General features: G+C 45.5%; 1 protein-coding gene across 1 annotated transcript; it reads left to right on the forward strand.

The window, feature by feature from the left end:
• The first annotated feature begins 338 nt into the window (after positions 1 to 338).
• Positions 339 to 35313, forward strand: LOC132365114 (uncharacterized). Its single transcript, XM_059921811.1, is given in 12 exon segments — positions 339 to 551; positions 554 to 751; positions 3129 to 3213; positions 9178 to 9795; positions 14329 to 14801; positions 15161 to 15263; positions 16752 to 16874; positions 20790 to 21028; positions 29358 to 29426; positions 32247 to 32392; positions 33289 to 33411; positions 35142 to 35313. Coding segments are annotated over 12 exon segments (2562 nt in total).
• Positions 35314 to 72089: the final 36776 nt, after the last annotated feature.

A 72089-nucleotide genomic window follows, 5' to 3' on the forward strand; every position in this document is an offset into this window, starting at 1 on the left:
ATGGAGCTTCTCCACCGCAACCTGACGGGGGATGCCGGCTGGGTCAGCTGCGGGGCCCGCATCCTCGCCTTCGTGCAGTCTGGTCCTGCCTCAGGACACTGACCGCCGGGATCCGCTCTCTGCGCGCGGCGGGCTGTGGGTTTGGGACTTGACTTTCTTTCTCCGGGATGCGAACGAGGGCTATGACTAGCTCTCAAAGGAGAAGGCCGTAGCTACCTGGGATTCTGGCCACTACCCTAGACACATAGAGGCCCTGGAAATTAGGGACAAGTGGGGCGGGAACAGAGTCAGGCTGTGAAAGAAAGCTAGAACTGCCCCAAAGGGAAAGTTTGGGGTTGATGAATGGTCCATGGGGACATCTGGGAGCCAGCGAGGTCTTCGGAATGGAGAAGGGGCGTTGGAGGGGCTGCAACTTGGCCTGCACCGTCTGCAGGAAACTCCCTTTGGATCGCAAGGTCATATTTCTACCCCTTTTCCGACAGCATTGGCCTCAGAGCGGCCTGCGAAGAGGCACCATGTTCCCTTCCTCTGTCTGGCCGCCGGCAGTTTTGTGGGGGGGGGGGGGTTCAAAGGGACGGTTAAATGTCCAGGCTGGTACTTCAAGCGACCCACTAACGCAGATTCTATTCTGGGCACACGGAGGTCGCCCAGTCTTCAGCCCCCAGCTGGAGGAACCTCAGCTTTTCCCTCTAGGGAACAGAAGAATGAGAAAAGGCCGTTGCACAACCCAGCCTCAAAGCCCAAATTCCTGGTGTTTGAGGGCCCGATGAAGGGGAGTCAGGGAGGTTCCGGGTGCAGCTGGCGACAGCAGGCCACGGGCAGAGGCCGGAGCCGTTTTGCCTTTAGCCAGGGAGCTCCCAGACAGCCTGCCGGGCCCCTGCTCTGCACCCGCCCCGCCGGCTGAGCTGTGGCCGAGAGGCGGGCATGCCTTTGCCGGCGCTCCTGCGGGTTAATCAGTGTGGAGCAGCGGGGAAGTCTCGGGGACTGAAGTCGCTGGCTTGGGAAGCAGGCTGAAGATGACCTCTGACCTTGGGCAGGCCTGCGCCTGTTAGGGCGACCCCACAATGTGCAAGCTTGGTGTTCCCCCAAAAGAAAAATGATGCCTTTTGCCTGTACCCACTGGCCCACTTTCACAGCTCTCCCCCAGCACGATCAATTACTGAAGCTCATTGGCACACTTTTCTTGTCTCAAGGGAAAGAAGGCAGATTCCAATAAGTCTCCAGGTTGTGCTCCTGACTGGTGATTCAGTGCCCAGAGCTGGTGTGAGGAGACAAGTCAGGAGCAATCATTCGGGGAAAACCAAGCTGAGCATTTTCAGGGCTTTTATATCCCTGGGTTGGCAAGGATCTCAGGTCCAGGGGCCCAGGGACTGCTCCTAGATTCTCTCACCCCTCCTTCAGCGAGATGACTGGCTTGCTAAGTGGGGTCAGAGTTTGAACCAAAGGAGAAGATATTTACCCGGGTTCCATGCACAGGCCCGGTGATGGAGCTGCTACAGGAGCAGTTTAAGGTTGGTCCCAGTTGCCTGCCTGAAATCCAGCCTCTGAGACATTTGTTTGCATGCCTGTGGGTTTATAATGCACAAAAGATTGTCAGGACCTGGGGATAGAAGTGACCCAGGCCTCTTAAAGGGAGGGCTCGAGCAGCATTGTAGGTGTGGACAGAGTTCTTTAGGGAAACTCACACCCATTTCCCTCTGAAGCAAAAAAGTAAATTCTATTAGTTCCAACCAACCAGGACTTTTCCTGTGCCAGACATCCTGCCATGAGGAAATTTTAGAGCAAGGACACCCAGCACGCTGCCCTTCTGTAGGAATGCAAAGTTGGGCTTTCTTTCTTTCCTGATTTGTGCGGGAAGGAGCTTATTACCTTTGGGGACAGATGCTTTTTGGTTAGAAAGAATCGAAAATAAATAAAACCCTCTGGGAAAAGGTGAGTCTAAACCCCTACTTCCACCCCTCAGGCTTGGACCCAGAAAAGAAGGGAGAGTGAAAGGTGAAAATACCTAAGCTAGTTCAAGCCCGGGTTGGGGGTTGAGGGAGAGAGAAAGAGATCTTTGAGCATAGAGAACTGGAAAGTCTTTGAGATAGCAGAGGCCCACTTGGATTTGGCCTGTGGTTCAACAAGTTAAACAACTGCTTGTTCTGTGGGCTGGAGTGTCAAGACAGGCAGACGTCCTCATTGACAGAGAGCTTGCTGTGTTTGTCCAGCCTGAGACCTTTTCAATGACTGTTTGTCTTTCTAGGCCAAATTGAGGTTTGGGGCTGGGTGAATCGCCTCTGTTTGGCTGTTCCACTGCTTTCAGCTTTGCCTGACAGATGCAGAAGTCCCCAAGATGAGTTTAAGGTTTTAAGATGACCAAAGGCTGGGTAGCTCTATCCAAAAAGTGAATTTGATAAGGAATGCAAATATTTTGGGGGTGGGGGTGGGTTATTTCTAAGCTGCTTAACTAAAATATGTGGACAACCAGGACCAATTGATAGAAATAATCTCCCCCCCAACCCCAATCTGATGAATTTTATATTATTCACTTTCAAAAACCAACTGCGATGGCTTCCAGATGGGTGAGGGGGCGGAAGCCATGTGAGGGTTAGGGATTCCACACCACTTTGGGCACAACAGGAGCTACATGCCTGCAAAGAAATTCCTCTCCTATCAGTTCCAACACTTACAACTCAATTTTTAACCTGCTAACCTCCCAGAGGACACCCAGCCCTCCTTCTCACTAAACTCAATTAATTAATGAACTTAAAATGATGGGGGCTTCTCAGATAAAAATGTTTAAATTCTGGAGTGAGAGACGTTTGAACACTGACTGACTGAAAGTGTGCTTAACTCTACCTGTAAGGGAGATCCACAAATAAGTTACGGATAAAAATCTAGTTGGGAAGTGATGATTTTTAATATTTTTTTATCACCCAGGACATATTATTTTGCAGTAAATATGGGTAGTTCCCAGCAGAATTCTCTTCTTTCACTTCCAAATTTGAAAATAGTCAAAGAAAACACTGAAAAGGTCTTCAGACCAACACTTTCTTTCACTCATACATTCAGGCCACACAATCTTGCCATACGAGCATGTAGGAAATCGTTTAACTAGTGACTGTCTCTCTTTTCTTCCCAAACAGGCTCAAAGTCAGAAAATGAGATACAAGACTTCTTTGGTGATGAGGAAACGAATGCGGCTTTACCGAAACGCCCTGAAAGAGTCAAGTAAGTTAATATCCTCTTTTGAATATTGGTTTGCGGAAGTTATTTTTGAAGTAGGAAGTTATTTTCGTATGTTTTTTTGGTCTTTTGGTTATGTTGGTTGTGAGTTTGGGGGTGTTTCTTGAATTCCAATGAAACTTAGAACAACACCTTGGTGTTTGATGCATTTGCACACAAATCAGCGACACAACATCCCACCAGCAGCCAGCTAAGCCCCCTCAATGTCTACTCATCTGGACGTTCTAGAATTAATATTTGACGACTCTCTCATTGAAACAACCACCCCTGACCTTCTGCAGTTCCACTGTCACATTATTCTATGACATATTCATCTTGAATTCATTTCCGGACGATTTGATTGGAATGAGGTTTGACATGTATTGGCTTCCATGAAAGGAGCAGACTTTGATCTTGGTGATGGGGTTTACATGATATGCATCAACTTTACCAGGGACACCAGCCTTCCGCAATGTGGCAACCACGATGTTCCCACAATGTGGTGTCTGAACAGGGAGTGACTGACAGCCGCTCTGTCAGGAATACCTTCATTGTGAAGAATTTAATTTAATATTCCATTTAGAATAAGCATATGATTTAGGGTTGGGTGTTTCCCCTTTCAGGCATCTAGTTTCCCTCATTTCAACTACACCACCAGCTGACGGTTGCCTCCAAGGTATTCCCTTGTTGGTAGGAAATGCAACCTTCTTAATAAAAGTTAAATGGACAACTTAGGAAATGACTCTCTCCTATTATTTTGGGATGATTTGATGGCAAATTCCCTAGAGGGATGTGGTTATTATGTAAATTCCGTTGTTTTAATTCCTCAGTGCTGTTCTGGAAGATCCTTTAACAATGTTTCCTAATCATTTGTCAAATGATGGTTTGCTGGGAAATTAAATTTTATCCAAGCATATTTTCTTTCATACGTACTTCCATTAATGATGATTAAAGCCCAAACTTCCATAGAAGAGGGGAGGAATATCTTCCTTTATCTTCAAAATCCTGACAGATCCCTTCTCCTTTGTACAATGTGGGCATGGACCTGTGGAAGGCTCCTGGGGCTTAAGTTGTTATTTTTTTCTCCCGCAAGACTAGAGACAACCTCTCACTGTAGGAATCTTGAATTCTGTCTGCGAGTAGCCTACGAAGGGATTTGCCCCCTTGTTTTGGATGGTACCCTCACCAGAAACAGGGAAGAAAGGATTGAACAAGTGACTGCAGACCTAGATACACAATATTCATGCAACAAGGTTTGTGCTTGGCCAGGCTTTGTACAGTGGCCCTCAGCTTCTGAGATCCTGGCTCAGGCATAAGCTGCAACAGATAATCATCATTTAGCATTGTTGAAAAGATGAAAATGGAAAAAATATCCCAGCTATTGATCTGAAATCTCCCTCATTGTTTTCTTTCCAAAGAAGGGAAGTCAGACATTCTCTCACTTAAGCCAGTGATGTGAGGAGCTATAACAGATGGTAGGACCACCAAAATATATTTCTATACAGCAGGACTAGGAAATTACTTTAGTTTATGATGTTGCTTTGTCACAGCTGAGGTAAACAAAGGTGCTTAGGGCATGATTCTGAGGTCTGGAGGGTTGTTTGGAGTCTGGTGGTGGAACTTGCTCCAAATAGGCCCCCATGAAAACCCCCAGTGGTTCTTGAAACTCTGCTGAAGATCTCTGAGCTCCAAATGTGTCTCTTTTTTTCTGCAAATCAAGCAGAAATGTGGACTCAACAATGCCATAACCCCCAGCATGGTTAGGAATAGAATGGTTCAGCCAAACATTTGGTATTGGGGGTAAGTGTGGTGAGATAACTTTTGAAAGAAAAATTTTGAGCACCACTGAGGGACACCACTACTTAGCCTGCCCAATGAATAGTCAATGAAACCTGGAATCCTTGCTACCTGGGCACTGGAAGACTCAAAGGAATGGCCCTGAAAACTAAAATATGCCTCACTGACGTCAGTGCCCCATCTGTCATCTGTGATAAGCTGGATACTGCTTTGGGGCTTATTTCAGAGATACGCCTTGAAGACCCTTATGTAATCACCCAAAGTTCCCTGTTTATAAATATTAGTGAGTAAAATGGCTTTTTTTTTCTCCCTATCTCTGTCCCTGAGGAAATGTCCCTCTGGGAGAATGCTTGGTTCCATTGCTGTGTTCAGCCAACCAAGGTGTGAACCACGTGGCTCTAAGGCACTTGCAAAGATTAGGCAACCTTAGTGACCTTAGGTCAACTGACCCCTGACTATTCAAGAAGCATCTCCCCAGGATGGGTCCAGATGTTTTCAGTGCTTCAAAAGAAGTCTGCATCTGGGAAGGAGCTCCATGGGGCCAGGTTACTGTCGGTGAATTTGGCTGAATCAGATGTATCTGCCCTTTCACTGTTGGCACAAAAAGCCATACACATGTTCAAAGCTTTTCAAGGGTAAACTTATCAAGAGAGACTGTGTAGTGCAGTAACAGTCTATTGTATATAACCTCTGCTTCTTATCCCTGGAGTCTGTGGAATCAGTGCTTAGAATTCGGGGTGGGGGGGTCCCACGAATTTGGATGGGAAAAAATGCATCTTTATTTTCGCCACCTTCTAATGGAATGTTATAGCTTTCTTCTATTATGAGTGTGGGCAAAAGGCACGGGATTATTAAAGTTCACTAGCTTCACCAGGTTTCAAAAGGGTCCACAACCTAAAACAACTTGAATACTCCTGTTCTGTACTGTTATTCAAAGCTTTTGATGCGGGTGTGGTCACGGTGTATATATTAAGTGGTTCGTTTTTGTGCAAATCAGAGTTTTAATGGAAGCCAAAGTAGATGGTTAGTTTGACAAACATCCTGAACAGTAGGTTGTAGATTGCCAACTTTCGGATGGGAAAGAAAATATTTTCACTGTTGGACTACTGCATCAGTGCCCCCGCACTTAGGCCTCAGTGCTGCAGGAGGAGCTGACTAAGGTCTGTGTTGATGAATGGTTAGGAGAAAGTGCTGGGCAAGGGGTCCCAAAGAGGAATATACTGGTTTGGTTTTTTGTTTTGGTTTTTGTTGTTTTCAGAACCCTTCATGGGTTTGCCTAGACAACTGTATCATTCAAGAGACACCTGTGTGGTGAGAAGCCTTGAAACCAGCGCTTTGAGGAAGGGAAAACAGGACAGGAAAACAGAGAGGAGGCACCTGTGGGCAAAGGGGATAAATCCCAGAAAGCGAGAGTGTGGGAGAGGGTGAAAGCCAGGAAAGGAGACAAATCCTCCAAGTCTAGTCTCAACACTGCTGTGTGGAAGCCCTTGGTTTCCAGAGCAGAAGGGCTTCAGCTGTCAAATGCTCTCCTTCAACTTTTTTTTTTTTTTTTTTTTTATGCTAACTCAGCATCTATTGGTAGCTTGCTTAAGCTCTTCCGGTCGCCGGAGGAGCAAAAAGACCTGGACTTGTCAAAGCCGAGGAAAATTGTTGTGGAAGTTAATCCCTCGCTAAATTGCGGCCCTGAGCCAGGAACAATGCATTAAATGAAGAAAGGCTCAAAGAATCTGCCAACCATTATAAATAAGTTAATTATTTTTAAAAATTTAAAAGAAACCCTTATTTACTGACCAGGAAATGTTTAAGAATAGTTCTGGGTGCTGGAGATGGCTGGGGCAGCTCAATCAACTTCATCAGAGTTCCTTGTAATCTGTCCAAACTTCTCACCTCTGCTAGGGGAGCGGGGTCTTTTGCTCAATCCGTCAAACTTCTCTTAAAAACCCAAGGCTTTCACTGCTTTGAGGGCGCTGTCTATGGCTGCCCAGGAGCCCTGAGAGAACTTAGGTTGGCATTTTCGGCTACTGAGTGCAACGCAGGCTTGAGGGCCAGCAGCACTTTAAATCGCCGGGCGATGCAGCCGGCCCTAGCCGGTCGGCACAAACAAAGGACACTCCCCCCTGTTTATGCCACACTCGGCTGGTCCAGAACTGAAGGTTTCTTCCACCGGACGATCCCCACCCCAAGAGAGCGGAACCCGCAGCCCGGGAGGGCATCCCGCGAGAGGAGGCCGTGGCCCGAGGTCGCTCTCACAGCCTGGGCCGGGAAAGGTGGCCTCGGCTCTAGGCAAGCGAGTAGAGACAAGAGACTCCGGCCGCGGGCAACAAGTGGCCAGAGGGAGCTCAAAAGTGGAAACGATTCTTAAGTTCCCTTTCCCAAAGGCTCCGCCCGGCGGCAGGGTACAGAGCTCAGGACCGCAATTTGACAGTGGGAGAGAGACCTGGGGTGAGGACCCGCTTCTCCTCGCTGCGCTCCCCTCGCCTTTATTTCTCTGGCCCGTCGCCCGCGGGTCGGTGTGATTTGCGGCGGGAAGAATTCTTAGGCCCTCTTGGGCGGGCGGTGTGGGTTCGAAGCCAGCCTCTCCCAGGTCATCACCGTCTCCGGCCCCGTCCTGGGGCTCGGCTCAGGGCCAGATTCTTGGGTCCGCCAGTCTCTGGGCGCTCCAGGCACCCGGGAGGAGGGGCCGGCAAGGCTAAGTGGGAAGAATGGAGTGGGGAGAAGACAGAGGGGGAGGGGAGAAGAAAGGATCCAAGTAGGAAGGCGAAGTGTGGTCAGGGGGTTCGTGGAACTGAGAGCGAGAGCTAGAGAAAGAGCGAGAGCGAGAAAGCTGAGCGACGCGAGAAAATTTGGAAAAGCGAGAAAACAAAATTAGGCGCAAGGGCTGTTAGCCTAGGATCTGCCCCGCTCCCGGCCTCCTAGTCTGCAGCCGCCTTTCCTCCCTGGATCCCGGCCCTCGCCTCCTCCCGACTCCCGGGACAAGCTGCCGAAGCAGGCCGCAGCCCCGCGCTCCGGGTGCTGCCCATCGGCCCGGCAGGGCTGGGGGGTCCCGTCTGCCCGGAAGGACATTACGTGCAGCGCAACGCCCCCTCCCCAAAGCCGTGGGGAATGGAGGCATAACCCAGCCCCGCTCACTTCCAAGAGCGGCGAGGCAGAGCAGATCTGCCCAGCTTTCGGGGAGAGAAGGGGGAGGGGGCTCACGAGTAGAGAAAAGAATCCGTGCCCGGGTCAGAGCGCATGTGCAGTAGAAGCGCGAGCTGGGGGGTGGGGAGGGGAGCGGGAGCAGTTGTGACTCTGCGTGTGTGTGTGTGTGTGTGTGTGTGAGTGTGTGTGTGTCCCCGTGCTGAGGGACCTGTCATCGCTGACGTCGGACCGGGACGCGGGCCAATGGGCGACCTAGGCGATTGTTCCTCTCGGCGGGCCCGGGCCACGGCCCCGAATCTCTATTCACTTCCTCACGCGCCCCGCTGCTGCCTCTGTAGTGTACAGGATTTCAAGTAGGCATTAAAGACTGATAGAGAGGGAGAAAAAAAAGTCACAACCCAAAACTTGATGGGGGGGAACTTTGCAGAAGTTGTCTATGGCTGTTCTTACCCCTCCCCGCTGTCAGGTGACGGTGGCGTGAGCGCCCCGACCTAAGGAGCTCCGGGGAGTCCCGGCCGGGATGCAGCAGGCCTCCCTCTCCCAGCCGAGCTGGGCGCTGAAATTCGTACATATGGCCGGAGCTCTTGGGCACCACCACCACCTACAACATCACCGCTTCCCCCACCTCCACTCCCCCGCAGGGCTCCGCGGCCCCGAGGGCCCGGGGGAGTTGGCCGCCAAAGCGCGCTCGGAGCGCCAGTCGGACCCCTTTGGAGCAGAGCCCAGGGACACCCAGCAACCCACAGCCTCAGCATGGCGCACCCCACTGCCCCTTCCACCCACCCCGCCGCCACCATCACTCTCCTGCTCATGAAGCGACAGGGGGCTCTATCGAACAGCCACCCAGCCGGACCGCGGTGGAGGCGCTTGGCCTCGCGTTGTCCACCCGGATCGCTGCCGCCGCAGTCTGGCTTTCGGTGCCGGCGTTGACCGCCGAGGCCGTGGTGTGGCTGGGCTGGGCCTGCCCCCTGGGGCCGGGTAGGACGCTCAGCCCTCGCCACCCGTTCTCACTCGCGCTATTTGTCTCAACAACAGGTAGCAGCTCCGGACACCATGGCCCCCAGCTCGCTGCCGCCTCCAGCCCCTCGGTGTTACCGGGCTTTCACGAGCAGCCTCCCCAGGTCTCCCCTAGCTGCACTTTGAACGGACTCCTGCGTCTGGGGCTCCCCGGAGACATGTACGCACGGCCCGAACCCTTCCCGCCGGGACCTGTGGCCCGCAGCGACGCCCTGGCAGCTGCCGCAGCCCTGCACAACTACGGGGGCATGAACCTGACCATGAACCTCGCCGCACCCCACGGTCCCGGCGCCTTCTTCCGCTACATGCGCCAGCCCATCAAACAGGAGCTCATCTGCAAGTGGCTGGCGGCCGACGGCCCCGCACCCCCGCGCCTCTGCTCCAAAACTTTCAGCAACATGCACGAGCTGGTCACGCACGTCACCGTGGAGCACGTCGGAGGCCCTGAGCAGAGTAACCACATCTGCTTCTGGGAGGAGTGTCCGCGCCAGGGCAAGCCCTTTAAAGCCAAATACAAACTTGTAAATCACATCCGCGTGCACACGGGCGAGAAGCCCTTCCCTTGTCCTTTCCCGGGGTGTGGGAAAGTCTTTGCTAGATCAGAAAATCTCAAAATACACAAAAGAACTCACACAGGTCAGTATTCGCCACTGTCTGTCTCGTTCGGACCCTCTGGGGAGGCAGGGGGCCTCTTCCGGGCCCTCGGAGCTGGATTTCCTCAAGTTCCACCTGGGCGGAGAGGGGGGATATTTTGGTGTTTCCATGAGCCAAGTTCATAAAATATTAATTATGCCCTTCAATTAGAATCACAGAAGTTTCCTGAGGCTGTGTGTGGGAAGGATAGTATGAGATTTCTGCTCTGGGGGTTGTGAAGGGGATGCTCGGGTTTCTGTGTGTGCAAATGTGTGGTCCCTGCTTAACGGAGTTTGATTTTAAGGTATTTTAAAGGGCACTGTTCCCCAAAGTTGTAAAGACATAGGAACAATTTAATTTTTCCCTGTCCCTTTGGAATTGTGTGAGGTGCACTCTTCCAATAGTCAGCCTGACAACCTGACTGCCACTTGAAGTGAGAGTGCACCAGGCCCTTAGTGACTTCTTTAGTATTTGAGGGTCTCATGGGCTAATTTTGCCCCTGTTTTGGAGCCTTGGTGACCCACACTCGGGACGTTTCACAAACCCTCCCTTTTGCTTTAGCAGAGACCCAAGGAGACTCATTCACCTTAAATGTCATTTACTGAGCTGTTAAGTGAAATGGGGACATGTGTCAACCACATCTGTTAGTTCTAGTTAACAGAAAGAAAATGAGCCCTCTCAAAAGCCTGCGAAGTTGAACTCCTCTGGCCAGAAGCATCTCTAATTAATGCAATTGCAAGGAGAAAGTTTTCACACTTCCCAGAACAGCCTGTGAAGTTACATTAATTAGTTTAGCAGCCGGATGTTTGTACTCTTCTTAGCTAGGGTTTTCTTGCCCTCACTTCCTCAAAGTTTAAGAAGTCAACATCTCCCCTCTTCCATTTTGGGTGCGGGAGAAGGGGACCGATGGGAGAGACAGAGAGGATGAAATAAGTTCCAGCTTGGTGCCCCACTTCTACTCCCTGGCACTCTGCCTTATGCACCTCTATTCTTGGTGAAAACATCAGCAATTATTAGAGTCAAAGAACTCACCCAGGTTGGCACTACACGGGAAAGAAGCTTGCTAAATCCCACCTTCTCCCCCCAAACCCTGCAGTCTTGGGGAAGGTCCCTGGCCAGGAGATTGGCACACTCGGAGGCCAGATTAAAGTCCACTTTTAAGTCTCCTACTTTATTTCGGAAATGTATAGTTTTTCTGAGCTGTTTCCGGGATCCCCCCCCCAACCTCTCGCAAGCATTTGTCCCCCCACTCCTCCCTCCCTCCGATTTTTATCCAGGGGAAGAAGGAGAGAAGTGAGACCCAGATCGCCGCCCTCAGGCTCCCTATTCATTGAGCTGGCGGCCCGCACCACGAAGGTAGACTCGAAGTCCTGAGCCAGAGTAGGAACTCATTTTTAATGACAGGGGGGTTTTAAACAAACTTTTACTGCTCTTTGCCGGCCTACTGTTTGAAGTCCGTGAAGCAGAAAATGGTTAAATTCTCAGTGCAATCGACCTACAGCAGAGAATCAAGTTCAGTGCGCCCGAGCTGGCTCAGGTTTGCGTCTATTCAGAACAGAATTCTAAGTGCATCCTTTCCCTTTCCACTGGCAAACCTGATTCAGTATCACCGGAGTTAAAAAAAAAAAAAATCTACAGAGCCTCTCCTGCTCTGGCGTTTCCCTCAAACCCTCCTCCTAAGTAATGAAAAGAGGAGAAAACAACAACAACAACAACAAAATGTTTCTCAAATGGCAATAGACCTCACTACAAATTATTCATGAAGACGGTTCTCGATTCAACAGGAAAATAATTGCCTTTTCAAATATTAATGGCGTTTCATTTCCTCGAGTCGCGGAAGTGGCGAATAGGCTGCTTTCTCAGGAGTTGAGATTTTCCGGGATCTGACTCCCGGGCCTGGCTTCGGAGGCAGCGGCTCCGATCCCACTCCGAAAGCTTTCGCTTTGCGGCGGTCACAGAAATCCCGGAACAATGGTGCCGCCGCGAGGGAGACGCGGGCCCGCCGCCCATCCCGGGACCCCTGTGTTGGGGGCTCGCCCCACTCTCCCAGGCAGTCGGTAGAGGGAGGGAGGGCTGGGATCCGAGGCAGAGGAGAAGAGACCGCGCCGGGGCGGAATGCTCGCGCAGCCCGGCCCAGCCACAAGTGCGAGAAAATGGCGCGAGTCGAACCGCCCCGCCACTGCCAACTTTGTCGGGCGGGCCTGGTGCCGGACCGGGGCAGAGACCTCTCGCGGCTGCTGAGGCTCTAGGAGGAGACCCCGGGCCTTGCAGGACTCAGCCTCAGGCCCAGGCTACTCAGGGCGGGCTGCGGGGTCCCGGCCCAACCCTGCTTCTCCACATCCATCCACCCCCCCACCTAGGGCTCAGCGCCCAGATCTGGTGGGAGGGAGAGGGCGGGAGGCTGCGTGTTGGGTGGGGCGGGGGGGTGTGCAGAGTTAGGCGAGGAGTCCGGGGCTCCTCCTGCTGCTGGGGAGAGGCCGGGAGGGCGCGGGGGCGCGGCCTCACCTGGCCTCCCAGGGGCCTTGGAACTTCCAGGCTGCCCATATCACCTTCAGTGCCCTGCTTTTTTCGCCTCAGTACCTCGTCTGGGACAAAATCATTGTTTCTGTTTTACATGAATGTCCAACAAGGCGGTCGGTCACAAGATGGGATAAGTGTGTGTGTGTGGGGGGGAATACTTGGGGGGTGGCAATCAACCTCAAATTCTATTTCTCCTCTGTTGTCTTAGCAGATCTTGCTTTCTTTTTGCAGGTCCTGAATTACATGGTTCTTGTAAGTGATTTTAGAAAGAAAAGACAGAAGGAAGGGAGGAAGAAAAGTTTTAGTTTTGCAGATGCTAACAGGGATGAGGGGAGAAAACGAGGGGCACATAGGGACATAGGGTTTATTCTGCATCTTTCTATTTTTCTAAATAAAACTGTACCGGTGTGCCGAGAAACGGCAGATGCCAGCACTGTCCAGTGTTCCACTGTACTAACAATACTCCTGCAGCGGGAGGACGCAGCGGCCGCGCAGTGCAGGAGCCCTGGGCTTCTAACCCGCTGCCGTGTGGAGGCGAGGGTTGTGCGTAAACCTCTGACTCTGCCTAAGCCTCAACAGGACTCGGGAGTAGGGGCTTTGTTTATTCAAACCTGCCCCAAAGCACCCATCTTTCCTGGAAGCGGCGGGAGAAGCAACCACAAAGGCAACATTCCACCAGCCGGGCATCTCTCCCTCCTTCGCCAGACGCTTGGTAGTCTCTCCCTCAACCCAGGGCGCCCGGCAGCATCCATTTGTTGCAGCTCCCGGACATTTCTTTCTCTCCTTCCTTTAGCATCTGCAGCTCCAGAGGAACCTGGGCTTCCGGGTTCTTGGGGTCCTTTCCTCCCCCACACGCTAGCAAATCCAGCCGGCGGTGAGCTCCCGGATTGGGACTCTGTCCTCGGCCAATATTTCCACCCTAGCGCGCGCTCGCGCCTTCCCGCGGCTCTACAGGGCATCACACCACTGATCAGAGCCCCTCCCGGGCCTACCCCGGCTGCCCGCTTGCCCTCCGGTCCGCGGAGCCAGGCCTCGCCTGATCGCAGCAGCTGCGCTCATCCTGAAGCCACCGCGACCACGGGTGCGATCGCGGGAATGGCCCCGGATCCCTCTTGGCCCGGGCAGAACCTGCCTTGCCGGTTTCTCGGCTCAGGCTGGGGAGGCCGGACCGTGGGCCATGGGTGGTCTAGGGAGGCCGCTCGACCTCTCACAGTCAGCTCGGACTGGGAGAGCAGGCTCTCCGCGGCGGAGTCTCCGGGAAGCCGCTGGAGCAGCGTAATAAAACATTATTGCCGGCGCGAGTATCTGGAGGGATCCCGGATGGTTTAGGCAAGATTTGAAGAATGCTACGAAATGTTTGCCCTCAGGGGGTAGAAGGGAAGGGGGAGGGGCTCCATTCCCCGTAAAAATCGCGTCTGAAGTGAATTGCTCGGAGTACCTTTCCCTGCAGCACGAATCCACGTTATACACATGCCGTGTGCATCGGCTGCGCATCCTTAAATTATTCCATCGCTTTGGCGTTTGCACAAAACCTACTTTAAGAAACAATTTGGGCCAGGATGTGTTTGGGGTGGACCGCTGGGCGGGGAGTGGGGAGCAAAGACATTTGGCTGGAACAGCAATTTTGAGCAGATGCGAGCTCCTCAGTCAACTCTATTCTCCGGGCAAAGGTGCTTCTGGCTCCAGGTGGAGAAAATCTGGAGGAAAACAATCGGAGTGGATCAGGATTTTCCAGGAAGGAAACTCGACTAAGATGGAGTCTTTGTTGCTCCTGCTCCGTCCCCTCCCCCAGGTCCCGGCGGGAGAAGGGGAGGGGGGGAGGCGTGCAGGAGGGAGCTCAGGGGGCGCGCTCTGAGCGGCGAAAGGGGGTGCCAGGCTTGCGACGCCAGGGAAAGAGGTTTCTGAATTTTTTGGTGGCTCTCTTCCCAAAAATGGCAGAGAAATTGGGGTAGGGTAGTGAGGCCGAGCCGGGGCCACAGCCCACGCGCACTAATGTCTCTGCGTTGCCTCCACCAGGGGAGAAGCCGTTCAGGTGCGAGTTCGAGGGCTGCGAGCGGCGCTTCGCCAACAGCAGCGACCGCAAGAAGCACTCGCACGTGCACACGAGTGACAAGCCCTACACGTGCAAAGTGCGCGGCTGCGACAAGTGCTACACGCACCCCAGCTCGCTGCGTAAGCACATGAAGGTGCACGGGCGCTCGCCGCCGCCGCCCAGCTCTGGCTACGACTCGGCCACACCGTCTGCCCTCGTGTCGCCCTCGTCGGACTTCGGCCGCGAGCCCCCGGTGGCCTCCTCGGCGGCGGTGGCGGCGCGTAGCGCCGACCTGAGCGAATGGTACGTGTGTCAGGGCGCGGGCCCCGCCCCCGCTGCCCCCGCTGCGTCCCCAAGCCCCGCGCCGCCACCTGGCCCCGCCGCCGCCGCCGCCGCCGCCGCCTTCGGTACCAGGGTTGCTGCTGTGGTTGCTGCTTCCGCGTACCCTGACTGCCAGGTCTAGGCCGGGTTATTGAGGCTTGAAGAGAGAGTGAGGAAGGAAGCAGGGAAGGCAGGAAGGGAGGAAGGTCACCACTAATAGTTGTTAGAGCTCAATGAATATGCTGATATAATGTCCATTGTCTTAAAATATCAATATGGTACCCATGCGGATTCTACAGTCACATCCAGCACCCACCCACCACCCCCACCCCGAGACGCCCTCATAACTGGGTAGCTTGAAACCAGGGTTGGGGTAAAGAAAATAAAAGAGACAGGCAGAAGGTAAACAAGAAAACATATTAGGAGAGTTTCTGTGCAATCTTGGCAACTGCAGTCGGCAAAAGTAACACCACAAAGTCCCTGTGTGGTTCACAGAATGGGAAATGTTTTCCTCGAGGCCTGGGCCGCCCCGACGGCCACCCCTACTCCGTTCCCAGCTCCCAGTCGGAGCCTCCTCGGAAGTTCCTGTGGCGGGAAGGTGGCAGAGGGAATTCCTGAGCCGTTGTCTTCCGTCCTCTTTCCTTCCTCTTTTGCCTCCCTACACTTCCCCTCCCCCAGCTATTTAAATCCCAGATGCAAAATTTTCCAACTGCTTCTATAAAGGAGATGATAGGGAAGAGAGGGGAGGTTCAGCATCTTCCCTAGGGATTTTATGCCCCTCCCCCAGAGACTGGCCCAAGCACACAGAGACATCTGTCTGCCTGTCTGTCTGCTCTGTATGCATTATATACTCGGGGTAAGAGGGGAGTCCAAACAACAGGAATTACAGACAAAAGAGCTGTAAAGGGGCTTTAGGATTCAATGCTCTGAGGCCTCCTCAGACCAATCACCCTCCTCACACCCCACAATTGTTGAGGAGCTGCCTGTGGAATCTTTTGGGTGCTTGGCATTGAGGGTGCAGAATGGGCCAATGATGTCACTGAGGCCAGGCCTCCACAGCAAAGGGATCCAGCTTAGGCTACAGTGTCTGGACGAATCACATCAATTCTGTGATGGTCTTTGTCAAAAATCACACAATGTTGGTCTTAGTTTTAAAAAGGCCGGGGGGAAGGGAACAAGAGATGAACTGCAATAATAAATGTTTTAAAGGCAAACACCCAATGGGTCTAGATTGAATGTGTATTTGATATGCTGGGTACCAAATCCCCTGAAAAGGAACCAGATGTTGGAGGCAGGGAAGAGAAAAAGTCTGTGCAATTGTTGCCAAGGGGGGAAAAATTCAGGGCCTGGTTCCCAGTCTGTCACCCTCTGCAGGGAGAATGGTGCTGCTCCAAATTCTTGCTAAGATTTGGGGTTGGGGGGGGGGACGTGAATAAAACGGAGGGGGAGAAAGTTTTGGTAGACCCATCCCACTCCCCTGAGAATTTGGAGATAAGTAGGGGTGTGGTACTCCTACCTAGGTGGAGCCCCCAAAGAGCTCAATTTAAAAAGCTGAGCCCAGCAAACAAGCCCTGATTCTGCCACTCTGCTGGATTTTCTTCTGTTCTTTCCCCTTCAGACACCATTCGAAGATTCTCACTCCTGCCCCGTGGCCGCACACTTCCATCAGATAAATAACGTCCTAACTGGAGAGGGACTGTTTTCATTACTCCTAATAAAAACCAGAATCTTCCAAATACATCCTTAGTGAATCCGTCCTTGTGGAAGGGTGTCTGCAATCCCCTTCCCGCCCTGCCGCCACTACAATAGGGCCCAGAGGCCTCCTAGCCAAGGGCCCGCGGTCGGCAGCAAACAACTCTTTCCCATCGGGAAACACCCGCCCCACCGCCAAGGTGCAGAGGGCATCTGGGGAACTTGCTTCTTCTGAAGATGTTAAAAAATTTCCCCCTCTCCAAAGAGGACTCCTTTCTTTCTCTTCTATTTCTAGGCCCCATTTTGCCTCCCACCCCCATCCAAAATAATGAAATAAAATAAAAATGCGTGGTCGGTCACTAATCGCCTTTAATTTTTCATTTGCTTGTTACAGATGTCCTCCGCGTTGCTCGCAAGGTAATCTCGCCCTGCGCAGCTGAGCGCCCGCATCTTGCGCCTGCGACATCAAAGGGCCCGCGCACAAAGCAATGTTTCTTCGCCACGGTGCATCTTCATGGTAAGTTAGGATTTCTATGGCAATGGGCAAGTCGCACTGAAATCCTGAAAGGCCGAGCCTGGAGCCCGTCCAGGCTTTTCATTAAGGACATAATATTTACGTCTAACAGGCCTTTTTTCTTGTGTATACAAGTATATATTTTTGTTTGACGCGGACTAAATCATTTTCATTTAATTTCCGGTAAACAAAACCCACGCGAATGGGCACTTGTTCCCGATCATAATAAAAATGGATAATAATGTGAGGGAAGAAAAGGGCCGCTTGAATCGCCGCTCAGCTCCCTTTGTTTCTGCTTTCTGCGGTGATCAGAGGGCGCATTTGGGTTTGATGGCGAGTTTCTAAAGGCGAGGAAATGGTTTGTAAGAGGGGAAAGAAAAGGAGAAAGGTCTAATCAAGCTCGGGTTGTTCAAAGAGTCGGGTTTTGGGGTTGAAAGTGTGAGTTTGACGGTGCATCAGCATGCCGCGTTAGGCTCGCCATGGAAATGCGCGCGGGGAGCGGCCGCTTCAAAGGCGGCACACTTCACTGCAGACACTCTATTAAGATACATTTGCGCTGACCTTTGCTTTCACGCCATTTAATACTGTCACTGTGCTCTCCAGTATATACTTCCTCCTTAGGACCTGCCTCGCCAGCGTTTAGGGGTTCACCTGGCACTCCGATGGGGGCGGGGGCGGGGCGCTTTGGCAGCAGGGAAGCTTTCAGGAAAGGGAGGAGCCAGACTCGTGCATCTTGACTGCGCCCTAAAGAGGCTCCAGGGTCAGAAGTAAATAACTTTAGGACGAGCTCAGAAGCTTAACAAATGAGCATCCCCAGCTCGGTTTTGTGCCAAGTGCCTCTCAGCATCTTGAGCATGTTGGAGGCCTGAATTTCAATGGGACTTGGAGGAAGGAAAGGAGCCACCCTGGATGAGTCTGGGGAGTTCAGACTGTGCCTTTGGGACATTTTCACTCTGGCCCCCAGCCCAGCCCATTCTGCCTCTCTATCCCGGAAGTTTCTCACAGACCCCCAAACTTGTTTCTCCGCAGGGTGGGGTGTATGGTAACCCTCAGGCCTGCGCTGGCCCTGGGCAGAGACTCAAGAGCCCAAGGCCAAGGGGATAGGGAAGATGGCAGGAAAGTTAGAAGTCCATGTTCCCTTAATTGTCTTGTTGTTTATTTTATCCAAGTACCCCAGTGAATAGGGGAAAAATAAACACGGTGGAAAAAAAATCAAACAGTGGAGTCTTCTTTAGTGCCAGTCCTTGTGGTTGAATAAAAAGGATGGTCCGCTTTCTATTGAGCTGAGAAATCTTTGAAGTGGGAGTTATTATCTGAGACATTCCTGCTTGTCGTCCTAACAACGCTGATGAAACGTAAAAGGTTCTTTGTCAGCGATTTGTTCTCCTCTCTGTCAAACTCCCTCTGCCCCGTTAGTTTCAAACCGTTTCTAAAGAGATAAAATCTAACTTTTTTTTTTTAAATACATGCACACTACACTAACTGATAACTTAGGGCCAAGTCCTGCTACGGGAAAAACAAAAGCAATGCAGAGACATCAGGTCCAGAGCCTGCGGAGGTGTGCAGATGTTGAGGGGCCCTTTGCCCAGGCTCTGGGACAGGAGGGAAAAAATGCAGAGACAGCGCAGGCAGAGGGTGTACACCCTAAGCCTACACTGTATGTCTGCTTCTCTCTTCTCTGGTCTGCACTCAATTAGTCCAAGTCAGGTCACCTAGAGACCCCTCAAGCTCCCAATATTCTTGCTCCGAATCCTTGGAACCAAAGCTGCAGCCAAGCAATTGTTACTATTTCCTGCTCCTTCGAAGACAATCTCTGCTAAAAATAGACCCATTGTGTGTTTCTTCCCACTAGCAGCAATCAGCAAGCTCTTTCTGCCATTAATAGAAAGGAGAGTGGCTTGAGGGAGACAGACATTTTTATAATTTCCTGTTTTCTTCAGAATCTTGGCAGTTGGAGTTCAGAAGGTCCACGACCCCAAAGTGCATGCAAACGCCCCCCTCCCATCCACATGTGCAGTTCTTCATTTCATATTGTGCCCGAGAAAGAAACTTTCACCCGTCCAGCTTTCCCCAAACCTTCTGATGTAGTTTTAAAGGTGGTTTAAATAAACAAGGATGTTCCAGCCTCCCCACCCCGTGTGTGCTGACTAAATGATTTGTAAAGAAGTTTCCCCAAGCTGTAACCCATGCTGTTATTATAGTTGCTACAAAATGTTGTCTCTTATATTGATTTTTATTTGTTTACTGGAGGTCCCCATATGTTTGTTTATATTGCTAATTTATGGGACAATGTAATGATTGCAATGAATGTGAATTATACAGACAGGCAAATGTTTTGTAATCATAATTCACGCACGCAAGAACGCCTGACTGAAATCTTAGACTATTTGGTACCCTCTCTAGCCACACTGTTTGTGATTTATCACCTGTCCCCTTAGCATCCTTAAATTATGAACTAACTTGAAAGAAAAAAAAAGTTGTCATGTATTTGACTGAAAGTGATTGTTGAATGAAAACATAGTTGAAAGCTGTGGTTTAATTTCGCTGTAAATATGTAAAAGTGAATTAAAATCTGTGATTCCTTTTCCCTCCAAAGGCTTTTGTGTACATGGAGCTCCGTCTTGCTATTTTCTTTGGAAATAAACGATGTGATGTTCCCCTTCCCCTTTTGAATCCGAGTGTCCTGTTACTGCTTCATCATCTTGGGAGAGATTTGGGGCCCTTCCGCAGCATCCTGCCTTCCCTCGGGGCTTCGCAGAGACAACTCTAAAGCCTAGTTGTGCGGGGCAACAAAAACACAGGGACCCACCTAAGCAGCCTTCGTAGAGAAGACTTCTCTCGCTCCCAATTTCACCCCAATGACACTGGCACTCATTAACCGGTTTCCATTGCGGAAGAGAAAAACGTAAAACCATGCTCGCAGTGTCTTCCGAGAAAGGCTGCCTTCCGCGGCACCGCGCACCCTCTCACAAACCACCTCTGACTTCCCAGAGAAATGTCTGCTAGCTGGCGGGAATAAAACAAAGAAAAAGAGAGGGCGGGCTGGCTCCAAGCCTTCCCTAAGCCCTGATGGGGTACCTCGGGCACAGTTGCCCGCAGGAGTCTTCCCAGCTGGACGCTCCTCTCTCTGGGAGTAGCGGATGCTCAGACCTCTCGACTCCCTACTCCCTGCAGAGAGCTGCGAAGGGCCAAGCCCTAAGACTGTGCGGCTACAGCCCACAGGACTCTTCTCTGAGCCCCGATTGGGAGACTGGGCTCTTCAGTGAGTTTTAGCATCTGACGCAGAAGCTCTCTTATCCGGCCCGGCCACTGGAGAAATTATTTCAGATGTATCAGAAGCACCTGAACCACCAGAGCCTTGCTCCACCCTCCCTTGTGGTCACTGAGTCTCCGGGCGCTCGCGTGCCGGGCTCCCTTGCTCCTACTGCGCAGGCGCCGCATGCGCCTGGCCGGAAGAGGGAGAAGTTGGGTCTCCAGGGCCTGGCTGGGGCTTGGGGTGCTCTGAGTGGGAAGACGACGGCTCTTGGGGTCTGGATGCTAGGTTCCCTTCGAGAACACCTGGGAGAACCAGCTTGTAGGGCAAGGGCGGCAGGCCTGCAGAGAAGGTTGCGGGAGGGACCTCAGCGCGCAAAGGTGCCAGGGCGACGCGGGGGTGTGAAAAGAGCGGCCCCGAGGGGACGCCCACTGGAACCGCCGCGACGCGTCCGAGTCGGTGGGCGCCGCGAGGGAGGAGGTCCTTGGCCATTAGTCCTGGGATGAGCGCCCCCTCCCGTCCCTCTCGCCAAAGGGTCCCCCTCCTCGGGGTCCGGGACCAGTTAGAGGAGCCTCTCCTGCTGTTTGGGTCCCCCCGCCCGGCCTCTGTGGGAGAGTGCACTCAGTAAAGCCCTTTCACTGGCGGAATCCTTGTGGTGGGAGCAGGTGGGGATGAGAAGGGCCCCGGGCACCCCGGGCCAGGGCTCTTCCAGGCTCGTCGACGGATCCCGCTGCCTCCCGCCCGCACGGCCGCCCCAGGAAACGTCTGCCAGAGGAAACGTCCGCGCCTCCAGCTGCGCCTTCGCACCCCGCCTGGGACCGCGCTGTGCCGCAGGGGCACCGGGGAGTCGCGGCCCAACGGTCCCCGAGAGCCGAGAGGAGAGAGTGAGGAGGGCCGCTGCCCTGTGAGCCTCCCAAGTTCGAGTTCGAGCCGAGGAATCACGGGATGAGGAGAGGAAAGGGGAAGTGCGCTGGGACACCTGCGCGCCGCTGCCCCTAAGAGTTCTCGGGCTTCTTTCGAAAAGTTATGTTTGGCAGAAAGTTGAATGGTGTGACCTTTGGCAGAGGGGTGAAGTCACTCTTGCCCGAGTGCCCATGGCTAGCTCACCCTAGAGAAAACCTCAAGTGTCCTTTGAAGAAGTTACCCACCTCCTATCCCGCAGTGGCAGTCCCGAGGGAAGTTTGGGGGCGCCTTAGCCTGCTAATGATTTCCGGTGAGCCTCTCCACTAGCTTCTTCGAAAGCGAGCATTTGGTAGAAAGTGCGGGTGTGATGGGAATATTGGCTGGGCTTGTCCACCTGTGGCCCTGTGCCCCTGGATGAGGGATGAAACCTCCCTGTGCTTCAGTTTCCTCATCTGCCAAAAGAGAATTTCAAAGAATCGTCTCCACAAGTGTGTCTTGAGCAAGAAATAGGATAATCCTTGAAACCATCCAGAATTACCCGTTAAGTGCTTGCTGTTAATGTTGTTGTTATTATTACTCACAAGACTCCATCTTTCAGACACGTCCCCTAGCTCCTCCCTGAATCAGATTTCCAGACCCTCCTAGAAAGCGTGGCACCCAGGGGCCTCAAACTCCAGATCAGGGTGTGCCTCGGCAGGCAGCACCTAGGCTAGCTGAGGGTCCTGAAACAGCATGAGTTTATGTTCTCTGAGAGTTCCAGATGCTGGTGCAGTGGGGCACTGAGGCAGAGACGCCATTTGTTTTTGAAAGGCTCAAGAAACATGAGAGGGAATCGAGTTTATTTCGGTGCAGAATGAAGCAGGAGAAACCCGATCATCATAATGTCACCCCCATGACTTGTTAAGACACTGACACTGCAGACGGCCCAGATGTTGATTTATTTTTACCATAAGTCTCTGAGGTTACTCTGAGTCCGGTGTTGGTTTTGGGCTTTTCAAGACCCAGGTGTAAAGGGAGGGAATATGCAAGTGGGGAGCAAAGGTGGGCAACCCAGGGCAGAGCGGTTTGGGGCAAAAGTCACACAAAAACACATTCTTTCCAGTAAGGCATCAGAACCTTTTTTTTTTTTTTCTTCATAATCATAGTTTTTCCATACTGAATCTCCATTGTGGGAAAATTAATAAGATCTTAGTCACCAAGTGACTGAGAATCCCACAGTAACATGTTCTACTTGTCACCAACTTCCTGTCTGGGCATCAGGACACCATTGCCTTTTTAGCCAGATATCTTCAATGAGGAAAAATGCCTGAGAGTTTTCTAGGAACATTATCAAGTTCAGAGCCCAAAACCATTTAAGAAAAAGAGAAACTCAGTAGGCAACTAAGAGAGGTCCTGACGTTTGCCTCTGAATCTTCCAGTGGCTTTGCAAACATCCAAAACAGCTGTGTAGAAAAAAATTACTTCAGGCTGCAAGTTGATAAAATGTAAGTAGGACCAGGGAGATGAACTTGAAGCTTGTCTTGCATTTTTGGCTTCTTTAGATCCAGTATAGACTCTGTGTGAGCCAGCATGCAGGGCAAGAGTATTCATCAATTCAAAACAAGTCAACCAGGGCTGTGCATGGTTCGGAACCTCAATAATAAATGGGCAGCCTTGAGAAATGTCTGCAGAGAAAAGAAACCAAAATTGGGTAAATTTCTATGCTTTTGGCTGTGCCATGCATTTGTGGAATGATGGTGAAAAGAAGAGGGAAAACCCACCCACAATATGATCAGATGATTCATACAGAAAATCAGGATGACCCAGTTTTCTCTTGTCTGTGACTGACGGCTGGCCCATGCAAGATCAGATTAGCCAGATGAGGATAATGTTCTTTGCCAGACCTGGGGAGAAACTGCAGACAGCTCATGGTCCTTGGCTTGTGCCACTGCACGGTCTTGCTCGGGGTTCAACGGAGGCATCTAGCCTTTGAACTCATCAATGTATTCGTTAAGTGTTAAAAAGCATCTTAGTGAAGTGTTTTGCCTGAAATGTGCATATTTCTAAGTCATGAAAAATAGGCATCTGACCCCAAAAGATTTGCTTATTTATTTTCTCTGAAAGAAGTGAGAAGAATTGCCTGATGCACATATACAATTCTCAATCACGCTGCAGCCACTTTTACCTGAGAAAATGTGTTTCAAACCTGCCATACAAATTTCCCCTACATTTTCTGGCACTGCATTTAGTAAGCAAGGAATCCATAGTCAAACGCTTTGTATAGTTCAAAAAACCTGCCAACTTTCTTACAAAAAAAAAAAAAAACTGTTGTAGAAAAACAGAGCTTCCTTTAAGTGTGAAATATCATTTCATTGTAAAAAGTTAAAAAAGGAACGGTAATCCAACTTCCGGATACTGTTCTGAATTATTTCACCAGACCCTTTTAAAAGGGGATTAGCAGGGCTTTGGGAGCAAAATCCTTCTGTTTTATTCAATCTCTGATTTTATGTTATAATTACTGGTTGTAAAGCCTCTGGAATTAGTATGCAGGCACCATCAGGACACGATGCAGGTGCTATTCTAATGGTTCAGCTTTTTAATTAAGAAAAGAGGTAAGAGAATCTAATCATAAAAACACTTTTGTGAGAGCTGAGAACATTGCAGCCACCGCATGATTAAAGCCTTTTTACCTTCCCCTGACAGGTCAGCTACCAAGGCTCTGACTTACGACCTTTTCAGGGCCAGACAATAGTTAACAGCATTCTCACCTTGTCCCCACCGAACCTTTTCTTCTAGTACAGATCTTATGGAAATTGCCTTAAGTAGCTTGACTTTTACAAACTATATTGAAGTTAGAATAGATACATATCCATATAGAAATGGCTGTTCTTAGGTCCCAACCACAGATCTCTTGTTCTCTGCATCCCTTTTCATGGGTGGGGGAGGAGGAAGTCTGGGAGGCACAGATACAGTAATGTATGGGGGAGGGGATGGAATCTGCCCTAAAATCTCCACACAAGGGGAAGCAGAACGAAGGCCAAGGTGGACCCCCCCCCCCCAACCAATCTCTGGGAAAATGAAACAGGGAAAGTGCAGAGAAAGCGAGGTAGAGGCTGCAAGTAGTTCTGGATGTCTCTGAAGTGGGCTCTCCCTTGAGGAATAGATTTGGCCTGAACACTCTGGCCTTCTTGGAGCCAGCCCAGATTAGTCGGTGTGTCTTAGTCCTTCCTAAGTTCCTTCAGCTCTCCAGTCATTCCCAAAGGATCATCACCTTTGAGTAGAATTGTTCTTGCCCATGACACTTCAAGACAAGTCCCTCAGCTTTCCCACCGAAGTAATGCCAGAGGCCCTTCAGCCTTCAGACAGTTGACCACTGGGCCTGAGGCCCTGGAGCCGCCATGATTCTCCCATGCCAGGCTTTGCCAAAACAGGGGGACCAGATCTAGACTCCCAGGGAAGCTCCCACTCTGTCTTCCTCAGGCCCCTGTAAAACTTCTACCCATCATCATTTCTCCAGAACCCGGACAGGGTGTGTGATTGGAGACCTGGTCCAAGGCCAGCAACCCAGGCTTTGTCCTTCCTGAGGAGGCCAGGGTGCGCCTGGGCCCAGCAGAGAACAATTCGAGTATTAGGATATCAGCCGCCCTCGCAATGATCACGCGTTCAACGATTTTGTTTTCACGGCTGAGGGGGCTTTTTTCCAATGTAAATCAAGCGCTTTAGTTATTAAGGCCGAACACTAATCTCCAACAACCTTGACATAATGTGGCCGGCCTCTCCGGCCCACTTCGCACCTGCAGTCTGAATAGGGCGCCTTGTCAATGGGGGACACGCTTGTTGCCCTGGCTTGCAAAGGAGGGGAGTGAATAAGTCAAGCTTTGTGAATGCCCATGCGCGCTCTCCCTCTCGCCTTTGATCACGGAAAATGTCTTCTAATTTGTCCCTTTTTCATTGTAACAACGTTTTCAAGGCCCTTTCTATTTTTCCAAACCACATTTTTATAAAGAACATAAATCGCCCCCCGAAAACAAAAGGGGCGCGCCCCGGCCAACTGGCGCCATCACGCTTCAGTGTTTCGCGGCTCTAGAAAGTTTGTTGCGTCTTGAAGCTGCCCTCACTGCAAACGCTGGGCTGGAAGGCCCCAGTCATCTGGAGCTCCAGATCTGGGCTTCTGGGAGAAGGGTGGTAACAGGCTGTGGGAGGGGAATGTAGAGGGGACTCCCTTTTGGAGGAGGGGAGACGCACCGGGCCTGGGTAGGCGATCCGAAGGGCCAAGGGGCTGAGATTCACATGGTCAGGACCCAGGGGCAGATGTGTCCCTCGGGGATGTTATGCCGCTTCCTGGCCTCTCCTGAACTCAGTAGGCAGTTCCCGGAAGTAGAAAAGGGTGATCCACCTTCGAACCAAAGCCTTTCGCAACCCCTTTTCTCCTCTCCTATCCCTACTCCCGCAATCGGCAGTGGCCCTACGTCCTCCACAGAACCCGGGAAATTGCGGGGTGTCAGGAGAGACTTCCTGCCCGCAGACAATCCCGCAGATCTTCTGTGGGAAGCCAGAGCATTTTAGGAAATCTCCCTCCCCATAAAAATCCTACAAGAAAACAGAGAAATAGGGCCATTTAATCCCGGGCCATGAAGCAACCTCTTTGTCGAACGTGGCTTTTATTCGGGATTGCAATTCACTAAATCTGTCTCCGGGAATACAGAGGCATTAATGATGTTGATGTCTCATTTGGTGGGATATTAATTATCAAGTTGCAAATCAATGAGCAACCTGTGCTCCTCCTCCCCCACCCCACTCCCAACATTGATTAAGTTTGGATTTCCAAATGTTTTGGGGAACCTCTTGCGAGGAACACATTCACCCTAGAGTTTTAACTTTCTCCCTCTCTCCTAGAAGATCGAATAATTTTTCTAAGATAGAAGCAAGCCAAGACTTCTTTTTTCTTTTTCCTCCTGTTAGTTATTACTTTAGCGCAGGCTCTGCCCAGTAAGAGAACTAACATCACCCACTAATACAGTTTAAAACACTTTGATGTCTTGCCAAGAAACACACTTCCTTCAAGAGAGAAGTCAACATTTGTTTTTCACATTAAATGGCGTTTAGTTGCCAGTGGAAAAAAAATAATTCTGAGGACCACTTTTTAATTCGATAGATAACAACCGCAGGGGTCTAAAAGAAAATAACGAGGATAGCTATAGATACAAATAACTAAATTACCAAAACGTTAGTATATCTCCCGGCTTCATTAATATGTAATAGACGCCCCAGTTAATCTCCAAAAGCTAGTGTTCCCCCTGTAAAATAGCACTCTGGGACGAATTGTACATGAGATCAATCACTGCTAATGCAGGAAGGTTTACTGCAAGAAAGAAAAAAAGCTATTTACACCTTCAAATAGAAGCTTTTCAGATTTAAGAGTAAGAGCCATACATCACCAAGAATAAATGATTATGAATTGGTAAACGCGCCCTCCAGCGATTAGCTATTCGATGCTATTTATCATTTCTTGGGTAGCGATGGTGGTGGAGGTTTCTTTCCCACTTCTTCTCCTTTGCCTTTTTAAAAAAAAATATCTGACTGTTTGGAAAGAAAAGCTTGACAAGCAGAGTAGAAGGAGAGAAAAAAAAATAACACCGCGGGAAAGTTTGTTTTTGCATATACTCCAAGTCATCAAAACATGGCTGTTGCAGATATAAACGGGGTCATGGATGGAGCGCTTAATAGGAAACAATGCAGTCCTTTCATTGTTTCATTTGTTATTATAAGATTGCCCATTGAAGTTGACACATCAGCAGGTATTATTTCTTTTCCCTCTGGCCCCCTCTCTTTATTGATCCCCTCCCTCATTATATTTCCCTCCTTTCTCTAGTCCACGAATTCAGGGAGTTCACCATCAGTGCAATTCATTCATTCATTCATTCTTCATTTCTTTAGGAACTTTTCTTTGTGTGTGTTTGCGGGCGCTGCTCGTCTGCGCTGGCTCGGGGGTGCGTGGCAGCGTGCCTGCGCAAGATTACCACCCGGTGCCCCCTCCCCCCTCGCCAGCCACAGTCGTCCAGGGAAACCGTGCTCCCGCCAAGGCATGGGGTCAGGGACTCCTGGGGACCCCGCTTGCTGTTTGCAACACAAAAGCATATGCAGCCCCTAAACATTCCAAGAGAGACAAAGGCTGGAACCGAGGACTGACTTAACCCTGGTGAAAACAAACCCACAGCCTACCTCCTTGGCCCAGTCCGGCTCTGGAGGCAAGGAGAAGGTGTCGAGACCCGGCTCGAGCCAGGGACTAACAGGCTTAGGCCCCAGCCTTGGCTGGGCTAGGGACGGCTGGTGGGGGCAATTCCTGGCGTCAAAGTGAGAATCAGCTCTAAAGCAGGGTACAAGGGCGACCCAAGGCGCTGAAAGGGTACGGTAGGGGTGAGGGATGGGTCCTGAAGCTAAAGCCCGCTGAGCTGCTGGTCTGTCCGTCAGCGACGTCAACCTGAGAGATGTTTGGCGGGAGAAGCATCCCCGGTGCCAGCTTCGCCTGAAGGTGGAATGACGGTCAGCTGCTTGCTCAGTGTAGCGGGGGGCGGGGCAAAGCAGAAGTTCGTGGGCAGGGAGTTCGGGAGTCCAGGTCACTATACCCGGACTCACTTGCCCACTGCTCTGGAGAAAGGTGGCCACATTCAGGCGATGGTCCACGTCTGGTAACTGGACAGCACTCTATGGGGGTGCTTCAAGGGGCCCAGTGCCTGTGCATCCACTTGGGGGGTGGGGTGTTGGGTGCTCGAACCGGGAGGCATGGGGGAAATTTTGAAGGCCGGTTATTGTGGGCTGCTAGGTTTCCCAGCTGAAAAAGAGGACTCGGCACAATTATTATATGCTTCCAATGCCCCACAAATTCTGATTTAGTTGTGATAAGGTGTTTTTGTTGTTGTTGTTTTTGTTTGTTTGTTTCTTGAGAGATTTAATATGGCTGGGAGGGAAATTATGGCTGTAAGTCTGTCGCAGCAGCTAACACTCCCTAGGGATCTTTCAAGCAAACATACAACAGGCCTTGCAGATTGTCTCAAGTTTGTGGAATAAACCCAGGGCATGCCCCCCACAGGCAGGAAAAGGCCCCATTTCAGGCTTGCTTTTATGATTGACAGTTTAAAGCTAAAGCAATTGAAAAGCATTTTACCTATAAATACAAAAGGAAGGAAGATTTCCCCCCCTCAAAAAAAGTTGATAAGAATAGTTGGAGGCTGAATCTTAAGGACCTAATCCTGCACTCCCAGATTTAAAGCATAATATGAAGTTATTATGAAATAAATTAATGTCTGGGAAGTGGGAGCCGAAATGAAACATTTCTCATTTTTATTTCCTGCTCTATTATGTAAACTTTCCTCCTCCTGTCCCCCATGGAATCCTCTCCCATTTTGATAACTCATGACAGGCTGGTGTAGAAAATCTGCTTGAAGGATCAGTTCAGACAGTACTGACCTTCAGGGAGTGGATTTCTCTTTACTTTTCAAAGCTGGCACAATCCTGTGCTTCAGAAAAGAGAAATGGTGCAAAGGAATGAGCTGAGAAGTTTGAAAGAGGAAACATACATTCCTCTTGTATCTCCCTCCCCCAAATCCTTTAATACTTTGCACTTAACATTGAATCCAGGAAGGAAAAAGAAAAATTGTTGATAATAAACCCTGTGAAATAAGCAAATTGTCATCGTAAAGATTTAATTTTGCAACTCCAGCAAAGAATATTATTCATTTACTTTCTATTGTTCTTCAAGATTTTATTCTTAATTTCAAATTTTAATGCCATTATTTTCTTCTGTACAACCCATTTTTGAAATAAAGGATATGTTTTCAATAGTGAACATCTCTAAAGGTCTATAATATTATTATTTATCTGAATTTTGTAGCTCTGAGGGCTGTATACACTATGTAATTGCTTTAACATGTTTTCATAAATTACATTCAGAAATGTGTCATAGTAAATTACCTTTGTAATAAAATGTAAAAAATGCAAATGGCTGTTGTCTTTATTACGTTTTAAACCATTGGTTTATCTGCACTATTTCACTTGTCACTTGCACAATATGTTGGCTAAAGGGGTGGCACAGTTTGATACAGAGAGCTGGGTCCTGTGTGTAATCTTGCAGGCACGTACAGTTTGGGTCATTTCCTCATCTCCCGCAGAAAAGACATTATCCAGCTCATATTTACATACTTTTCAATATTTGTCAAACAATCATAAATTATAAATTAATGAAATGTTCGACAGTCTTCAGAGATCAGACTAATGAAGACATTTACCTTTTTGGTGATTTTGAGTCTCATCTTTGCAAGTTTAATGACATTTCAATGCTCATGCTTTATTAGGCTTTATCAGATTTGTCCTTCACTCCCGCTGTCATTCAGATGTTTCTGCAGAAACATCACCTGCTTCAGGTAGAAGAACAAATAGACTCAACCAGGAAGCCTTCGAAATAGGGACTCTGTAACCTTAGTTTTAAGAATTAATGTTGAGTTGGGTCTAAAGACCACTGGAAATTTTTACTCTTCTTAAAATTTTTAATGAGACTGCTGTAACATTTATTCACTAGAAGGCAATAACATGGATACTCAGAAAGATGTAGAGCTGAGATATACTGCAGTTTCAAAGTGATTTACAGCAGCACTATTAGGAATGAGGGAGATCCACTCTGATCCTGATTTCACAGGAATTTTTGGAATGTTTTGAAATTTCCTTTGGATTGAGGATGGGCACACAGTTCGTAAACCATCTCTTGCGTCCAAAGGCAGGGAGCTCATTTAGAACTCGGCCTAAATCTTGGCGTCATCTCACTCAGCTTTGGTCCTAGGCAAGCAAAGGACTCCTCTTTTCAAATGTCATCACCCATCAGGAGCTGAATTAACCTTGTGTCCTCAGAGGGAACCCTAGGTATGTGTCTGCTCAGTCCAGGACAGGAAAGGGATGGTGTAAGCGCCATGTGTCCATGAAGTTGACACATTTCCCTGGAAAATGTTGGCTCCTCATGCTCTCATTATGATGGATGGCCACAGGGCTTTTAAATAAAATTATAAGTGATGAATTTAGTTCAATCCAGAGAGGTCAAACGATCAGCCTTGACTTAAGATTCAAATAGTAAATCACATGGAACAAACACACATCATCGTCACCATCCCCAACCACGATGGAAGTGAGCTGGGGCTTTGACGCCATCTTACTCCAGACAAAGGGCAAAGAGCAGGGGAAGTCTGACTGTCAATATCTCTGTCATCAAGTTGGGTAATTTTATTAGCCCTGTTGCAAATTTTATCAACCCATGTTAGTACACACTTCCCTGCTGGGCCACCAGACGCCTTGCTTTCCTTAGTCTTGCCCATGAGGGACATGCATCCTTCAGGACATAGAGGTGTTTGGGGAGCTGGGAAGAGGGTCCTGGAAGGAGGGGGCTCATAGTGTTTCTGGATTCCCTGGATTATCTTTTAGTAGAAAGAGAAAGAGACTGTGTGTGTGTGTGTGTGTGTGTGTGTGTGTGTGTGTGTGAGAGAGAGAGAGAGAGAGAGAAGTGGAGTCAGAAAGAGAAGATTTTAAAGGGTGGCAGCCCTGGCTGCAAGCCTTTATATGGATCTATTACGTACCAGTCAGCCAACTCGGCTTGGAGCAGAAGCGAGAGACTTTCGCTGGGTGGAGAGCAGGTGGGGGACTCCAATTCCCTCTCAGAGCAGGGACTTAGGAGTTTAGCCTTTGCCCCTTTATAAAATATACATCAGGAATGAAACAGCGGCCCATTAAAGGCCACAATCAGAACCTATAAAAATGTTGGGAGCGGCTTCAAAATATTTCCAAACACTACTTTTTTAATACACAACGGAGAGTTATTAAGCGGCTTCTTGGTGAAGCTAGCATGGCTTCCGCAATCATCAAAAATTGATATGTACCGCTAGTAAAGTAATTATGCGCCATCCTGAGGATAAGGGAGCGGGCAATTGTTAATCCACTTGCACACCCGTTGACTTGCAGCATCAAGCTGCAAATAGCTTAATTAAGTCATACACGTGAACTATGACCATATTGTTCCATTGCATTATGCACACTATATCTCAATTTATTGGGACAATTAATGTGAGATCTCCACCTCGGGCGGGAAAGTCATCCACCCTGTGCGCCCAAGTTCCTTTCTATGGATACTTGCCCAACCCAGAAAGGCAAGAACAAGTGAGAATTAAGAGAGACAGAGAGAGAGAGAGGGAGAGAAAGAGAGAGATGCCGGGTAGGGTAGGGAGTGGGGGGTGGAATTTGTCCTAAGCAAACGTTGGCCCAACGGAGTTGTCTGAATGCGATGCCCTAAAAGCGGAGGCTAAGCGAGTGACTTGGACAGACCACGATTCATCACCTCGGAGCGGGACACGTGTTTAAGTGGACAGAGTCTCCAGTAGTTTAATTAGAATTGCAAAGCTCAAAGCAGAGCCTACTCATTGATCGTAAGAAATCTTCAGCCCAGAAGGTCAGGGGTCTGTTAGGACAGTTATGAAAATCAGCTCCAACCCCCGTCCCCTACAAACGTCTATTGGCCACAGGCAGCTTGTTTTTCTGAGTTAAAACTACAGAAATCTTCAGGACGAAGCCAATAAATTTCCCCCTATTTCCGAGCAACCTAGGCACAAACTTCAGTCCTGGAATTCCTCTCTCTCCCACCGCCATTCTTGAGGGTGTAAATATTCGACGTGAGGCACGGCTGCAAACTCTGTCTCCTGCCTGGGAAAGAACCTTGGCAGCAGCGGGGGAGTGAAGAGGAGAGAGGCGACTGCGCCCTAAGCCATGACTCAGCTTCCCCCGCAGGAACGAGAGTCCGAGGCCCTGGGATGGATTTGGACTTACGGTACCCCCTTCTCTTGAGGACGTGTGGGACCTGCACCACTTTAACTTGAATGCTAGGCAGTGCTCTAATTTGGGTCTGAGGTGTGAGATGCCCAAAGTAGGCAAAGCACTGACGGAACTCTAGTTCTCATTGCCTCTTCAGACCAGGTGGAGGCCAGGCATCACCTTTGTGCACTTCAAACATCACAGATGAGTGCGGAACTCCAAGCGGAGGTAAAAGGGCTTGTTATCTATGTGCCCCATAACGCTGGTTGATGTGAGCCAGCCTCATGGCTTGTGGATTTTTAGCTCGGTTGTCCCACAAGATGGGGACATTGATTATGACAGTGTATTTCAGAGTTGTACCTTGGATTCCGATCTGTTGCTGTGCCTCTTTCCTGCAGGGTCCTAGAGCAGTTGGGGGCTTCAGCTTCCATTCTGGGGCCGACCGCACCTCTCCACCCCCTCCGCCCCTTAGGTCTGCTGACGAGAAGGCAGAGGTTTCCTCCCAGCATCCTCTGCGAAAAATACTTGAGCAGGAAGCTCCGAGGTGTGAACTTGGGGTGAGCAGGGTGCGCTGGCCTGACCCTCTCAGTCACCCCCAAGTCTTTCTGCCGTTCCCCTTCCCCAGCTGATTCCCTTTGCTTCCAAAAGAAAAGTGAGCGCCTTGTCTTTTCCAAAAGGCCTTTTCCAACCCCGTTCTGGAAAAGCTGGAGGCTTTTTCTAGAGTGCGGGCACTGTTGAGAGACCAGGGTTGGGAATGCTCCAGGTCTTCCCGGAGATACCTGGGGTTCTGCAGCTCTGCGCAAGGAAAGGAGGGAGATAGACTCGGGTGGGCAGAGCTGGCCCGATCCCAGGACTGTCGAGATTTCTATAGGGTTCCAGGGGCCTGAGTCTGGATCTCTAGAGCCTAGAGAGTGAGAAGGTGGGTCCAGAGACCCGCTTGTTTGGAGCCTGTGCTTCGAGGTATTGTCACCGCAACGCCTACGTCAGCCTATAATAAAACAACAGCGGAAGTAACACTGACAACACACTAGTAAATGTTTACTGTGCTCTTTCTCTAAGCGCTTTGCATTCACAGTCCCATATAAAACGAACGAACCAAAACCCTCATTTGAAACAGATTCTACATTTATGTCCATTTTAGAGATGAGGAAACAGAGGGCTGGGACGTTAATTAGGATCCCTCAGCTAGGAAGTGGCACAGCAGATACTAGGAGCAGCGAGCCCCCAAAGGGCCCACTGTTCTCCTTGCCTGAGCTGCTTCTCCCCTTCAGCTTTGGGGAGGCTGGGGCAGTTCAGATAGTGCCTCCCCTTTCTCCGCCCCCGCAGGATCGCTGAAGTCAAGTCTCCAGTACTAATCCTTGCTCTTCCTGATCTCTCTGTCCTCTTTCTCACCCATGCCCCAAACCCCCTGCAATTTGGGGTGTTGTCTTTCGGATTTAGACTAGGATGGGCCAGGCCCAACTCGCTAAATCCTTCTGAAAACCTGCCCCTTCACGGCCAGTTCCTCAGCCTAGAGAGTTGCAGTGATTCTAGGACAGAGTCCATCCGGAGGCCTTCCCGGAGGTGATGGCCTAACTCGCAAACCAAACTAAATCCTGTCAGGGCTGACTCTGAGGGATGGGGTCCTGGGTGCCTTCCGACCCCACCTCCCATCTCGAGAGGAAGAGTCCCAGGTGTTAAGTCCTATCATCCGTTTTTACTGCTCCCCCCCCCCCATTTCTCTGCTTAACCAACATCTGACTTCAAGAACAAGGTTCAAATAGGATGTATATTAATTTCACAAGTCCCATTCCAAGTCGGGAAGGAGCCACTGTGGTCACTCCAGTCTGTTCCTCTTTGATGCCCGAGGATATTTTAGGGAATCTTTAAGAAATCTACTGGGACTCTAAGTAGCTCCCTGTGGGTTGGGATCGCAAGGGAGGGATCCATGAGGGCACAAAGCTGAGGAATGAGCCAAACTCTTCTGATACTCCACGATTGCAGGGTGCGGGGTGAGGGGTGGTCAGGCGGGGTGGGATGAATATTTGTCCTTATATTCAAAGGCCTTAGCTGTCAAAGGCCGCGGCATTTGAATCAAGAACCTGATGATGGGCCAAAACAAGCGGGCCTACCGCCTTCCGAGTTAGCTTCTCCCTAGACTGCGAGCGCTGGAAAGTTTAACTCTATTATCAAAGGGGAAATTGCAAAGTGACTTCTGCAAATCCCAAGACAGGGTCTCACCAGCAGCTCTGGAGTGGGGAACCAAAAGAGAGGTGGAAAAAAGAGCGGGGAAAATCAATTGAAAAAAAAATAAAGATACACGCGGGATTAAATAAACTAAGAAGTCCAGCCGGCGGAATTCCAGATCTGGGTTTTGAAACCGAGAGGGTCTCTCTACCTTTGGCCATCTGGCTGTTTTAAGCTCTGCCCCATGCTGTATGATTTTAGCTGAAAATCTCTTCCGTTGCAGTTTCGCTTTTATTGAATTCATCAAAAGCAAACTTTCCCTGAGTTTTTTTTTTTTTTTTTTAAGAAGGCTAAAATAATACGCCGACCACTGTGACATTCTCCGCGCCCAGGCCATTTTTCATAACGCCGCGGATCCGCTTTTGTGCCTCTGAGGCGACTAAACAGATGAATAACGAGCAAAGTCTCCCGAAAGTAAGCTAGCAGCTTTTCTCAGCTCGAAAAAAGTTAACTGGAATGAGAGGTGCATGTAAGAACTCACACCCAAAGATGGGGGCCACACTTTTATTACTCTGAATGACAACGACGTCTTTTTAAAAGCAACTAACTCTCACACCCGCGCGCGCGCGCACACACACACACTCACACACACTAGCACATTTGCGCACACAAACCACACAAACTTTAAGCCTCGTGAAGCTGCCCAGGTGGTGTTTAGGAAATTTTGGTAAAGAAAGAATGAAGAAGTATTTGAGGCAGATTCTAGCTGGCAAGATGTGAGAAGGGTAAAAGCCGGTTTTATTTAGTTTTGTTTGTTTATTTTTATTTTTATTTTTACATTGCAGCTAGTTTGAAAGTTGGTTTCTGGCAAGAGGAAAGAAAAGGCTGCAGCACTAAAGGAAGAATCAAAGTGTTAAAAGGACGCTCAGAATGTAGTATTGTGGCAGGTCGGGGTAAGTTACTTTTTTTTTTTTTTTTCCTGTTTTCTCTTTGGTTTTGGAACGCAGTAAAAATGCACTTCGGGGAGAGTTTTCCTGTTGGTTTTAGGGAAGAGAAACTAACTCCAGGCTCCCTCCTGGGTTGGCTGCCTCCTGCGACTTTGCTCTGGTTTTGCGGGTGTTTTACAGGGAGGCGCTTTCTTCTCGAGCCCTGTCATCAAGGTCCCAGAAGCCCTGGAGCCCTGAGTGCCCGGGTTTGGAGAGCCTCTCCGGCGGCAGAGGCAACAAGTCCTGGCCTCTAGCCCCGGGCGAGAGCCGCGCCGCTCCGCTGTTGAGCCAGGGGCTCGCCTCGCAGGAATGAATCTTGCACGTGTAAACTCTTTGCCTGTGGACGCGCACAGCTGCGACCCTCGGGTTGATCAGCGGAAAAAACTCTTCCCTTAAATGGACGGTTTGGAAAAACTCAGCCATTGGTTCTCGCCAGATGATTATTGATGCAAAGTAAACCCTAGGGTTGGAGCGCGCGCGCGTTTGTTTAACCCTAAAAGTATTCCACTTCCGAGTTGCTCAAACTGACATCTACTCGAAATCGTTTGTATTTTTTTCCCCAGGGGTTGGGAAAATAACTAGGAATGATCTGTGGGAGATGGCGTAGACATGTATTAGTGAGAGGCATATCTCACCGGAAAGCGATGCCCCGTGTTCGCTGAATCGTTTGAAAGTGGCCCCAAAGAAACTGGAAAGGCGGCTCCCAGCGCGCGCGCGCCCTTTTCCACAAACATGTGTTGCAAATGCGTAGTAATATGCACTTTCCTGTCACGAACCCGCGGCTCTGGGATTCGGTTTTGTGGTTTGAATAATATTGCTGATCTGTTGTATATTTCATGACACCAATATTTAGGCACCCGGACAGAGTGGTCGTTCATTCAAGCACTAAACAGCGACCCGCAAGCATCTGCCGTGAGCCAGATTTTATTTACTAATTTTAGGTCACCCCTACTCAGGAAAGTGGAATAAACACGTGCTGCGCCAAAGGTTGGGCAGAGATGATCCACATGTTGGCAAACACGTCTTTGCCAGTTATTGCCAAGGAAGCCCAGAGAAACTGACTTAGGCAGCCAGAGAGAAGTTAACAAGAGAGCTAGCTGATCGCGGAGCGGAGGTGATTTTGTTCATTAGCAGGCGCGACTCCTGCGCTTGGGTCTGGCGGGGCGAGCATATAAAATGCAACTTTTGCCCCATTGGTTCGCTAGGTGAATTAGCACATACTGGGACTGAACAGTCCTTGACCTTTGCCTTTATGTTTGCACAAATGTTTGCCTAAAACACAATCGGCCTTGACAAGGGAGCATGCTACCGTGTGACACTGCCTATTCACCAGATAGATGTTCCCTGCCACACACGACCCAGAGCAGCCTTTTAAATAGCTTAGGTATTTGTACAAACCGTATAAATTAATGTCGGATGATTGCTAGTTGCTGGTTAAATAGAAGACAATTTGGGTGTGGGATACACATCTCTCTCTGGTCTTTCTTTTTTTTTTTTTTTTTCCTTCAAAAAAGTCGATAAGATAATCAGGAAACAAAATTGGTAGTGGAGGAAAGTTTATATTTGGGGGAGTCAACAGATTCTAGTTTGATCACATCCATGGCACAAGACTGTAGTTCTCTTACAAATGACTTTTCCACAAGGATGGGGAGTGGATGGAGGGAGAGAGAGGAACGGTGGGGAGAACTGAGGGACTAATGCTCAGGACAGTTGGTAATGGGGAGGTTTGGGAAATGAACCCGAAGATCCTGGAGGATTTATTGTTCCTGGAGGAGCCATGAGAGTCCAGAAGCTCTTGGGGCCCCTGGGAACCCTGTGGGACTGGGGAAGTTTTCCCAATTCCTGAGCTTTATGGTTCTGAATACTTCCTCCAATAAAACTAAATACTTTAGCAGGTGGAGAAAAACATCTTGTAAAAGTCTAAAATTGGTTTAAACCCTCTTTTTAACCCCCGCGTTGTAGATCTGAAATGATTTAGAGGGCTGGGCTGCCTTTCCCTGAACTTTGACATAGAGGAAAAAATGAACTTCCCTTGGCTGTGTTTTCTAGCTGGGTTCAGAATTTTCCACATTCCTTTCTTTACCAGCAAGATGGCAAAACCTCACCAATTTCCATGGCTTAATTTCTGGGGCAGATAGAGCTGCAGAAACACAGAGGACAAATTAAAAAGAACAGGGGCATTTGCAGTACTCTCTTTAGGGAGTGTCATTCCTTTGGGTGAGAGGAGTGCTTACTTTGTTCCAAAAGGATGGAGTTGACCAGGGCAGCGCCAACTCATGCCACAACACGGGTATGCAGATTTGAATGTCTGAGAGCCTCTGTGATTTCTCCAAACATTGGCCAGGTCTCTTTCAGGTTTCTTTTAACCATCTGCAGGTAGAGAGGAGGGTGGGTCACCAGTTCTCCTTGGAAGCCCCTTCTCATGTTCTCTGGGCAGAATTTACTTTCTCTCTCTGGTAGGCTCTGGGTCAGAGCAGGGGGAAGTTTGCTTAACAAAAGCTTTGTTCCACATAGAATTTTGGTGTAGCACAAAAGTAGCAGAAAGGTATAAACAAGCCCAGAATGCAAAAGAAAAAGATATATTTGAGAACAAGCACCTTGCAGAGAATTGGAATCAGGAGAGGCTTAAAAGAATAGTAGACATAAGTGATATAGAAGAAAATGAAGGCGACTACCTCTATTTTTGAATAATTCCCCCTTAAGAATTTTTTAATGAATAGGTAGATTTGTTAGTTTATTCTTATTATTTAATTAATAATGTGGTAGGTCTGAGCCATTTCAAAACAGTTCTGTAAGTTTCACAGAAAAGAATGTGAATGAGTATTTTGACTTTAGGCTTAGAAATGTAGGAAATTGGATACACATAGAAATCATACTTAAGTCCTCAGAGGATATATGCTTGTTTTCTTAAACTTATAATCATTTTAACGATTTTTAAAAAATTGTTTCATTTAAAAGGAAAACGACTCTAGGTATTCTCTTTTCTCTCCCTGCCCTTCTCACCCATTCCCCAACCTTTTAGAGAATTTAGAAATTAAAGATATAGAAATGCACATTTTAGGGCTCTGTCTTCTGAGATATTCTACAATGACATGGAGGAAGCAAGGCAGTGACATGTTTCTAGCCTCCAGCAATATGTTTCCAGCTATCTTATAGTTGTACTTGTGGTAGATGAAGTTTGTTCAGGCTCGTGGGTGGATTGGGACCTAGAATCCACAACCCATGATAATGAATATAAAAGACTTAGGTTCAAGTCTAGTTGTTGTAAAAATCAGTTTAGGAATTCAAGAAATTTCCAGTTTGCTTAGTTTTAAATAGATACATCTAACACATCTAGTTAGAAAAATATCTGTTATATAAAATATATTTCACATATATTCTAGTTATCAAAAATTATTTAGTCTATGTGTTCATTTAGTTATTCAAGTATAATGAATCAAATTGAAGAGAAATGATCAATTCGATCTATTGCTGGATGACATCTAGGAAGTGTGCATTTCTGACCAAAGCAAAAATACCATTAAATATTTATACTGTGAAATCTGTAGGTGGTTTTATCTGGCAGTGTTCAAGACAACATATAGTTATTTATTGATACAAATGAAGGCATAGCATAATTGCCAAAACCATTCTTATTCAAGTGAATAACACAACTTTAATGGAGAAGAAAGGAGGAAAATTTTTTATCATTTCTGAAAATAATAGAGCTTTTATAGTAATGTTATTTTCCTTAGAGCAAAAAATAAAAGGTGTAAAATTAGTTTATAACTATATTTGAGAAATTAAGGTTAACTGATTTATTCTTCTGAGTTGAGTAGTTCAGAAAATCTCTGCTGAAAATTCATTTGCATATGAAATTCACATTCATTAAAGGTAAAATGATTGCATTTGGCTGACACTAAAACTGTAACATCTTTTAGATGGTTCTATAGTATTCATTAACTTCTGTTAATAATATTCTTACTGACAACTATAAAATGACATCTGCCAGAATCTGTGAAAGTTTTTATTTTACTATGCAGTGAGATTAAAGTGAAAAAGAAAAGTTAGGTTTCAGGTGCTGGAGGTAGCACCTCAGACTTTCCTCCCATTCTATCCCCTCAGAGATAATTCTTTTCCACTAATATGTGCAGAGATGGCTTATATTGTCTTAATAATCCTCAACAATTACTTGCTATTAAATTCCATTCTACCCAGCGCGTGAAATCTTACAGATGGTTTGGAGGCATGTGAATTGTACTATTAACGACCGAACTTGAGTTGAAATAGCCCAAATATGCCACCTCCAGGCATTGTGTTTGTGCATGTGAATAGCCAGGCTGTGTTAAAGTCGGGGTTCAGAGACCACCTGGTTGGTGACAAGTCTAGGTTTTCTTGTTACAGAAAAAGAGAGTCCTTCTCACCTCCATCTTGATACACGATCTCTGACCAAATAAATTGTGCTCCTATTTCCAACGCCTATTGCATCCGACATCAGGCCCTAATAACCTAGTCCTGGCAAAGAGAACAGGGAGGCTGGGGCAATACTGAGCCGGGCTTGGGTGCCAGAGGGCATTTGGAAGGGGCCACGCCAAGCTTCGCCCAAGAAGTGAGATTTAAGACCTGGATAAGCAGAGATTGTTCCAATGGACAGTCGTGGAAAATCCCGGACGTCGAGCAGTCTGGGCCCCCATCTTAATCCACTCTCTCTTTCTTTTTTTTTTTTTTTTGGTTTTGTTTTGTTAAAGTTGTGAATTCAGAGTTAAGGAGGAGGGAGCAGTGAAAACATCAGAGGGGCGCGCAGGGGCCCAAGCCCCGGGCCCCGGGCAAGCGCCCGCACCTGCAAGGTCTGGGAACCACGTTCCCACCTGACATTTCAGGAATTCCCTTAATTTGCCAGCGGCGCTCAGCCGAGCGCCTGTGTTAATCAGTTACTCTCGGAAGCACATCCCCCCAGGGAGCGAGCGAGGCGGGTACCGCGGGCGTGCGGAGAGGTGGGGCTCACTCTCGGATTTATCTCAGTGCCGGCTGGTGGGGGAGCGAGGGCCCGGGAGTAAGGTTTCCCTGGCTCCCGACGTGGTCGCTCACGCTTTTCGGATCCCTGTTCATTTGCATTTCCCGCCCCCCGCAGCAGCCCGCGAGACCAACCCTGCACCCTGGCCGGCTCCGACCTCCCCACTCAGCTTCTCCGACACCTCACACCCTCTCACCCTTTCCTGCCGCCTCAGTCCTTCACATACCCTCTCCTTCTCACTCTCCTTCCCAGCTCTTCCCAGTCCCTCCCAGCCCTTTGACTTTTTTCTTCCTGTCACCCCTTTCCACGCAAACCCACAAGCTCCGCATATGTCCTGCACCCTCCTTACTCCTCTCACCTGTCTCATATTCTTCACCACCTCACCCCCCTTCGCCCCACACCCCGTTATACTCCTACACACCCTCTCACAACCCCCCAGACTCCCCTTACCCTCTGACCTCTGCACCTCCCTGATCCTTTTACATCACACCTACCCATCCTCCACACTGCTCACATACCTCCTGGCATTGCCTCCACTTCGTGTACCCGCTTGATTCGCATCTCCCACACCACTCACGCGTACCCCATACTCAGACTCCTACTCTCACTCAGGTACACAAGCCAGCCCCTCAAACTGCTTTTCGCCTGCTGGTATTTGAGCTCCTCTCTCTCTTTTCTGGAGAAGCTAACTTCCAGCCTCTTGCCCTCCAATCCCTCCTCCCTCCACACCAGAGGTTAGTATCTCCCCTGTCCCGTTCTGGACTCCTCTTTGGAGAAGCGGACATGGCTGCCTCCGTTTTCACCCATGAGTTGCAGCTGGAAGCCAGTCCTCTGATTCGACTTCTCTGCTCTCAGTTTTCAGCTTCAGAGAACTTTTCCTGGACTCTCCTTCCAGATTTGTCTCCCAAATTCAGAGACACAGACTCAAAAGTGTAACATTTCCATCATCGGGGTGGGAGATAGGGTCCTTTAAATTGATGGTTCTTCAACTCGATCAAGCTTCAGAATCACTCAGAGTCTGTTAAAAAACAAAACAAAATAAAACAACCAGAGATTGCTGGGCCCCACCCCCAGAACTTCTGATTCAGTAGACCTGAGATAGAACCAGAGAATTTGCATTTCTAACGAGTTCCCAGGTGCCGCTGAGTCTGCTGCTCTGGAAGCACATTTTGAGGAAATTTAATGTCTCAGCAGTATGAAGGGAATCCTATTGTACAGTTAGAAGACAGAGGGAGGTCCAAAGAACATAGACGTTCAAGAGCAGAATGGTGCTGTCTAGATGGGAATAGTGCCCTAAACTCTTCCCAAGCCAGAAGATACTTTGGAAGTGTGAATTCATTCTGATGAAGGTTTAGTTTCTCAGGAAATGACCAAATCATCTTCATGGTTAGGGCTTCTTCCATGAGAGGAAGGGGAAAAAGAAAAAAAGGTTGTGTCCAGGACATGTCTTTTCCTAAGTCCTCAGTGTACATTTTTCATGAGGTTAATGGTGTTTAGAACTGGGGGGAATTGGGTCTTGGGTCACTGAAATGCTAGTCACTCTGGGTAGCTTTACTGTTTGTGAGCCTTGGGGGGTGTGTGTGTGTGTTAGAGGGTTTGCTGACTACCTTTGTGGTTAAGCTTCATTCTAAATGGATAAGAGGACTCGGGCCCTACAGAATTACCTTCTCTAGCCTGGGTAGTGGTTACCATGGTTACTTCCTGGTCCTTCGCCATCTGCTTGTGAAGAAGCATCATAGACCTCTCCCTTCGGTCCTTCTTGAAGGCTGGAATGTGGCCCAGAAACTTTTAGCCAGTTCATGTTCTAGGGAATGGTTGTCTTAATTTATTTGGAACTGCAAGTGTATGTGTATAAAGGGGGAAAAACATAAAAAAAAGAAAATCCCTCAAATTCAACTTTCTTAGTGTGGATATGTGTGTGTCTATGTGATATGCTTAACCAGTTAGAGAATACATACCATAAGCAGTTATGATGCTAGGCAATAGTTTATTTTAGATTTGGGTTTACTTGACAGTATAAATCCCCAATCCTGGTCACTTGGGTCAAGAATATCTCTGTACATTTGCTCCCAGCTGATTTGGCCAACTGTTTTCAATCTCATTTTCTCTAGGTTTAGTGACCAAGGCAGAAATTTCTAGTCTGCCTTTGGAGACTATGGGTCTGGTCTAGGGATTAGAGTTCCGTGATTTTGACTAGCGTTTGTACAGCCCTTTCTATGTTCACAAATCCTTAGCAACACTTCAACACCCCCAAATTTCCCATCTTATCTCCTCATATGAAAAATAACTATACTGTTCTAATGTGCATTAGGAAAAACCTAATTGTACTAACATGTTTCTCTTATAATCCTGTTATTAAAAATGACTGGAATTTTGCTAATGCATAGCTTTTTTCCTGGTTTGAAAAAAAAAGTTAATTTTGTCAAATGTCCCTTTGCTAGCACATTTTCTTAGTTGTATTCTAGCCCAAAACATTACAGACATTACTAAAATGTTTCAAGAGATCAGCAGCATACCAGCTCCTTGAGAAATGCTAAGTTAGACATCAACTACCAAAACAATCCAATCATTCAGATTTTTAAAGATTTCAAGTTGGTCTTGCTTTCCTTTCTCCCACTATAAGATCTCTGTATATTATTCTCTATTTTATTGAAAATTGGAGCTTTAGCCAATTTTATTTATTTATTTATTTATTTATTTTAAAATAAATTTATTTATTTTTGGCTGCGTTGGGCCTTCGTTGCTGCACGCGGGCTTTCTCTAGTTGCGGCAAGCAGGGGCTACTCTTCGTTGCGGTGCAAGGGCTTCTCATTGCGGTGGCTTCTCCTGTTGTGGAGCACAGGCTCTAGGCGCGCGGGCTTCAGTAGTTGTGGCACGTGTTCTCAGTAGTTGTGGCTTGTGGTCTCCAGAGTGCAGGCTCAGTAGTTGTGGCTCATGGGCTTAGTTGTTCCGCAGCACGTGGGATCTTCCTGGACCAGGGCTCAAACCCATGTCCCCTGCTTTGGCAGGTGGATTCTTAACCACTGTGCCACCAGGGAAACCTCCAATTTTATTTTAAATTGGAACTTTTAAGTATAGAAAGCCAGATGTTGCCAAAGGAATTGGATACTTAATGTTTAATCCAAACTGAGTAAAATTTTGAAGTATATAAAGTTCACTTACTAACTTTAAATTGAGATGAATGTAATACAAATCTATTTGTGTTTTCTTCTATCTAAATAGAAAATTCATTGGGACAAAATCAATCTATAAACATGTTGTTTGCATATTAGACCCAGATATAACCAGTTCAATTAATATTGCTACTATATTTAAGTCATAAGTGATGAAAGTATTATCTAAAGAAATGCTTCAAGTATCTCAAGGTTGAGGTTCTTACAATGGTCTTGGTATGGGGAAAATGGCCCAGGTATTTTTTGGCTCAGAGATGTCTCTCCAGAAATATATTGTGGCAAATGACATCTGACCATTATAATAATATTGTTACTGTCACGTTGGGGAAAACAACCCCACTGAATTTAGTGTCCATTCACAGATGGTTTGACATTTCCCCCAACTCTCTAATCATTCTTTATGACAAAGTATGGCTGTTGATTGTTTCTTTTTTTAAATAAATTTATTTATTTAATTTATTTATTTTTGGCTGCATTGGGTCTTCGTTGCTGTGCGCAGACTTTCTCTAGTTGTGGAGAACGGGGGCTACTCTTCATTGCGGTGCGCAGTCTTCTCATTGTGGTGGCTTCTCTTGTTGTGGAGCACGGGCTCTAGGCACACGGGCTTCAGTAGTTGTGGCATGTGGGCTCAGTAGTTGTGGTGCACAGACTTAGTTGCTCTGTGACATGTGGGATCTTCCCAGATCAGGGCTCGAACCCATGTCCCCTGCATTGGCAGGCGGATTCTTAACCATTGAGCCGCCAGGGAAGCCCTGATTGTTTCTTGACTTCTGGTGTCTAACCATTCCCTCCGGGCTGGGTAAACCTCTCTTCTGCCCCCTAGCGGAGGGTTTGACAGTGCACCAGAAGCAGGACAACCAGTGATTATTTATGGATCACCTGCTGTGTGCCAAGCACTGTGGAGGAAGCTGAAGTGTGTCCAGATCTGGGCAGAGTCCACTGCCACGCAGGGGCTTTGTAAGATGCTTTAGGACTGAGCTTATATTCTAGCTTTGGGTCCTCGTGGCTCCTCACCTGGGGGTCTCTTCAGAACCCTGATCTCACCCATGTTGCACTTGGAGCCTGGCTGGATGCATCTCTGGCCACCAGAAGCTCCTCGCTACAGCCAGTTTGAGACGGAGAGTCTGGCTGCCCCTTGGCGGGCCTGGTTATAATTTGCATCCTCGTGTATAGAGCTGTCCAGTCTGACCTGTAGTTACAACCAATCCTGGATCAGTATTGTCAGACCTCGGTTCCACCACACTCTGTTTGAAGAGCCCCATTTTGTGCAGTGGCAGCCACAACAAAACCCAACTTTCCTCTGTGACTTTGTTCTTTTGATTTTTAATAGATCAAAGACGTGGAGGGAGGAAGGAAAAGCAGGGGAGGGGGAAAAAGAGAGGGGGTAGGGATTGTTGTCGTGTCAAGATGCAGCGCCCATTTGAGGCCACTAGCCCCATTAGAAGGGAAAAGTGCACGGAAAAGGGCGAGAAACCTGCGCTTGGCGCGGCATTGTTCGGGGGATTCGAGCTGCGGCGGCTGCCGCCACCACCATACAGTAGAGTCACCATGGCAACGCAACCTGCTGCTGCCGCCGCCGCCAAAGTTGAAGGCGCTTGAAAGGGCTTGAAGAGACCAGAATCACAACCCTATTTCAGTTCCCCGTGAACAACGGGGCGAAAATGAAGCAGAGAAAGAAAGGAGGAGGAAAGGGAGAAAGAGAGGACGAAGGGAAGGGGGGGTGGGGGGAGAGAGAGAGACAGAGAGAGAGAGAGAGAGAGAGAGACACGGAGAGAATACGAATGAATGAGGGAGCGAAAGAGAAGAGAGAATATGAGAGAGAGGGAGGGAGGGGGAAGGCCAAGAGAAACCCCACCCCAGGCCAATGAATGCTGGCATTGTCCCTTCTTTTTTGAATCTGATTTACCATATCATAACCCCCAGGAAGAAGAAAACATCAATATCCCGAAGGAATGGAGATGTTTCTATGGAAAACCTAGGAATTTTAGTCCATAACAGATCTCGTGTAAAAAAAATCAAAGAGATCAAAGGCAGGGCTCCCTGTAGTATAGATGCGTCTCTGAATTAAAGATAGACGATGCAGACTACAAAGTACTTTTTTCTTCTTTATTTAGTCCTCTGTTTCCATTTCAAGGGAGGAACTAGCCTCGTCATATCTGAACTAGACCGTCATTGAGAACACGGTCTTGAAGGGGAATAAAAGGAGGAGTGGGGGCACCAGGAACTCTGCTTCCCCTGCCCCAGCCTGGTTTCCAACCATCTTCCAGAGTGGGTGTCAGAGGAGGTGTCCACCCGGCCCCCCTCGCAGAAGGAGCTCCTGGCAAAAACCCACCCTCACCCTCAGTCCTACAGGGGCACTTAGGAAAAATGAGGTCTGCTGAAATTAGGGGGAAAGGGAGTTGTGTCAGGCTGGCTTCTTGTCTCACCAAATTAAGCTCAGGACAATCAAGGTCGTGGTATGTAGTTCTGGGGTGCAGAGGAGACAGTAGGATCTTTAGACCTAGATGTGGACTGGGGTGGGGTATAGAACACCTTGGGTCTGGGGATTTTAGGGCAGCCCCACTAGTTGTCTTTGCAGTTGTAGGTTCCTGGCAGCTCTTCCAAGAGAGAGGCTGGCCAAAGGGGAAGACTTTCACAGGGGCAGTTCAGTGAGGTACCTCCTTCCTTACAGTCCCTTAATTTGCACATCTAAGAAACAAATTCTAAATGTTTTTCGGATACTCTTGGCGAGAAAGACTAGCTGACTTCCACTTTTCCTTTTTAAATCTAAGGCAAGTTGCAAAGTCAGGGATGTGGATTCCAGGGTGTATCAGTAGAAGAGCATGGAAAGGAATAGACCAGCAGCAGTCCTAGATGAATGTCTTGTTCACGTGCACAAAGAGAATTCTCTGGCCTGGCCTGCGCTGGGTGTGTGTGTGTGTGTGTGTGCGCGCGCGCGCACGTGTGCGCGCGCGCGGGCTCGGAGAAAGGCTGCTCCCATCCGCGGAGCTGCTTGTGGGCTTGCTGTCCTGCTTCTTCAGGACCTTGTGGCTGGGACATTAAAACAATAAATTTTCAAAAGCTGGAGACTCTCCGCTTCCTCTGGAAAGACGCGAAGATAATCAGCCAGACGGCCAGGACGTGTGTGTGGGGAGCTAACCCTCCAGAGGCCGCGCGCCTTTCCCCCACTTCAATTTCTCCAAAGCCAACGCCAGCAGACGAATATTAGAGAAGTCAATGAAGTTGTTTGTAAACACGCGAGGGCCGGAGCGGACCACGGAGGGGAGAAAGCCGGTTCCCCGGGTGGGATCAGCATCTGTACCGGCTGCCAGCGGCCCCGGGGTCAGGCCCGACACTAAGTAAACAGTGCCCGCGGCCGAGGGGCTCCTTTGTAGCGACCGCAGCTGTCCAGCCGCGCATTGTCTGGCCAGGGCTGGAGACTCCTTCGCTGCCCCGGCGCCAACTCTGTGCACGAAAAACAGACCAGAGCGGGCTGCACACATCACCTCCCATCTCCCCCCAAGACCGCCAGGGCTTTTCTTCTGCCTCTCCTTCAGCAGCCCAGCCTCTCTGGACAATTTTTCTCCTTAAGTAACTGAGCACGGGTGCAAAAAATCCAGAACCTGGGGAGGAATGGGGTGGGGGTGGGTGAAGGCAAAAAGACCCCCTCCCTTCCCAAGAATGGGGGTGAGAAATACATTATTATAGAACAAAAGAATAGGAGGTTGGAAATCCCAATAAACCTGAAAGCAAGAACTATCTTGTTAAACAGGGGATCTTTGTTTATCCTGAGTTGTCTGTCTTGGATAAGTTGGTGTATGTGTTGGAAGACAGAAAGCGGGGGCAGGGGGAGAGGTGGAAGGGACCAGGGTAGTACCATTCCCTGAGCTGTGGGGTAGGAGGGTTGGTCTTGGGTCTTGGGCTCACCCAGGGGACTCGACAGAAGTCCCCCAAGGGTTCAACCACCTGGGTGGCACTTTGCAGGCCTGAATTTCTGCTAAGGATGAAAATCGGAATTTCAACACCCTCTCCCCACAACTCCTGCTCTCCCCCCACCCAGCAAGGGTGGGGAGGGTGCTGGAAGCACTGGGGAGGGGTAAAGGGAGCATAGGATCCAGAGTTTTAAACTGGTGTTGTCCAGTTCAAACTCTCCCAGGGCAACTTCAACCCATGCCAGCAGGAGCTTGCTAGGGTGAAATGACTTTTCCCTCCTAGAGACCAGAGCAAGAGGGGTTGCAGGCTGAGGGGAAATTTACCGAGCAGCTAGAACTTGATGGAAGTACAGGGGTGGCTCCCGAGATGACCCTTCTTATAGCTTCCAGACCCATGGCCGCCCAAACACATTCTTCGGACTCTGTGGCTCCCGCTTAAGAGGGATCTGTGGGACACCCTTCTCGGAACTACGTTTTGAGCGGCCAAGTCCAAGGCTTGTCCAGCCGTCTGGGGCCTGCCTTTCGGGCCTTCACTGAACCCAAAGTCAACAAAGCGTTTCAGATCCTCAGAGAGACAAACGTGAGCCGCCTCAGCGAGAGTGGTGCCCAAGTCCAGAGCTGTGGCTAATGACACTTGCCAGAGAGTCAGCTACTTGCCTCCTTGCTCTGGGGGGGGAAAAAAAAAGCGTTGGCTGCTCTTCTCTTGGTGTTTGGCGCTAATTCCCTCATGATCCCTTTTCTCCATTTCGAGAAAAAAAAATATTAAATTCCATTTTGAATAACAATGGTCTCCCAGACATTGGAGAATAAGACCATTCATCTAGCTTAGGAAGTTGGAGGCAAAAGGGTACCAAAAATGTAAAACGCTGTCAGGATGTTGCTGCTGAAAAATCCTCTAGCACCTGACTGAATAAAAACCTTTGACTCTAGAGAGTCAAGAGTTTCAAGCACTCAAGCTCCTGCTACGTGTCCAACAATGCTCAAGAATTTGTATTGTTTTCAGCTTTTATTTTTCTTAGACGACCGAGAGAATAGTAGAGGGTGAAGTGAAGGCCAGAGTTCTGAGAAGCAGAAGCTACAAAGTTCCTGAGATACAGGTGTGCGGACGGGAAGCCTTGAGGTCCCAGCCCATCCAAGCTGAATCGTCAAGGTTTAATTAACACGAAAAATGAATGAGTTTTAAACATTCTGACATTGGCTCTAATTGCTTTCGTGTGTGTTTTTATGTGTGTAAATGATTTGTTTGGGGAGGAGACGTGGGACGTCAAACCAACTACCGGATTCCAGGAAGTCTGTCTTCCTGTTTCCCTAACCAGGAAAACTGTAGGAATTAAAAGGAAACTTTGGAATGAACGCCAGCGCCTCCGGCCCCGGCCCGCTGGGGAGGGGATGCGGCAAGCTCGTTTTTCTTGTCAGTCAGTGCAGACTCCTGTGGACAGATGACAAGGGGACCGCGAGCCTCCCAGTACGGTCAGGTGTGCAGAAGCTTTCCAGCAGCCCTCTTTCCAGAACACTTATTTGCAACTTGCAGGGTTTTGTCTTTCGTTTTTGTGTTTGTTTGGTGAGACATTTGCCGAGGACAACTCCGATGGCAAATCGTTCCTCAGGCGGTGGTCCAGATTCTTCAAATAGCTGGCGCTCGGGGGCGCGCGTGGCAGAAAAGACTGGAAGCCCCGCCAAGCGATTCAGCCTCAACTCTCCAGACGCTGTGCTTGTCCTCTACGTTGGATGCGAGCCTGTCCTGCTTGCGGGGCTCCACTATGAATTGGAAAGGATGTGGGGAAATATTGGGTAACGGTGCCCCATCCCCAACAAATACACAGGGTAATTAAAATGACACGGATGCTGGTGTTGGACTTCGCGGTTTCTACGATCATTAAAGCCAGAGACTTAAAAAAAAAAAAACGTAATTAAGGCTAATGACGGAGCTTTTCTTCTCCTGAATAGTTGGCGGGTTAAACCAATTAGACACATTCATCAAATTCTTTCCACCAAGTTTTTAAGAGACATTAGGATATGTTCTCAATACTGCGCAGAAACTCGCCCGAATGGCTTAGCTTCAGGGCAGGGAGGGAGGCGCCCCGACGCAGGTTAAGGAAAAGTGTTCCCTCCATCCCATCCCAGGAGACCGTTTGTGCCGGGGCCGGAGGGTTCAAGCATGGATTTTTCTGGCGTAGCACTAGTCCTTTTCTCACCCAACTTCTCTCCCAAAATGTCTCTTAAAATTCACGAATTTTCCATTCTCCAAGTCCCTCCGAGTGGTCAAGATTCCTGGGTGCGGGAGCGTTTGGCAAAATCTAACTCTTCTTGGCGCAGAATAGAGGCTAGAAAAGGCCAGACTTAAGAACCCTGAGAATGGAAGTCGAATAACAGGAGAATCATATTAATTCTTTTGCACTTCCCCAGAATCTGGTGCGGAGGCCCGGAGAGGTGTTTCCAAGGGGCCCAGATTTTGGGGGCAGGGGGGCGGAGCCGCAGGGGGAGGCGAGTCTGGAGGACCTCCCCACCCAACCCCAAGTACTGAGGGCCACAATAACCTGGCCGCACCAGGTAAGCCCGCCTCGGTGCGAGACGATCGTCCTGAGCAGATTTAAGACCATTTCCTCAAGTTGGAACTTTGACCCAGCCCAGCCAGGAGAAGTTGAACTTCTAGGGAGTTTTCCCGTGGCCTGGGCTGTCTCGGCCTCCTCCGAAATAGAAGTACCAGCTGTTGGCTTAGACCCGATGCAGTCTGCTAATTTGATCAAGGACTTCCCTTCCATTGCCACGGGAGTGATAGGTATCTCTCAAGCTTGAATTTGTGGGGAAGAAAGAGAGACTAGTCAATGCACTAGGTTCCTACTTCTGGGGGCCACAGGCTTTTCAACAACTGGTGAAAGAGAGTGGAATGCGGCTTCAGAGCCGATCCTAGTATCTAATATGCACCATCTAACATGTGCCCATAGGTGTAATATTTTTATGTATATATATATTCGCATTATCTATAGATATTTCTATATCTATTGTATATTTATCTCACCTAATACATACCACCTTACTTGATGTATATTAACATATGTTTTCATTTTCTTTTTATACAAGAGTACATTAAATGACATATGTATGTATATTACGTGGTGTATGTTATATATTAGGATTTATATGTATATATGGTGATACATATTATAGTAGATGTGTATTGCCATTTGGGAACTATATTGTATATTAAGAGATGATAATAAAATTGCATGTAGGGACCAACATTATCTAATAGGAAGCGGATTATAAATTGGGTGATATATATAATAAGCTGGAGACATATGCATTTGTTTTTAGAGGGTGTATTTACAATTTTGCACGATGCAGAGTGAAACCTTTTGAGCTCTAACCCTAGCTGGCCGAGACCAAAACAAGCACCTTCTTATTCATGCTACTTCTAACTTCCCGCATCACCTCCACTACCTTGATATAAATAAGAAAAATCACAGAAATAGGTAGACAAGCAAAACACTCCAGCCTTCAACCCACCGGGCCCCTTGGCCTCAAAGCTAGTTTCTTTGGGTTTTGAGTTTGGTTCAAATGTTCCCTCCGCATGGTGACTTTAGAGGACCAAAGTCCGGGGTTCTGAGACCCTGGGACAAGGAGAGCTGAGCAAAAGGCGTGACTCAGCCCTAGTCCTGCCACCAGGAAACATGGTAGTTGACTGCGAGGAATAACATTCAAGGTGAGAGCCAGCATTTAGACTGTTGGGCTTGTGAGCACAGTTCCTCGGTGGATTTTTTTTTTTTTTTTTTTTTTTTTTTTTTTTTTTTTTTAGAGCTAGCGGTTCTTGAATGTGAGCCTGTGACAGGTTGCAAGTGAAGGGGGAGCAGGGGAGTGGAAAGTTTGCAAAGCTTCGATTTGCAAGAGGAAAAACTTTCTCAACTCTCCACGCAGATGGTGCCAATCCGCCTGTAATCATTTTCCAGCTCCTCCGGAAGCTGCTCTCGAAGCGAAGCCCCAAAGTAAATAAACACCCTCTTCCCCGCTCGAAGTCATGCCTTTAAAGGGAACACCGTCGGCCTAATTACGCTTGAATTATGCAAGGAGCTCGGCGGAGGATGGAACTTTAGACAAATAATTGCGCCATTGTGTGCCTCCGGCGAGCCCGCGCGGCCGCCCTCCACTTTTCATCACTCCGCGCTCCGAAGGCGGCGGGGCTCGCAGCCACCTGAAAACCGCCGCCGGGGGCCGAGCCAGAGACTCCTGCCTAATTAACCTACTTTTCCACCCGGTGGATGTCAAGATTTCAGAAAAAGGGTTGGCGGAGGAAAAAGAGGGACACCGGGGTTTCTCCCCCCCCCCCTCCCCCCTGGAGTCGAAGCAACTTTGCTTTGCCAAGTGTTGTGATTCCTTGAAAGCTTTTGCAATTCAGGCAAAAAGCTTGAGATATCCAGGGAATTGCTTGGAAAAACTTCCTAGACTATGAGGGGAGCCTTGAGGAGACTGAACGTTTTGGGAAATGAAAGCCTTGTCTCTGTTTAAGTAGAGATCCAGTAAATCAGCGTGGTCAAACAAGTTGTCAAAACTGGGGAATAAACGGGGAAAATGTGGAGACCCCCCCCCCTAATAATCTCTAGAGGGAGAGTTAATTTTCCAAATGAGAATGCATTTAAGTTCACTTCAGATATAATTTCCTGAATGAGTAGCTAAAGTTAGGGATTTTATCACACAGAGAGTGTCCTCTCACAAGTTTGGTGAGGGTCACTCTGCTATCACCCAGCTACAATTATTTGTGATCTTATACTTACACATCGATTCCCCGTCAAAAACAAAGAGTTCATCTCCATTTACTTTAATCTGGCTAGGGCTGCAACTGTATTTTTAGGACAGGGAGTCACATATTTGAATGATGTCCTCAAAAAAAAGAAATCTGTAATTACCTTCAAACCTTATGAGTTCAGATGGAAACTGTGCTGAAATAATCGAATAACACACTATTTGGCTTACTGAGTATCTTCTTAAATATTTCCTTACATTAGCAAAATTTACAATATACCAGCCGTCTATGAAGGTAATTTTGGAAGAAAGCATCTAGGCTTTGAAATTTACAGAAGAGGAGAGCTGAATGGGCATTAGAACAGAAAACTAAGCATCCTTGTGGACTGTTAGAGAGATTTTCTTTAAAAAAAATATAGATGCGTTGCTATTCAATTAGTCGATCCCCTCCAGCTTTAAAAACTCCACAGGACTCTAGCTAAAGGTGTACACAAATATTTTCCCAGAGGACTTATGTATGTTTTTTTATTCATGGAGCCCAAGACAACCAGTATTTTATAAGCAGAGATAAGTAAAGAGTTGGGGGAACTAGTGGAGGTAAAAATGCTTCTGAAATGAGTTCCTGAGAAGCCAGTTCCTGAATAGTGTTCTTTCTTTAGGAAAGTTAGCTATCAGCACACAAATGTTTCAGTGAAAATAGTCAAGATGCCTTGAGTTAATGGGCTATGAATCCCACAAGTAAGTGTACTCTTCATTTTGCAGTGATCGTTTTTCTATTTACATGCACACAGATAAACATCTTTATACACAGACATATAGACAAACAAAAAATACACCCAGAAAGATAAGTCATAAATACAAACACGAAAACAGCAATGGCAGGGGCCAGAATTAAAGGACATAGAATTAGAGAAGATGAGGGCTGTGTGCAATGTCAGCTGAGTCTGTGACTCTAGAAAGCGGTAATTTATGAAATCCCACCTGGCTGAAGATGTAGGCGTCTTTGGGTAGCCCCTGACTAAGTGACTGGAAAGTAAGCACGAGGCCCTATATCCTCTGCTTACTCTAGAATAAGGGCTAAAATGGGGAAAATTGTTCTAATCTCATGATTAATAAGCATTTAGGATTCTAGGAGACCTGACAGGAGATGTTTATTTATTTTGAATCTATAAAGTAAAATATTTGCATTAATTGCCCCTTTCTCCCTCCCAAACTTCACTGCATACATTTTTCTGTTTACCTCAAACACCTTCAAATTTTATGAGCAGTCTCTGATAATCTACATAAACCTTGTACCCCACCCCTTAATCATCACTTTAAAATGAAAGTATATTCATCTTGAATGAATGACCTAATTCCTGGATTATACAATGATTTAAAACTTTTTCTATTGCTTTCAGTTAAATACCTCTGAATTGCTCCCTCTGCAGCTCTCCTTTAATATAAGGCTAAGTTTTAGTTATTTCTGAATATGTTTGTATCATGGTTCTTTGATTAAAAGATATTTTTATTCTCAGTGTTAATTGTGAATGAAGTTTCCTGAGCACAATAAATATCCGTAGCCCCTGAAATTTCATGAAGTTCTGGTTCATGGTTAGTCAGAGACTCAGGCTATTTTTGTTATAATATTATTGTTACATATTCAAACAAGCGAGTAGACCATTAGTGCATTAATGTAGATGATTTTCTAACAAAAAGTCCAAAAGAACTATATTTTCCTATTTCTTTAAAAAACACTTTGCTTGTAATGGCTTAATATGCCTTTTCTTTTAGCTCAGACAACCTCTCTCTCTTATGAAGATTTCAAGGCAAAAATCATAGCACAACCATTGGAATGAAGGGTGATAGGAAAAACAAAGTTCCCTTAATATGTGTGGGCTTTGATCTGTGTTTGGTCAGATTGTAAAAAATGCACATAATTGTGTAAGCTTATTGGTGGACCGAGACAATACTTCAGGCGAGTTCTAGTATCCTTGTATGTTTGGGGGTGACAATGGGGAGTTAATTACAATTTCTTTCCCAAAGGAAGAATTTCTCTGTAATATTTGTTGTTTTCAATACCACCAAACCTTATATTGGAAATATGGGTATGTTCACATTAATCAACTAAGGTGGAGGAAGAAAAAGTTTGTATTACCATCTTACATCATGAAGTATAAATGTGAATTAAATTAAATAATTATTTAAATAGTCAATATGCTTTTAAACATATTAGCTTTATATAGGTATCTGTATACACGCACATACACATGTATACACACACATGCACAGATTAAAACAAGTTTATAGGAGATAAAATCTTTTTTATAGGTTGTCCATTTTTACAAAAGTAAAGATACCTATAATGAGATAGTCTTTAAAAACTTGTTTTTTAGTCAAAGTAACAAATGAGAAAATTAACTATTTGCCAAGTAGTAAGATTGATATAATATGCCACCTTCTCTAATGATCATTTGAGATTTCAATATTTTAGATATCCTACCATCTTATTAAATAAGCTTCTCTTGCAGGAGCTTTAATTTAGGTATTGGTTGAGCCACACCTTTAATATGTTAGTATTTATTAGAAAACATAATATTACATTGCAACTGACTGGGGATCGGTTTTCTATGTGAGTGCTTTTGTAAATATGGAAAATATTTACTCACAATTAACTCTTTATAGCAACATCTTAACTATTTTCCTACCCCAGTCAACTCAGCAGATCTTTAAAACAACATGGTTTTTTGTATAACACAACTATGAAATAAAAGTAGAACCTACCAAAAGCAGTTTGTTTATATTGGCTACGGTGATACTTACCTCACACTGGACACATTATATTTTGGAGGTGGAGCTGATAGCCCAGAACATGTTGTGCCAGCCTATACTGAAATGCTTGGCTCTCAAACCGAGGGTGTAGACAACCCAACTGTGTTCTTGAGAGCAGGGAGCCTTTTTACCAGCTGCCTGTTTGTTTTTCAGGTGGAGAGTTCACCATCTTTTTTATTTTTTATTTTATTTGTTTATTTATTTATTTATTTATGGCTGTGTTGGGTCTTCGTTTCTGTGCGAGGGCTTTCTCTAGTTGCGGCGAGCGGGGGCCACTCTTCATCGCGGTGCGCGGGCCTCTCACTATCGCGGCCTCTCTTGTTGCGGAGCACAGGCTCCAGACACGCAGGCTCAGTAGTTGTGGCTCACGGGCCTAGTTGCTCCACGGCATGTGGGATCTTCCCAGACCAGGGCTCTAACCCGTGTCCCCTGCATTAGCAGGCAGATTCTCAACCACTGCGCCACCAGGGAAGCCCCACCATCTTTTTCAGTCATGAAGAACCTGATGGGTTAAACCCCGTGTCTGGTCTCTGAAAGAGCACTTGGACCCTTTTAGTTCTGAAAAAGCAAATATCCTTTACATTTTCTATAGTACTGAGAGTTAAAAAAAAACCCCAAACATTTCATGTATGGAATTCTTCTGATCAGCTCTGTATATATGTGTCTATATATAAATATCTATATCCATGTATATGCATATATACATATATATGTCAAAAGAATGTTTTTACACACTCAGAATCACAGAGGATTAGACACTTTCATTGTTTTATTTTATTATATTGAAATGACCATTTAGAGAACTTTTATAAAATTTAAATAGCCTGAAAGAATTTGAAGAGATCCATCTACATTTAGCAATATAGTAGGGGAAAGATAGGTATCAAAGCTGGTTGAAACAAAATACGAAACAAAATTTGAGTCTAAATGATGACTTCCCATCATTTAGGCAACTTTGGGGATACAATGTGGGTATAAGAGAGGCTTGTCTTTGATGGAGGTCCAAATATCACTTACATTGGTCCTTTCTTTTACAGATGAAGAAAATGATGGTCATGGAAATGAACTGATTCTAATTAACGTAGCTAGTCCAGGACCAGATCTAGGTCTCCTGGTCTCCATCAGCTTTTATTCATGGAAGAGGCACATTAATGATGACTGTAATCTCTTTGAAAGGCAAATCTGTGCCTCTCCCAAGTTTATTGTACCTGCACGTGCCTCGGAACAAAATGCTCTGAGTGAAAACAGTGAAACTGAAGTCCTGAGTGTGGACGAAATTTCTTAAGGAGGGCAAGACTAAATTACTCACCAGAAACCTAGTCTATCCTGGAAACCTTGGAATAAGGATGCAGTAGGTATGATAAGGGAGGATGCTATTGTTAGTGGACTCTTATTTGAGAGAAAAGGAGGTCCTCGGTTGGTCCTTGGCCCATTGAGGGTTGTGATTCCAAGGCTGAAATAAGTGACATGACATAGGCACGTACACGAAAGGAGCTTTGAGAAGCCTTAAGAGCGAGATTAGTGCCAGAATATGTGAGTAGGTAGGGCTTGCACAAGGACGCTATACACAGTGGAAAGTTAGCTCTCAGCACACAATTTGGCACAATTTCGCACAGAATAAATTATTCAAATACTATATGCTTAGTAGTACATAGCTTAAAATATATATACTTCATTATTATTTTATTTTTCTGTATGTCATTTAGGGAGCAAAATGCTCTTTAGTGGTCTAGAAAAACAATGTTGACTGCCTTGTATTTCATTCTCTTTTTTAAAATTGAAGTATAGTTGATTTACAATGTTGTCATTTTAACTCATTTTGCAATGATGGACTGAATTAGTAAAATTTTGCCTTAAAAATAACATATCGTTCCTATTTCTACTCTTTAAACTGAAAAAGTTAAGTGCCCCCAAATTAAATTATTTCCCCAGGGAACGTTTGGGAATATTTGACTTATTAGTGGTTACACAAAAGTCTTTAAATATTACAAGATTTAGAATAACTCTGGGAAAAGATTTTATTATCTGAAATAAGTAAATGTTGATAATTTTGATGCTTTGGCAGTCTAGTGTTTTCATGAACTGTCAACAAATATCTGGAGTATATAGTTTGAGTTGGGAAAATACTGTTTCTTCTTCCCTACATTTGCCAATATCTGTCTTATATAATCTAAATTTTTGCTGCACTCTGGGGGCTGGAAATTGAGGAAGATAGGAAATCAATTTTGGGGGAAAATTGGGTCCCCCTGACCCAAGGTCCTATTAGCTTGAGAATTAGCCTGGCTTTCTTAATACCTAACCTAGAATGGGGTATTTACATCAATACCTGTATTGCACACGATCTTTCAAGGACTGAGGATTTTACTTATCTTGCTTGGGTGCTCCTGGGTCACCAGCTTACTTCATCCTTCATTTTTTTAAATGTGATTCTATTCCATGGCAAAAGATCTTTCTAATTGATGGTATATTAGTGCCACAATCTGATGTTGTTGAAACCTCTTTTTCAAGGCATTTTTTTTGTTACTCAGAAAAGATACCCCTCTTGCTGTTGGCATACTTTAATTGGGATCCTTTTTTCTTTTTGCTGAGCAATACAGAATTAAGTTGGGGTCATGTAATCAGTGGAAGATATCGGTCCCACAGGATACTGCCACAGAGAGGCAGTATTTGGAACTTTTCACTCAGCAGAAAGATTGACTTGATTTTATTTGGATGAAGGGATAAAGCATCAGAATACAGGAAGGGATTTTTTCATTCTGTCTCTGATGACCAGTGACCCCTTGCAGAGAGTGTTACATTTTGGATAATATTTAGAGAATGTGGATAGATCGTACAGTGAATTGGACTATACGTTATTGAAACCACTGAAAAACCAGAGATTTTTATGCATGTGAAAAAGATGAACTAGTAAACACTTGACTCTATCACAAATGAGGAAACATAATTAAAAGATTAAACATCATTCCTATAAAAGTATACACATAGTCATGAAAATTGAAGAGTGAACTTAGTATTATTATTCTGCTTGATATTATTGTCATTAATATATTTGATAACAGTAAGGGAAGTATCTAGTATCTTCTTTAGAGAAAACAAAACACTCTTTATTTGTGAGAACTTCAGAGGCAAGGTGGTGGTCAAGTGGGGGCACTTGCTTTGTCCCATGATTTCAGACGGAATGTTGCTGAACCTCCTGTGTGCATTACTGCACTTGCTCCTGGAGTGGGTGTGTGATAATGGTGACAATAGCAGCACGAGTGACAGAACGACTCCAAAATAAGGCCATTTCAAAAAAGGCATAGTCATTCCTTACAAGTGTATTGAGGATTGAATTATTTTGTAATCATCTGTTGTAGGTTTGATACAAACTCCATATGACTGGAGCTTCACGCCGAATGAAATAGACAGTTGAAGGCATAATGAACTTACACAATCAGATTAGATGATTTGCCGAGTACTAAGCTGGCCCTTTTTTGCTCGAGAGCAGCTCCTTGGGTCTGAAATATCTTTTTAATTTATAGCACAAACCAAGCTTTAACTCCCAACTTTATTATTTTTTAAATATTTATTTATTTATTTATTTATTTATTTTTGGCTGTGTCGGGTCTTCATTGTGGCTCGCGGGCTTCTCTCTACTTGTGGCATGCAGGCTCCAGGGCGCATGGGCTCTGTAGTTGTGGCGCATGGGCTTAGTTGCCCCGTGACATGTGGGCTCTTAGTTACCCGACCAGGGATCGAACCAACGTCCCCTGCATTGGAAGCCTAATTCTCAACCACTGGACCACCAGGGAAGTCCCTAACTCCCAACTTTAAATATAAGTCCTTCCATCAAGTTTCTGAGTTTGGTCTAATATTTCTTCTTTCATTATACTCTCTGCCTTGACAATTTCTTTCTGTAGTTTCTAAAATTACATGTGGATAACTCCTAAGTGTCTCTTTACAGCCTCAGGCTCCATCTTGACTTCCTAAGACCCATTTCCAGTTTCCCAGCAGAGATGTATATTTCTTAATACATGGCTTGTCAAACCGGACAGGTCCAAAATGGACCTGAAGATCTTCTCCATCTCTTCTCTTCCCCCGCACCCCCAAAGTATATTTCATAATTTTGTTTAATAGGATCAATAACTTTCAGTCCTTCAAGTTTACAATGAAGGAGTTTTCTTTTCACTTTTTCCCCTTAAGCCCACATCCAATTTGTCATTAAGTCCTCCAGTTCCAGATTGTTCCATATTTTTCCTCCTTTTAATCCTTTGTTTCTTCTCACCTGAATAATTTTAATGTGTTTCTCTACTTAACTTTCCACCTTCCAGTTCATCTTTGATATCGAGGCAGATTATCTAAAGAGCTGTCATCCTTTCAGGATCAACCAGATGTTGGGCACTTTACATAAAATATTCCATTCATTCTCACATGTACCTCATTCAAGAGGTGTCATCATCATTTATAAAGAAAATGGGGGCTCCACGACTTGAAGAAACTTTCCTCAGGACACCCAAGAGAGTGATCATGTAATTTCTCATTCAGAGACACTTCTGGGCACAAAAGGGGGTACTGTGAATAATTAAGCCCAGACAACTGGTGTAAAAAGGAATTTCCTCAGACAAACCAGGACACAAGTCCACTCAGTGTGTATTTGACTCAACCAGGATCCCACCCTCTGTCTGTCTGGAGAGATGCTGTAGTTGTCTTGTGACCACGAGGGGAGGAGTTGATTAGCTGAGGATGATAGGAAGGCAAGAAAGAAGTTGGTGCTTCGATGACCATCTTGATCCACCTATCTCCCATTTTCATGTTAAGTAGATAATAAATATCCTTATTAAGTCATTTTATTTGGGATTCCGTTACTTAAGGCTGAATATACTTTGAAACCAGGAAAGACAGTAAATTATATAATCAATGGCAGTAATGTCTGATGTCTGCTAGAATAAGAGGAGTACAGGACACTTTGAGAGATCACTTAGGACCATCAGATCTAATCCTGTGCTTGTGTGTATGTGTGTGGTGGAGAGATGGTGGAGGGGAGATATTTCCTGGGGGAAATAACAGAAAATAGAAACTTGGGCATTGGATTAATTTCTGTTTACCTACATTATTGTATTTGGGAAATAGTATGTTTTCCCTCCCAAGAGCTTTTGTCCTCAGTAATTTACAAATGCTATGCTTTGCAATTTTGATAGGCAAGTAATATTACACTGAGTTGCCAAGGTCACAGTGATGCAGGGATTTAACTTACAAACTCACCTGGAAGTTTGTTATTACTTGATTTTTGTTCTCACTTTCAATAGTTTGACTCCATTTTCTTCCAAGCTTGATGATGTGAAGTGTTATAGCGCTAATTAGTTTTTTGCTTCTGTTTTCCTTTTAAAATCTCCAGCTTTCTTTGGGTAATTTTTGTTATTGCTGAGCTAGAGTTAACAAAAAAAGGAAGACCTCTAAATTCATGAGTGATTTGTTAAAAAGATGAAATGTATTGAGCGATTCAGAATTATACAAACAATGCCAATTGTAGGAAGACCACCTGTTCCATGATAGTCAATCCTCAGAGATTTTAAACACACTTTCTCCCCAGCCTTAATTGCCTCAGGATGAGGCAATCCTGTGTGTCTGTTCAGAACCATTAATAACCTACTTCACCTGATTGCAGCAAGTGTTTTTTTTCTTCAGATTTGTCAAATGGCAAGTGTAAGGACTTTCTGCTCTGATAAACAACAAAATTGACCAAATTTAGCAGTAGGTCTCAGTAAAAGGCAATTTTTTTCTTTCATCTTCTATCTAATTGGACAACTAATGGTTTTTAAAAATTTAAAGCTGGATGATTTCTCCAGCACACTTGCTAGGTTTTGATTAGATCAAGTGTGGTCTACTTCTGCTTTGTTTCCGGGAATTGTTCTCTGGGTGTCTTTCCTCCCATGTTTGCATGATTCCATACAGGTTGACAGATTGCCATCTCTTTGTCTTATGAAGATGGTGTCTTGCTCATGTATTCCATTTCTTTGATTATTTCTAGTATTTACCATTTGATTTTTGTGACTTTCAGCAAGTCACTTAACTTCTCTGTGCTTCAGATTTATTATTATTTGTGAAATGATGAGGAGGAAGCTAATGAGACAATGGGATATATTTTCTGAGTAAATTGCTTTACAAAATCGTCAGGTCTACAAAGTATCTGGAATTAGCACATATAGACCAACCTTACTTTGCTTTCCAACCATTTCTAGAGGGTGGAGGGCTCACTACTGTGGCTCTCACAGGCCCAGCATTTTATGCAGGTGATGTTTATTTTAGAATGATTTTAAGAACAACTTTAAAGGGGAAAAGCAAGTACAGAATAACAACCTAAAGTGGCTTTTGTATGGGAAAAACAATGTGCTTTGTGATGATGGTGTGGGAGCGTGGGAATGAGATTTGTGAGCTGATGGAATGCACAGAAGTCCAGGGGCGTTTCTTGCATTGTACCTTGTTTTAGAGACACACAGCTATGGGTTCCTCTACTGCTGTGTACTTGGAGACTTAAGAACCTGGCCTCTGGTATCCTTTGAAGAGGGCAGGGTTTCAATAAATATTTAATTTAAACCATAGAATCATAAAGATCTGGTCTTCATAAATGAAAAGGAAGCGACACAAATCCATGCATTAAGTATCAAAATGGGGACTTCCCTGGTGGCGCAGTGAATAAGACTCCGTGCTCCCAATGCAGGGGGCCCAGGTTCGATCCCTGGTCAGGGAACTAGATCCCACATGCACGCTGCGATTAAGAGTTCGCATGCCACAACTAAAGAGCCGGCAAGCCACAACTAAGGAGCCATGGAGCCTCAACTAAGACCCTGTGGGAGAAAAAAAAAGTGTCAAAATGAAAGCAAAAACACAGTTAGAATGTTTGGTCAAGTTCCAGTTAGAAGGTTAGTGTAGAAAAGTGGCAATGTGTTAAGAAAGAATAAGGTATCCCATAAGATGTGACAGTTCAAGAGAAAAGCAGAATTCAGATGTTGCAAAAGAGAATCTTAAGTGGTTTGCAAGAGACTCCAAAGCTAATACTCAAAGTCCAATTTAAAGATATATTCAAGACAGGAAAATTACTGGAAAATCATTTAGATTCTTTATTTCAAGAGCAAAACTGTGTATAGAAAAATGTCAGAGTTATCTAATTCAATATGATCTTTCACGGTTTGCAAGGCTCATTGTAATCTCTTTCTGCTCTAACACTTGCTGACTTGTGACCATGTGTAAGTTATAAGCCCCTTTTTGTGCCTCAGCTTTTCTGATAAGTAAAATAAGGAAAATAATAGTACCTGTCTCCAAAAGGCTTTGTAAGGATAAAGTGAAATTACACCTGAAATGCACTTTAAAAGGAGTATAATAGTAAGCACTCATTTAAGGTGAGCTGCTGTTATTAATTATTATAATCACTACTGCCATTAGTATCACCATCATGGAGGCTGTTCTGAAAGCGTGAACTTGGAGACCAGATTGCCAGACTTTAAATTTTGGCTTCATGACTTGCTACCTGTGGGTCTTTGGTCAAGTTACTTACGTCTCCATGTTTCTGTTTCCTCATCTGTAAAATGGGAAGAATAGTGCTTCCTTTATAGAGTTATTGTAAACCCTCATGTATCTAAAGGGTTTACAACTGCGCTTGGCTCACAGAACATTGCCATTGTGATGATTACTATTTTCCTGACCTCGTCTTACCCCAATCTACCCTTCAGCCGCACTGACTGGTGGTGTTTCTCGCTCACGTCAAGCACGTATACTTCAGTACCTTGAGCTTGAGATTGCCTCTTCAGCCAGGACTTCCCGGATCACCCTGTCTGTTTTGCTCCCCACGTTCAGGTATTTTCCAGGTCAGTTCCTGTCTCAGTTTTGTCCTAGCATTTTCTAACTGACATTATCTTTGTGTACGTCTTGCTTCCCTGTTTATCATCTGACTCCCCTCACTCTTACGAAATAGAAGCTATAAGCCTTATTTGTTTGCTACTGTGTCCCAGGGCCCAGATCAATATCTGGCTGATAGTAAGCATTCAAAAATAGTTGTCAAATGAATGGGTACAATTGTGATAGCATCTAAAGTGGTCTGGAGATCAGTAATGAGCACTTTCTGTCCTTAAAGACGGTCTAGAATAGGGGTAATCAAATGTAATCCACGTGGGTGACTCTATAATGTTGGGTCCACTGTTGGTGACTATATAGTCTGTCGAAACAAAGATACTTTGAGAATCAAAGTGGTTCCTGTTAATAATCATGTCAAGACAGCAAGCGGAAACTGGAATCTTTCAGGATAAACCTTATTCGTGAACTAGCCGCGGTAGAATTACAGGTGGAGGTGGACGCATAAAATGCAGATGCCTGGGCCTCATCCCAGCTCCACAGCGTTGGGATGAGGATGGGTAAAGGAGCTCCGGCACCTATATTTTAGGAAGTGCTCTGGGTGATTCTGAAATCTGCCAAACATGCCAGAGGTTGAAAACCGCGGGGGTGGAGGATTAGAACATCCTCCTGGGGGGTGCGGGGTGGGGGGGGGGCTTTATCCTCAACCCAGGAGACTTCCCTAAAGGTGTTAAATACTTATTAACACTGTTGTGTGGGAGCTGCAGTGGCGAGATTGCTGTGTGGGAGCCCAGCGCTCATTAGCACTTGTATGGGAACCTCTGCCCGTTCTCGAGAGTTAATTTCTTGGCAAACAATGAGAGTCTTCACGAAGCACTTCTGCAGAGCGAGGACAAATTTGGGGTAATGTAGTGCAAATTGTAGGAAGTGAGTACATTAGCACGAAACAGATTTAATACGTCTGGAGAAGAGATTTTAGTATGTCTGGCAAATGATGTAAGTTTTGAGGAAAAAAGGTGAATTATGGTAACATAAATAAAGGCTAATCACTTATAGTTGAACCTCTTCTTTTTAAAAAAATAATGCTTTTGAGAGAAAGTATTGGAGATTGTAGATCAGACTAACACCTTTATAATATGAAATGTTTTGTGGGTTTTTGCCACAGGTATCTTTGTGTTGGTGGCATGGGCAGTATTTTCTGATTACGGGTAATAGTGGTAAACAAAGCCTTTAGTACCCTTTGACTTTTTGATTTCTCACTTCTGTCAAGAATTCTCCTTCTCGTCCATTTCATCTCCTCACAGTGGGGTGAGCCACTAATTGCCCTTTGGGGTTTTTCTCATGCCATCACTAAGCTTATCTCTTTTCCATTCTTTTCTAACCTCTTCAAATTCATTTCTCTTTTGAGCATCTCTGATGCAGAGAAGGTATGAATTTATACCTTCATCAGCTTAAAGTCTTAGACAGACATGTAGGCTTGGTTTTTAACAGTCTCAACAGCAAGTCTTCATTTAAACTCCAATCTCTGTTAAATAGCTGATTGATGCTTTAAACAAAAATCATTACATCATAGAGATGTTATTTTGTATAGAAACATATATATTATAAGAGATATAGAGGTGTCCTTTACGTTCCTAGGTTTACTGTCATTTCCCATGAAGTAAAAAGAAATAGATGGAGAAAGTGTTCTTCTGAGGTCTTCATTTAAAATAATATAAAAAATAAGAACTCATCCATAGGCATGTTAAAACAAAGTCTGAAAGTGTACCTTCCTCTCATTGATGGCTTTCAGTTTGTACATTTTATTTCTCACTATGTAAACCTAACAATGGGATTTGGGAACCACTTGCAGGATCAGAATTTTAAAGATAGAGGTAAGAGGTTGTCGTCATGACTATCTCCAATGCCAGGAATGAGAATGCTGTGGATGGAGGTCATGGAAATGGTTCACATAATTATTTATATGTTAGGCCAATAATAATTCATAATGGTAATAGTGATAAAATTGGAAATTGGGTGTTTGTGACTTTAAAGGTTTTGGCTTGCGGCCAACCTTTCACCAGTAAGCTGACTACCTTGGGTAGCAATTGGCAACTTCTTTCCAGGTTTTTCTGTTGATGCAATTTCAAACAGCAGGGGGTGACCTCTATATTCAGAATACCTAACAATCCCTGTTCAAAACATATTCCTGCCTCCTTAAGCTGGCCTAGGTAGACTGTTTCTCTGGAATCTCCTCTAGAGACATGGAGCTATCTTAATCATTCCTAACATTAGCTTAGTATTTAAAATATCACTTATTACAGTACCTAACTAGCCGTGTTTCAGGGTCTCCGCCACCCCAATAAATAAGCATCAAGATATAAAGACAATCCATTATTATGGCATTTATCAAAAACCAACTTTAAGTGGAAAATAAACTTCTGTTTCTCAGTGAAATATTAGCTTCCTCATGGTGGGCAAGTGTGCTCTGGGAATCAGTACCTTCAATCTAATAATATCTCCAGTTTCTAGAGCCAAGCTCATGTTGAGATGTTGGTTCTATCTGAGAGAAGTTGCTTTTAATTCGTAACATGGGTCTCTCACTCTCTCTCCTCACCACCTTTCAATTTACTCCAGTCGACTGTGATGGTCTTTAGGTTTTAGTTTTGGGACTGTGGTCTGGGTATGTGAGAAGTGTAACTTTTGCCCTAATTCAAAAAGCACACCTGAGGCTGCTGTAGGCCCCTGGAGCAGAAAAACACACGTTTAGTAAAATTAGATTGAGCATGATCTTTTCTGGTAATCCTTGTGGCTGTAATTGAAGACATTTCTTTGCATAGGTTTTCCTCTTGGATACAACCTGGAGTTTAATTTTTAGTATGACATTAAAATTATATAACAACTAATAAGTTTTCATTTATGGTATAAGTTCCAATGAACTTTTCAACAAGAAAGAGTGTTTACCTTTAGGATTTTGTCCTGGTTTCAGGTTTGATAATTATAAATCACCTTGTACAAAATTTCTCTCTTATTCATGATTATAATTTCTCCCCTCAACCATTTTCCCTTCTAAAAATGGGCAGAAATCACTTAAAAGCTTTACGGTTTGAATTTCAAAGCCATGTAAAAATACCGTCTAATATTTTTGTAGTTAAGCCTACAAAAAGAGTATTATATTTGCTTGATACATGTATTGATGATTTTGTTTTTCAAATGATATACCTAGACTGGGTTTAACTCATAAAATATTTTTCATGTTCTTTCTGACCTATCAGTTTCTATATTTCCACTGATTTGCCCTAGTCAATCAAAAAGAAATTCAGAGTCATGCATTCTAGTCATCGAATTATTCAAACTTCCCTAAAATAGTTTAAAAGCAATTTAGAAAATAATGGAATATATGTTGTTTACTCTGGTTAAGAGTGCTAGAAATAATGAGAGCCTCAGAAAATAATATCAACACATTAGATATTCAAGAGAATGGAGATGCAATGCTAGGAAAAATATAATGCAAAAAACAACCACCACAAAGATGTAGAGGATAATGAAGACCAATTTAGACAAAGGACATTAGCTATAATGTTTATTGTGGCAAAAACAACATGACAAAACTATGACTTTTGGCCCTTTGTTGGAAAAAAGTTAGAGGCAACTAAAATATTGGGAACACATGTAATTTAAAGAAATAACAATTCCTTCATGAAAATTGGAAAAATGAGTACAGGGCTACAGGCATCAACTACAAAGAGATAATGAGGACTACATGGGAGTGGAATGCAAATATAATGAATTTTAAAGAGATGATGCTTTTTATTTGTATTAATTTCTATCAGTTAGCTTTTTGTAAAATAGAGGGCTTTCTCTAACAGGAGAGAGACTTTATATTGTAATATCTTATGCTATAATTGGATAGGATTCAAATAGATTTCCAAATTAGCTAACTTCTGTTCAGGGCATATACTAAATACTCCAGTATGAACCTTTGAACTAGAAAGAAAAGCTAAACTCCTTTTCCTATATATTTTTAGAGCTTTTATAAAATAAAAATTGTAAAACAAAAGGTAGGTTAAAATGGTTTCAGAGGAGGAGAGAGAGAAAAACACACATATTTTCCTCGAACGGACCACATAGCATCCCACAATTTTAGAATTTACAATGAAAAACTAGATTTTGATTGACACAGGTGAGCAGGGAGGGAGGTTGTTAGGCAGATGTGAACCACACCAAGAGGAGAGAGCTGCTTAGGGGTGAGAAAAACAAAAAGGGCCCAACAAAGAGGAAACTGAAGAAGAAAAAAAGACAGGATGAAGATGGGAAAAGGAAAATGCTCAGAAGAATTTAAGCTCATGGACTTCCCTGGTGGCATAGTGGTTAAGAATCCACCTGCCAACACAGGGGACACAGGTTCGAGCCCTGGTCTGGGAAGATCCCACATGCCGCGGAGCAACTAAGCCCGTGTGCCACAACTACTGAGCCTGCACTCTACAGCCCTCGAGCCATAGCTACTGAAGGCTGTGTGACACAACTACTAAAGCCTGTGCACGTAGAGCCTGTGCTCCACAACAAGAGAAGCCATCGTGATGAGAAGCCCGCGCACCACAATGAAGAGTAGACCTGCTCGCCACAACTAGAGACAGCCTGCGCACAGCAACGAAGACCCAACTCAGCCAAAAATAAAATAAATAAGTTTATTAAAAAAAAAGCATTTAAGCTCAAACAAACAAAAAAATCCCCCTATCTCAATATTACATAAATTGTTTACTTAATTGGCATCAGCAGACTGATCCTATTATGTCTATATCTCCTGGCACATACCAGATAGTCTGATACTTGGTGGAGAATAAACTGAAAGAACGAACTTGGTGATTTACCTTGCAGCGGCCATGAAGCACTAAGGGTCTTGGCGTTATTTGGTCCCTTTCACCCTTCCCCATCAGCCTGCAGCTGAGTCATGTTATCTCTGCACATCTGTCCAGTGTCCAGCGTCTTGTTAGGATGCAGCTGTATTTAGCTATCAGAACATGACAAACTCCTATTAAGGTTCTTAAACGTGTAATTAGAACTGGATTGTCTAGAGAACATTCTAAGGGCTCTGTGGAAAAACTCTTAACTCCATTTACTAAATATGAAATCAAACATGCCAATTAAATATAGACTGTGTCAGGGCAACCCTTTCTCTGACCACATTTCCTGTTCTTGTCTGGGGAGGGGGGTGAATGTTTTCTGATGATGGCTGTGTCGCTGCCTTCTCCTCTCTCCATCAGCTGTTTTCATCTCCTTTCGGTTTCTTTGGTCCCCATCTGCCTGTCTATGGTGTCTGAGGCTGGCTTTTGTAGCCTTGTACTCCTTTAGATGAATGTTCAGTGAGTGAGACTTTGTTACTCTCAGTACAAATATTTGCAAGTTCGTTTGCCTCTCGCCTCCTTGGTTGGCGAATGGGTTCCCTCCCCTTATAGAATTTCTCTCCTGCTGTTGTCGCTCTGGGCATTTCCTGCTCTGCTGTTTTCCGTGCTGCTCCAGCTTCTCCTGCCACCCCCTCACCTTGGGTTTCACACTGAGTTGGGCCAGTCTTTCGGTGCTCATCTCTGCTTGGTGACCCCTGGTACGTACCCTCTCTTCACTTAGCATTTCCCCATAGTTGGAGAAGTGAGGCTCTTACATCATGGGGGTGGGGTGTTCCAAGCTCTATGATCATTTCTCTTTAAGAAGATGGGAAAAGGAAAATGCTCAGGCCATCTGACTGACTAGGAGGTTTGTTGCCCCTCACTCTGATTTTACTGGCCACCTCTTTCTGACTTCCCCCTTTCTTTCATGGCAAGGTCTATCTCCCTTCCTTTGGAGGTTGAAACTAGAAAGTTATGTCTGTTGTTCTGACCCAGGAAGACAAATAAGTACTGTCTCAATGGTGGTTTTGCTTACTGAGTGTATGACCCAGGGTAAGGTACTTAACCTCTCTGTGTTTCAAACGTATGGGTGTATTTGTAATATACAAGTAATGATTCTGTCATATATGGGCAATGATTCCATCTACTGTGCAAAGTTGAAATGAGCCATATAAGGAGGACTGAGAATAAGATGAGTGTCTTATGCTCTTAGCAAAGTACTTGGCACACAGCAAGTGTCATGGAAGGTTTGCTAGTCTTACTGTTCTCCCAGGAGCAGATTTATGAGTGCAACGGGCATCTGCTTGTTGGTTGTAGGGCTAGAGGAAGACATTTTAATCACTTCAATGATCATAACATGTATATTATATCCTGAAGTAATAAACTTAATATAGTTTCACAGCACCATATTTTATTGCGACATCTTTGAGTTGTGAGATACATTTTATTTCCCCCTGAAATAATGATTGAATTTATGTGGCTTGAATTTATGCTTCACCCAGAACTGTAAAATCCATCTTTTTTTGAGGGAGGGGTGCACCACCATGATTATTATACTTGCATGGTGAACATTTCACAAAATAGCCTGCATAAGATTTAGGGTTCTTAACAGATATTTCCAGTTTCAAAAGTGTATCTCTTCAAAAGGGAACTACTGCTCACAGTAGAATTGTAATCCTATGATTAACAAGTGAATAGCTTTTCCTCCAATTTATATGCTCAGATGATAAATATGAGAGAGAAACAGAAATGTTGAAAAGCATTAATCAAGATTTTTGGTACTCTGTGAGTGAGACTTCAGTTTTAAAATTTGAAATATTTTGAAGAGACGTGACTAAGGAGTTTTGAGTTTTGCCCAAAGGATAGATTTTGAAATTTATGAAAAGATGAACAGATTTCTTCCTAACTACCCAAATTGTGGGTGGTAGGGATGGTGGGAGAGAAAGTGAAAGCCATGCATGATTTGCTTTTTGTAAACACATGTCTTCAGAAAACAATAATAAATTTTATTGTCAGATTATGAAACTGCTAGAGTCCTCTGATGTCTTACTTTATGGAGTACATGCGTTTATCTGTTTTTTAAAGGTTAGCATTCTCATATATATTTGTGACCTATTAGAGAAGAAAAAGCTGTTTTGTTGGCTGTGATTGACATGTAACATTTTGAGCTGTAAATGGTGGTTATAGTTTTATATGTTAGCTATATGCTTTAAGGTTTTGTATATTTCCTTTTAGATATTTAAAAGCTCTAAGATATGTTAAATGTTAAAGGAATATTAGATACATGCTCAATGCACATTTTTCTTCAAAATAACACATTTAGAATTTAAAATGCCTGTTCATCTTTAGATAAATTTTTTAGAGAGAAATACTAAATTATAGGTAATTTTTTAAGGCTTCACAGGATCAAAATGGCTTTATAACATGCAATTAAACCTGTGTATTTCCAATGAGGGGGCTGAGGTTGTTTCTACATTGTAATGTCAGTATTATTTTCAGACACCAGGAGACATTGTTTTAGTAATTCTTCTCTTTCTTCCTTCCTTCCTTCTTACCATCCTTTTCTTCCTTTTTTTTTTTTGGAAATGATGGCAATAATCTGTTGTACTTTTGAAAATGTTGCATACTTTCAGCCTTTAAAATTTTTAAAATAATACAGCTAGCATAAGTCTGTGTACCATATAGACACTTAAGAAATAGTTGTATGACTAGTAACACAACCAGTCTGGTAGATAGAGTGAAACTTTTTGGATTTTTGTTATGGAAAAAAAAGCTGCTAGTGAAATATAAATCTATAAAGGTTTGTAAGTCTCCCAAATAAATATCTCTCTATTGGGATACATCACCGTAGGCTAAAGTTTTCAGGAATAAATTTTTTAGTTTTAGGGGACATGATTTCATCTTGATAATAAAGAGCATTTTGTAGTTTTATCATATTTCAAATATTTTGGAATATAAAGGCAATTCTACATGACACAGTTTAAAACTGAACCTATATTAGACTTTCTTAGTAATAAAGCAATTTCGACAATATGAGACCAATAAAGTATCTTGGTTGGAAACAGCAAATGAATTAGAGGACTAATTACCAATTAATTATCTTGTATTATTTGGTTACTACCTAAATAATATAGATACAATTGTCCAGTGTAGGATTATAGTTATATTTTTACTGGATAAAATCAAAATGGATGCAGGTAGTTTAAAGGTATCCATCTAATACAACTAGAAAATTGTCTTCCAAGGCTGCTGAGAGGCATTATTTCTTGCCTTTTCTTCTTATGAACAAGATAGGAAAAGTCCAGGTATGCGATCTCATTTAATTTGAACTGCAGAGAAAAATAAACTATTAATTTGTCTAAAGCTGTGGAGAAGGATAGACGGCCTTTATTCTGCAGTTAATATTTCCAGAATTTGAGATTAGGAACATTTGACATTGGAGAACAATGGAAATAATCTTTTAGCCAAAGGTAAAGCTCTATTTATAATGGAAAGTGGAGAACCAAAGATTCAGTAAATAAGAAAATGTTTCCATCTTTTAAATATTTCTGAAAGTTATTGAGTATATTGTAGTTAAATATAACACACTTACTTCTGAATCTGCCATATTTATCTGAAAAGACTAGGACCTTATTATTATGTATTATATTGTTAAAAATATTATTTTAAGGAAAGTGTACTGTCCAACGTGAAATTTACACAGTAAATCTATCTTCCACTCTAAGTTTGGATATTTATAACATTGGGTCAATTACAATTAAATTCACACACGTATTTTCTACATATCAAAACAAAATACATTTTCCACTTTCTTGGTTGTAAGCATGTGTTCTAGAGATGAGCAGCATCAATATTACCTTGATTGGGTGTAGAAATTGTTTGCTATTAAACTGTGCTTCAGTTTGCGAATGAAAACGTGTGCCACAGGACATCAAAGGATGGCTGGCTGTCAGTAAGACATCAAAGGCAGCCTCCCTGAAGCCTTTAAGTTTTATGGCAGGTGCCTCATAGAGATGTCAGGTCACCTTGGGAGACCAGAAGAAGACTCCATCTAAACTCAATTGTCTCTGGTTCCTTTTATCTGTTTGGGAAGGTTTGGCGTCCTGGGTTAGAAAGAGTTTTGCAGTGATTTGAATACTGGACATCAAGCCTCTCTGATTTCAGCTGCTCTCAGCATGAAGGCTGCAGTCATGGGCTCTCCTGATGGACACATCTGGGGAAAAGAAAAATGATCCTAGTGATAATGTCATCCAGCGCCTATGAGGCATGGAGGGATAAGCCTCTTTTTTGGTCCGTCTCAGGACACAAACACATGGGCATTTTGGTTATACTTGGGCAATTCAGAATAACTTTGGAGATGGACTATTTCCAAATTCTAACACAGTGATCTCATCTGCTTATCAGGGGGGCTGAGACATTTTCTACAGTAGAACAGGATAATGGGATTTCTAGTTAAACAAAGTAACACAATAAATCCAGTTTTTTTCTGGTTAAGCCAACTCATATAATTATACCCTTAATGAGGTATTACAAAAACCTATATGGAGAATGATATCTTTATAATCGAATTAGGGGACAACGATGGTTAATTTTTAGCTGATTAGAGAAATGAATGTATTGCACATGGAAACAAATACTTATGGTCTTAGATTACTTAGATGTTTTTATTATTTGTTTTCCAGCCACATCTGTACCATCTCAGGATGCATTCATTTAATTTTACTTAACAAGTGTATCCTTTATATTGTCATAGCCTAAAACATATCTTGGCTAGTTGT

This window comes from Balaenoptera ricei, chromosome 4, assembly GCF_028023285.1.
Source record: "Balaenoptera ricei isolate mBalRic1 chromosome 4, mBalRic1.hap2, whole genome shotgun sequence".
NCBI classification, from domain to species: domain Eukaryota; kingdom Metazoa; phylum Chordata; class Mammalia; order Artiodactyla; family Balaenopteridae; genus Balaenoptera; species Balaenoptera ricei.